Genomic DNA, 60,625 nt, shown 5'->3' on the forward strand with positions numbered 1-60,625 from the left:
TTGAGCACCCAAAATTGCTCTCCTGGGAAGTCCGAGGAGCTCAATTTGCATGTTTGTGCTCAAAGTAAAAAATGAATCCAAATCATTTCCTGAAGCCTTTCATATCATGCACACACACTTGCATCAGAACTGAGAAACAGATGCGACTGTTCACTACAAATTGAGTGCTTAATTCATGTCAATTTATTAGGTTTAAGTTTTACTTGTTTGTGAATCATCCTGATGTGGAATTGGAAATAAAAATGAAAAACAAATTGGAGTTGACTTGTGGTTCTTTAGTGGGTTTTTTGTGTTCTATTTTACTTCGTTTTTATTATATTCACTTTATTTTATTTTTATTTTTTGTTTTATTTATTGTTTATTTCAGTTTTTATTTATTGATTTTTTTTTTATCAAATAGTTTGTTTTGGTTTACTAACTTTACTAAAATTTGTTTTTGTTTAAATTTGCATATGTATCATGTGGTGTAACTGTGTTTTTGAGGGGTTCTAAATTTATATCCAAATTGATGAATAGAGCCCCCCCCCCAAAAAAAATCCAATTAATTTAAGTCCGGTCATACATCTGTCAAAGAAATACTTTTTTTGTCACATAAATCCTCAAAATTAGTAAAATAGAAAAGGAAAATAATTATATGAATATTTGGTTTTGGGCACAAAAAATAAAAGGATCGAAAGTAAGGTCACAGAAATGTACAAGTATTAAACGCCATTACAAAATGTCGAATGGTACTACGCACAAACAATGTCACCGTGCACGGGTGGCCAGTTGACCGCCGCGCTTGCGGGCATAGCCCGGTAGTCGACACACGGAAAATCGCTCTGCACTCTATCGTTGTGGGACAAATGAGCTCAACCTTTCGTAAGGTATTTCCAACCCAAACTTGTCAAAAATGAACGCTAGTTTCTTGTAGATGTACCGGAGATCATTCAAAATGCCGTTCAAAAACTCTGGCTCCCTTTGGAATATCACAACTTCCAGAAAAACGATGTAATTTCACACTGTTAATTGTCTGGCTGCACAGTATTAGATCGCGCACAAGTACAAGTAGGCCTACGCGTACTATGCGTGGGATCGGGACGGGAAACCGTCGCGATCGCCCGGCACCACACTCAACACGTGTGATTGGGCCACGTCCATTTTATCGAAAAATAGGGGTGTTGGTATTACAAAGTAGGTGGTTTTGATTGCTCGGCCCATCCATTTCATAATTGTTTTGTGTTTTCACTTCATCGGAGGTTTATTTATTTAGTTTTACATTATAAATATTTATAAACTAATTTATAAACTGATCTCAACCGAAATTATTATTTCATTTTATTCACTTAATGGCGGTGCACGTCTGAATGACGATCCTGCCATACCAGTAACTGGTACCCTGCCTTGATCATAATGGAACGTGCTAAATGTCGTTGATGAAAAGAAAATGGCTAATGTGTCCATGTACATGATGTATGGGATGGGCTCGAGTAACTGCGATGTTTACAAAATCCTTGCGATGATTATGGGTGGATTTTACGTAGGTATTCGACTTACTTTTGTTGATTTTTTTCACAACAAAATCGTTCAAACATCGGGATGACAAGTTAAGAAATCAAGTATATAAAATTTGGATTGACAAGATTTTACTGTTGGCTTTATGTAGACAAAAACTGGAGTCGACAATTAATAAGCTTACAAATTTACCCAGGAGCGCTATTATTCGCGCGCCAGAAACCGTGTTAAGGAGCGCGAAGGAGCGCGATCGCGCTCGCGCTCCTTAAAAATGAGCTGTACATAAAACAAAATAAAGGATCCCATTTCAATTTGATACTGAACAAGATTTAAGATAGGCTTCTTACGGTTACCAAGAACAATCCCCAAACCAAATCTGAAGTTCATACGTAAAGTATTTCTCAAGTTATCGTGCTGACAAGATTTCTATTGTTTTAGCCACTGTTACCTTGACCTTTAACCTTTTGGCCCCAAATGCAATAGGCTTCTTAGGATTACCAAGAGCAATCCACAAACCAAATTTGAAGTCCACATATATGAAGTATTTCTCAAGGTATCGCCCTGAAAATATTTCTATTGTTTTAGCCAATCTGACCTTGACCCTTGGCCTTTCGGCTCTAAATGCAATAGGCTTCTTAGGGTTACAAGAGCAATCCATTGACCAAATGTGAGGTTCATATGTTACGTATTTCTCAAGTTATCATGCTGACAAGATTTATATGGTTTTAGCCACTCTGACCTTGACCCTTGACCTGAGTTCGAGTCCCACCCGAAATGCAATAGGCTTCTTAGGACTACCAGGAGTGATCCACAAACAAAATTTGATGTTCATATGTTAAGTCAAGTTATCCCGCTGACAATATATGTCAGTGCAGGGCAAAACCTAGTTGTATGAAGATTTCTATTGTTTTAGCCACTGTGACCTTGACCCTCAACTTTTCAGCCCCAAATCCAATAGGCTTCTTACGATTACCAAGAACAATCCACAAACTAAATTTGAAGTTCATACGTAAAGTAATTCTCAAGTTATTGTGCTGACAAGATTTCTATTGTTTTAGCCTCTGTGACCTTGACTTTTAACCTTTCGGCCCCAAGTTAGGCAAGTTATTCGAGCTATTCGAGCTGACAAGATTTATACATTGGTGCAGGGCAAAACCTAGTTGGATGAAAATTTCTATTGTTTTAGCCACTGTGACCTTGACCCTTGACTTTTCGGCCCTAAATGCAATAAGCTTCTTAGGATTACCTAAAACAATCCACAAACCAAATTTGAAGTTTATATGTTAAGTATTTTTCAAGTTATCGCGCTGACAAGATTTCTCCGGACACACACCAAACCCACCCACCCACCCACAGGAGGACAAGGCGGAAACAGTATGGCCCTTTGGCTTCGCCGCGGGGCATAAAAGACTAACTTTTTTGATGGTAGATGTTACATTACAGGAACCTGAGTGCAGGCGAAGACTTGAATCCACGTTTAGTCTTTGATTATTACAACTCCGCTTTCAATGATATATGATATGTATTTGTAAGGGTTTTATACCAAACATTTATTGAGGTTTTAACCATCACTGATTGTTTGCAGTTCTTACAAGACACGCATGCTTACCCTTGGTTGTTCCTCAGTGAAAGCAACTTCTCCTGTGACACCTCGGATCAGCTCATCAGGCAGAGAGGTTCTCTCCACAATACTATCACTCAAATGGTTGAACCTACCATTTATCAGAAAATACATTCAAGTGTACATGTCATTGTCTTTCTTTTGTAAAGAAAAATAATCAAATTCCATCTTATAAAAACTTTGGTTGTGGTACCTGCTGCTACATCAGACTCGAACCGACCGGCTGACCCCAACAAGCTAGGTGGTTCAGAGGTAAGACGTCTGCACTAGTAGGCAGGAGGTCATGAGTTCGAGTCCCACCCGAGTAAGCTTGTTGAGATTTTTGCAAGCCCTTGGACAACACTGAATATAACCATCCACAACCAAGAAGTATTAAAATACCTATAAGCATGTTTGTAACTCCACTGGTGCATGTAACACCCCCCCCCCCCTGCAAAGAGCTATGTTTGGTGGTTTATGTGGGTAGCCACTGAAATTTGATCAATCAATACTTTTTTTTCTAGACAATCTTTAAGGGATAACAAATGACAACTAGTTTTTGATACTGCCTGTGAGAAGAAACTGGTTGGTTTATCAATTAAATGTCTAGAACCAGGCCAAAAGAGATCGATGAAGTCACACTATTTTTTCAATATGAACAGGCACAAAAAAGGTACTGTTGTCTGTCACTCCCTGCAATCAAAAATTCTAAGGCATCAGATTATGTAATGTCGAGTCATACATTTATATAATGCACTGTAGGCCAATACTTACCACTCAATGGTGAGCTTGATGAAAACTTTCAGGTTTCCAGCTCCAGCACAACTGCCACAAGTCACTTGTCCATGGCCATGACATGTTTTACATCTATATGTATCAAATACAAATTAAATAGCACCAATTGGTAAGTACCATATCGTAAATATAAATATATTGTAAGACATTATGTCAGAATATTCAATCATTAACTACACATTTTCAATGACAGACTAACTTGATACATGTAAAAGCACAAAGGCACTTCTTGTAAAAGATTCCTCTCCAGTGTCACATGATACGAGGTCATGTAGGAATGACTTACATGTATGTATGAAGAGTTTCTCTTGGAAAAACACTTCTAATGAGGGGCACCCTTGTGCATAGTAGACTATTCACAAAGGCAAAAGACTAGAGAAATGTATGCAAAGACAACTTTTAGCACTTTCTAGAACCACCCTACTTTACTAATCACTACACTGCAAAATGAAATATGAAGTATCTTACAATGGATACATCATGGAGGAAGGAACATCCTCCATGTTCCTTCCTCCATGGATAAATGAACATGTATTTGTATCATTCAGGAAAGAATGTGACATGCTGTCAAAATCAGATACTTCTTGGCAGCTTGGCAAAAATAAGTTTTGTACTGTACAAATAAAGATCTTACCCCTTTGAAATAACAATTTAAAACTTTCACATTATATTTTAGACACATCTTTTATCGGGTCATTCTATAGACTTATCTGGTGACTGCTGTTTTCTGAGGTAGTGCCAGGCTTGCACGAGTCATGCTCAGGTAGTACGCACCCACTGGTCGGCTCCCCCGACCAATAGAGAATACCAAAATGCAAGCACACATTACCTTTAGGAATGCCTGCAGCATGCTTGCGGATGTGGTTCCACCTCCAAAATAGCTTCTAATTTTGTTTGTCGGATTAATCTATGAATTTGGGGTCCACTTTTCCTGTCCCTGTTACATCTGGCACCTATGATGTTATAATTCTGATGCACTCCTTAATGCAGTCATCCTCCAAGAGAGATCATATATTGCAAACTACTTACCCAACATATAACAAAATCATTTAAAGTTATTCTTAATGATACTTCCATGGCAATTGCAAAGTACCAAAGTAACAGGGACAGGAAAATAGGACACCTAGAACCTTAATTTATAGAATGAAACGCACTTGGTAATGGGGCGTGGAACATTTTTATTTGAAATTGTCAAACTCAGTTGTAAAGATTTTAATGAAAAAAAACCAGTTAAATATGAAATTCAAACTTGTTATACTTTTAAGCATTTATTAATTTGAACAAATGCAATATAAATGATGACATCACGATAACGTCACAACTTATTTCACATCTTTGGATATGGGTTCATGTTTGTAAAAGGTTTCATCTTTATCCCTTGAACCATTTGAATGAAATTACGTCTGTCTTAAAGGGAAAATACAACATTTGCAAACATCAAAAAATAAAACTACCAAATGATTTTGAATAACCTTGCTGGACTGTTAGTGAATGACAGTGTAAAGCATCCTGTAAAATCATGGCAACTGGTATACTGTCATTTTCAAGAAAAGTGCTATTTTTGTATCAATTTCCAACGCTGATCGGCCGATCAGCGTTGGAAACAACTGGCTTTTTTTCAAATACTGGCCCCAATTGACCATCGCACTTGTTTGCAATCGATTACACACCTATGAACGGGTACAAGCCAGCTAGACTGGTTCCCTGACCTTACAATTCCCCAATGTATGTAAACTGCTCTGTTTCTTCTTATATGGAGTCAGGGAACCAGACTACAGGAAAATGATTGTTTTCTTGGTTTTTATAGCATTTTCGAACCCAAAACCTCAAAAAAGTCAGTGTAACTATATTTGCTATATATTTCCAACCCCCCAATTCCATCCATTTCTGAAAATTACAGCAAAAGCAAATGATGTATATTCCCTTTAATATCAACAATTATTTCGGTATTTTGAATTCGCCAAAACTTGACCATTCTTTAAACCCAGAAGTAAAGGTCAAGTGACTTTACGTACAAATGTTTATCAAGGCATGGTCTTTCAGATAATAACTTATGAACATGATTCTATATTTTGATCATGAGTTATGATTGGAACATAACAGTGACTTTATGAACTAAAATTGCTTGTAATTTGACAGATTATGTCATCACGACTTCACACTTGTATGCACACCTCTGTATCAGGGTTGATGTTCATTCCAAACTTTGAAGTTCATGCACTGTTTGAAAGAAAAGCCGCAGAGAATTATTGTCAAGAAAAAAAATTACACACAAGAACCAAGAAAGAAGACAAAAAACAGCCCCATCACCCAATACAGAAAGGGAAAACATTCATCTCCGCATTGTTTTTTGAGTAGGTAATATCTCCATTTCAAGTGCTGCCCGACAAGTATCTGATTCTGACAGGTAACATCACAAATATATATAAATAATACTGGATGGCTTTGAGGGTGATAAAAGTATTATTGCACTTGCTATAACACAGTTGCACTTGTCTACGAACTGTGCAATATTGTTATAGCAAGTGCAATATATTCTTTTATCCCCTGAACAAAGGCATCAAATGTTCTATAATTATTATTTATATCAGGCTGACTTGATCCAAAACATTATTGTTATTTATATTGGACTGACTTGACAAAAAAAACACCACAAATTTCCTGATGGTGCTTTGTAATAATTGCCATCTGCTTTCCTACTTATACATTTACCAAGGTTTAATTTAGAACTTTGACAAAAAACCTGCAGCGTAAACTTTTTCAGCGTCTTAAAATCTTTCCGTAGATTTTTCTCTGCCAAATACACTGGCAGTATATTTACTCTCGTCTTGGTTGCTTTCAAGATATTTCCAGCGTCTTGAGTTTTCAAATTTTCATTTAATTATTCTCTTGCAAATTTTGCACTGCTCGAAGCTACCCATATTTGTTGTTAATAAATAGAGTGTATTATACCCTGTGTGCGCCTGCGCTCTGTTGACTGGTTGAAAACTTTGAGTTTCTACACTCTTTGAGTGTGGGATCCAAAAATGAGCGTTGATACCTTAAAATATTGCGTTGTCATCCAGGGTTTTTTTCCAGAAAGCATACAATATGACGTTGATTTATTTGGACTCTGTGGAAGCTTGATATAAATAATAATTTATCACTGTTTTCTGTAAAGTATACTTTATGTTATGTAACAAGCGCTTACTTCTGATGTCCAGTTCCATGGCACCAGGTGCACTCAACATGGTTGTCATGGTGATGATGTCCATGGTGGTCATCATCATGCAAGAGAGGACTATGAACATGACCACTACCATTACAGTGATGACAATGAATCTACAAACCCAAATTAAATAAAACAAAATTTGAAAACCTTTGTAGAAATCCTTTACATGCTATAGCTGGGAATTAACCAACCAAGACCCACTTTCGTTGCTCTGCTAACCACAGAATTCCACACTTACATGTACAATGACCATTCTGTGCTTACGTGCTGTAAGCACAGAATCCTTATTTATGAGTGAGTGTAAGCCAGAATTCCTCACTAACCTGTGAAATATGCAAGGAGTTTTCTGCTATAGTAAGCAGGGATTTTCTACTTACAGTATACAAAGCCATAATATCGGGCCCAGGATTTAAACCTGTCACCTTCCATGTACATGTACATGTATAATGGAGTCCCCTATGAAGGGTGGCATGGGTGGCTTGTGCATAAAGCGCTCGCCTCTCACCAAGGTGACCACGGTCCGAATCCTGGCCGCGGATTGCATGTGAGTAGAGTTGTGCGTTGGTTCTCTCCTGTGCCAAGAGAGTTTTTCTCCGGGCCCTCCGGTTTTCCTCCCTCCGGAAAAATCAAACACTTTCGATCTCAGGCTGTGCTCCGTGGTCATATATGGGTCGATGTGCCCGGCAGCCATAGGCGCCTTTACGTGCCAGTGGCCCGACCACGTTGTAGCCGCGTCCTTCACAATTCAGCATACCAGCTGCGAGTAAGGTTGATTAGCCTCCCAAATTATTATTATTGTTATTATAAATGCAGCGCACTTTGATATTTCTCCCCGACTTTCCTCATGCACTGTTTTAAAACCTCCTTGTTGACAAACTTCAAATTCATTCAGTTAAATACTGGTACTTAAATTTACTTAAATAATGCTGGCTGTTTTATACCTTTGTGAACTATGTCACGAACAGTGTCATGAAATTTAGTCAAATATTACAAATGTGTGATACGGATACTGTGCTCGGTGTAGGCATGGATGTACAGTGCCCGTTCGGTTTCCTGACGAAAGACTCCCTAACGATGCTTGATTGAATGGTAGAGAAGAGTCTGATTCAACAACAATTTTCCAGCAACATTTTTTGAAAATGAGGATCTGAATTTGGGATTTTAATATTTTAATTTTTTTTACAATTGGGAAGCCCTTTAAATCCTGAAGTTCACTTTTAAAAAATATTGAGGGCGAAACCTTTTATGAATTTGGTAAAAGTGTAAACTACACAGTACCTTTGAGCCTTTGGGGTTATCTTTGACCTTTGCTTTGTATTAAAGGGGTAAAACAATGAACTTTGTCCTAGTTCTCAACCACGATGATGTGCAATATTTGTGAATTGTGTTAGTGTATTGGTGTCGATGAGAACACTACTTAACTTAAGATTCATAAAAGGACTTGGACTCGGCGACAAGGACTCAGACACCAAGGACTCGGACTCAGACTCGGATACCAAGGACTCGGACTCAGACTCGGACTCGGACTCGCATACCAAGGACTCAGACTCAGACTCGGATACCAAGGACTTGGACTCAGACTCGGATACCAAGGCCTCGGACTCAGACTCGGACTCGGACTCGGATACCAAGGACTCGGACTCGGATACCAAGGACTCGGACTCAGACTCGGATACCAAGGACTTGGACTCAGACTGGGATACCAAGGACTCAGACTCGGATACCAAGGACTCAGACTCGGATACCAAGGACTCGGACTCAGACTTGGATACCAAGGACTCGGACTCGGACTCGGATACCAAGGACTCGGACTCAGACTTGGATACCAAGGACTCGGACTCGGACTCGGATACCAAGGACTCGGACTCAGACTCGGATACCAAGGACTTGGACTCAGACTCGGATACCAAGGACTCAGACTCGGCCTCGGACTCGGATACCAAGGACTCGGACTCAGACTCGGATACCAAGGACTTGGACTCAGACTCGGATACCAAGGACTCGGACTCAGACTCGGATACCAAGGACTCGGACTCAGACTCGGATACCAAAGACTCGGACTCAGACTCGGATACCAAGGACTTGGACTCAGACTCGGATACCAAGGACTCAGACTCGGCCTCGGACTCGGATACCAAGGACTCGGACTCAGACTCGGATACCAAGGACTTGGACTCAGACTCGGATACCAAAGACTCGGACTCATACTCGGATACCAAGGACTCGGACTCAGACTCGGATACCAAGGACTCGGATACCAAGGACTCGGACTCAGACTCGGATACCAAGGACTCGGATACCAAGGACTCAGACGGGGTGGGGTGGACTGGACTACAGCACCGATGATCGGTGCTTGATGTACACATTGACATGTACACATTGATTTGGGATCCCAATGATGGAACACTCACTATACAATGTGCATGTGTGGTGTCTGCCGTGTGCGATCAGCCTGACGGGAAAATTCACTAAGCGCTCCATATGCCTCTTTCTTTTATTAAGCGCTGTGTGATTGTTATTTACAAGCTGATAGGAAATTCATTACTCGAATCGTTCATTTTTTAGGCCTTTGAGAACTCAATTTAAGCATTTTTAATGCTTTTTAATGTCTTAAAACTAGTTTCTTCATCTTACGATTTTTAAAGCTTTTTCCGCATCCTTTCTTCAACCTTACAAAGTATGCCTAAATAAATTTCATTTGCTAAAAGCTTTGTCAGATGCAAACAATAATGGCATTTTGTAAAGCTTCTTTGAAAGATTATCTATCATCAAAATAATAAGATCATTTAATATTTAAACTTATTGCTGTCCTAAATCTAGGTAACTCTTCGGTAAGATATTTAGGCCACTCTAGTTACGACAATGCAACAAATGAACTGGAAATCTATGCCATAACATCCCAGCTATACTATAAAAAAAGATATACGTTTTCGCGAGTTTGTTGAACGTTGAACAATAGAGGACAATAGGGCCCTCAATTCCCAAAGGTCCCCAATTTGGTGATAGTGTACAAAACATATGGGAGATCTTCCTAAAAAGCTAGAGTACAAACGAAAGTGGGACAATAGTGGTATATGCTATGTGGACATTCCTTTGTTTTCGTGTAGTTAAGAAAACTCGGTACAAAAAATAACTTTGCTTAAACTGTGAAAACTCTTTCAACCCCAAATTTGTTTTTGATTTCCTTGAATGTTTCTCTTCATTCTGCGACAGATAACCCTAACCCGAAAATGCCTCTAAACCTGTTTTCCAGAGAGGGCGAAACGTTATGTGGACACGGCTTAGGCCACAACGTCAACACAACCTGCATTATGTGAACATCTTTTGTTCACATGTCCACATAGTGACTGTGAGACAACTCACTTGTGTGTGTGTGAGTTTGTTTCTGCATTCAATAGGGGACATCGATCAACAAATGACTCTACAAGGATACAAATTTCAGTTTTGTATGTCCCTCTTTTGTTTGTACTTTGACCTCCCATATGTTTGTATCTATTGTTAATTGTGGACCTTCAGAAATTGGGGACCCTATTGTCCTCTATTGTTCAATGTCTCCTATTGAATGCAGAAACAAACTCATACACAGACACACACATGGAATACACTACTGCAAGATCCCCCTTTCTTGGCTTAAAAGCCAAGGGGATAAAAAAAGAAACTTGATTAATGATAAGTACATGTAACTTACATTACCATCTCCATGGCATGAATGGCAACGTTTGCGTCCAATACCCACGCAGTCATGGCAAGGCTATAAAGAAATGTCATATGCATACATGTACATACATAGTGATGAAGCAAATTCATTGTGGAGGAAATCACTAAGGGTTCAGATTTACCCTGAAATAAGAGAAATGTTAAGTTTGCAATATTTGCTGTGAAAGTTTTTGACATTTTCATTCAAGTTATTGTGCCCAGGACATTAAGTTTCCTTAGCTACACATGTATGTTCACAACTGCTTTCTACTAAGATTGTTATTCTCCATAATTTATTAGTAATGGGCTTTTCCATAAATAGGGGTCCAAAGTGGGACACTGTTATATACAGGGTGAGACAAAAAAAGAAAAGCCAAAGTTCTGTATGTAGCACTTACGAAATTTAAGATATCAAAGCCCAATTAATAAGCTTTCTTTTAGTAAAAGAATCATTCAAATCACTCATGTACTTTTCAAGTTACAGAATTTTAAACACAAAGACCGTTTTAAGTTCTGTCCGAGGATCACAAAAAAGGTAAGTGTTCTTTCAGCAAAACAAAAACAATTCACATAGGGAATTTTGCTGAAAGAACACTTACCTTATTTGTGATCCGTGGACAGAACTTTACAACGATGTTTGTGTTCAAAATTCCGCAACTTGAAAAGTACATGAGTGATTTGAATGATTCCTTTTTCAATATGGAGGTATCCTGAATCTGCCGAAATACTCCAAAACAGGGGTATGGATTTTGATGGATTCAGGATGGTTAGGGATAAACATAAATTTTTCATTTTCTGACTTGATTTTCTCTTTACATGTCGAAAAAAAATGGTTCACCATGTAACAGGAACATCGACATGGTACGTGTGAAATTTGTGACTTATCTGTGCCATTACTTATGTTGGTTTTCATTAAATATGCTTAAAGTTCATATATCTTATAAAGCAATAAAGATACCTGTGTACGAACATTTGAATTTTCAAAGACAGGCTTAAGAAATATAAGCCTATCACAAACAAGTTGCTAGAATCACATGTAACAGGGACACCATGGTGTCCTCCCAAATGTCCTTTACAGTGTGAAGCAAAATATACTTTTGTGCAATATATCTGTTAGTCTGAGAAATATCCGTTATCCACGGAGCCAAATCTCCTGTATCACGTCTGATCTAAACATCCAGATATATGCAAGCAGCTTGCCAGCCAATCAGAGTCGACTTTACTAAATCGCAGTGTTGTAGTCAAGTACGTTTTGCCGAGTACCGAGTACTGCCGAGTACCTAGGTTGCCTAGTAGGAATACGAGTACTTGTGCTTACGAGTACAAGAACAGGTCTCCGAGTACGAGTACTTGAACATCCGAGTACGAGTACTGGTGCTTACAAGTACGAGTACTTGTATTTACGAATATACATTGTGCTTGAAGCCTAAAATTATGTGTTCTGTGATAATTGTGCTTGAAGCCTAAAATTATGTGCTCTGTTAATCACTTGTGATACAAACTAGGGTTCATCTTTGTAAGCTTTTTCAATTAATTTGTTTTTTTAAATCGGCAACAGCAGTCTCTGTCAAATCAATGTAAATGTATTTTCCAAGGAAATGCTACACAGCTGAGTTACAGACGTGGAAGTTTAGGTCACCTGTCATTTAATAAAATTATTTGTATTTGGCTTTTCTGCATAGTTGCGGAAAAGCCTTTCTTTTTGTTAAGATTTCTCTTTCTGAATCTTCTTCTTTTTGTCGCCTGAACCCCATAGACTTTGTACATGTTTTTTCTCAACGCCACTTTTGGCATTAATCTTTGTCGTACATCATTCAAAGTCAGCATAGGCATAGTCCTTATGGCATAGTTGCGTCCCGAAGAGTGACGTCATCATTACGTCATCATGGGTCACATGACGTCACGTTAAAGATTAATAGACTTAATCTTTGAAAATCAGTATAAAATTAGCCGTGAGAGACCCGAATTTGACGTTTGCGGGAATTGATAGAATAATCCAGGATCTTCACTTTATCTCGTGTGAGCAGAATCACGTGACCCTTCCTTCCAGTCTAAGCCGGAAGTAACTCGAATTACCTTATAATTTAAAATTGGAAAAAGGTGCGAATTAGCTTGCAACGGTGTTAGTCTGTGGCTAGGTTGCACTTTTTAAAAAATTTACCAGTGACGTCATAACTTGTTAGATCGCCCTCTAGTAGCAGTTTGAAAAAAGTGTAAAATGAATTTTCAGTAGATGTCTGTGGCGAAGTTAGCGGTAATCACTTCAAAATTGGTTTATATGAGTTAGGCATCTCTGTTTTCACAAAATACACATTTACAAAAGTAGCAGGTCTCCAAGACGGCGTGGTAAGTGGAAAGCAAACGTTTTTGTCTGAATGATATAAACTATGTGGACTCTCAGTGTTTTTGGCAGAATTTTGTTCCCTCAAAGTTGGGGTGTGATTTTGAGGATGAGCTTTTTTTCAGTTCCTTCGCTATGACTGGACTAGATTATGAAAAAACTTATCCCATACATCGATGAAGGAAGCAGCTTTCGTCACGGTGTGGCGACATGTTAGTTGTTTGTCTGCCATGTCTTTCGGTTTGTACGCGGAGCGTGTACAGTAAATCATCATGCACATGAGCACATTTTGGGGGGCTTCGGGGCACATTTTTAGGTGGCTGATTTTTTCATGTCATGCATGTTAAATTCCTGTTGTTATGCACATTTTGTTCATATTTATAGAAATGTGTTTACATGTATTTACAATTTTTCATTTTCTTAATAGATGGGACAGTATGTACAGCTTCCTAGCTACGGTATTTACTCCCGAATCCTAGTTTTAGCGAGCTATCTATGAATGTCTGCTTTTCGTGAAGACAGTTGGTTTAGTTTTGGAAAATTCACTGGAAAACTAGACAACATACGGTGCATTTAGGCTGTACAACATATGTACACTGTACTTTGTGCTTTCGGTCATACAAAGAAAAACTTACTTGTCATATTTTCTTTCACTATCAATACAGGAACATGTCCCAGCCAGTTAAATGCCTCGGTCCTCAGATGCCGTTGACAGTTTCATTGCCTCCAACATGAGAATATTTCTTGAGACTCGGATTCATGCAGCATTAAATTCCAGTGTGCTCAATTTATGATTTTTGTATTTCAGTGAAAAGGCTGGTTCATACTTTTAATAGCCAATGGAAAACGATTCTGATGTCATGAAACATTCGCTTCAAAATTCTCCGGAATTGGACCGTGCCCAACTTTTTGCAAAATCACAGTGCAAAAACGTGTTGTGACATCAACAATTGCATTTGCATTCGCAAAGTATGAACCGGTCTTTATATGCATTGCGTAGTGCCAACAACATTGACAAGTATCATCTCCAGTTTGTTGTTGCTATGTTTACAAAAATGGTTATGTAAACTCATGCCACAGACATCCACCATGCCAAATAAAGTAACCAAGGATTATCTCAAATTTACCTGTGTACATATAAACATTGTTTCATGTACATAATTATCGTGCTCAGTGACACTATGCCAAAGAATGTGGTTATTGTTATCCTCTTCACTGTAAATTGTTTCAACTGAAAGTGTTAAAACCACCAGATTTTAGCAGTTTTGATTGTGGGGGAGTTGATATTTTTGATGTTGATTTTTATTGATGTTTATTTCTTAGCCAAAGATGGACGTTTGCATACATGTACGGTATGCCAAAGCTCATTAAACTGTTTTTGCCCCTCCTTTGCACTTACTTGCTGATATTTTTCTGGCTCCAAATAGTTGGCATTATTATTACTTTGTGATGTGAGATGTCATGAAAAAAATAAGGAGGGTTTACGTTCTCGAGTAATTTGACTAGTATCAAACTACAGTATGTCTTAAATTTCTTAATTTAGTTGTTAGTTGCAATGTAAGGAATTGTTTTCAAGCCCAAGTTAAATGTAAATGTGAACTGCTTCCATTGAGGCCTGGTGAAATCATTATATAATTATTAGGCATGCACAGTTGATTCATTTGATATAATTGCTGCTTTGGCTTACTGTGCTTCTTAAAGAGTAAGGCAAATATGCTACACACTATTGTGTACCCATGACTTTTAATATTATATCTCAGGTTTTGGGTCCAAGCCCTTGGATCGGACTGGGTCTCGGCTAGCTGTTGAGTGGGTTCTCGGCCTGTTGATTGGTTAATTGGATTCAAGCCATCAACTAGACCAGTTGTGGACCCCAGCGTGTCGTTTGGACCTTACTTCAATGCATGATCCCATCTACAGTTTTCACTTGAATCACAGCTCTTGAACTGGAACTGGTGACCCAGGAAACAGATTATCTTTTGAGGAATTCTTGTCTCTGTCTATTACTAGGAAAGAGTCAGACTGAAACCCAGGGTCATGGTAGATTTGTATTTGTGTTTGCGTGCTCATTTACTCATCGTTTAGTGTTATTTAAGATTTCAGTTTTCAGTTTGTTTGCTAAATGAAACAGGTTAACTCAATATGCATCAATATACAAAATCCGAAATGACATCAACATGACGTCATTAACAAATTTCAAATATTTTATATCTGTTAGCTACTAGATCAACATTACTTTTAATGAACTTTGAACAAACTTTGAACAAACAATATCATTAACATGACAGCACATTGGCAAATAAAGGATAAAGTCGTACAGAAAAATATAAGCGCAAAAGCCCTATGTTCTATTTTTAAACAGACATAGACCTCTAGTTATTATTATTATAATTCACGTATTTTCGGGTCCTTGGATTCCTCAGACTAAAACAAAAAAGAAAGTACAATAAGCACTCAAATGGCTGCAAAAAGATTTCTTCATGCGAAGCTGAAATGCGCACCGAGTAATTACGGGATGCCACACATAATTATTAGCGATGCACATGGTGCTCTTTGCGCGTAAACGGTGTTGCGTTCGTCACGTTTTCGCGCATTATTTGTATCTCTCCTCCAGCACGTGACCCTCCATGCAAGTCCAGCCAGTACATGTGTGTACATGTTGTGACAGACTTGGCAGGGCTAGTGCCAGCAGTATTTACTTGACCACAAACATTGCAAAAGAGTTAAACTGTTGAGATCCTGAATCCATCAAAGTCCCCCAATAGCTCAAAATGGAGGTATCCTGAATCCATCAAAATCCGCCAGTTCCGCTAGGCTTCGAATCCTGAGTCCATCAAAATCCCCCAGTTTGTTCAATATGGAGGTATCCTGAATCCGCCGAAATCCCCCGAAACAGGGGGGTGGATTTTGATGGATTTAGGTACGTTAGGGTTAAAGGTCCTACCTTGACAGATGCAGTATGAGGCACTTCTACAGCAGTTTTGTGGTTCTTGAATTTAGCAGGGGGGTTGCACTGCATATCCCATGGCCCAGGTGCAGGTCCATTGGCGGGCCCATCAACCATTTGCCCTGATGAAAACAAAGGAAATGTCCAGCACTCTCAGCAAAACTTATTAAATCATAAAAGAAACATACTTTTTGTTAATTGACTTTCATACATTACAAAAGTGTCACACATAAGTGTGAAATGTGGAACACATACTCTGACATTTTTGTATTTTACAGCACGATTTCAAAAACATTGACATCATCAAATCTAGTCATTGTTTACCTTTGAAAGGTTCTGAAGCCCATGCAGTTGTCCGCTTTTCTGTGAAAGTTTCCAACTTGTACTTTAAAGATGGAAGGGGAAAACAAGGAAGAAAACAGATACACATGTAAAGTGTTGACCTGGGGAATATACCAATTGATCAAGTTCATCCCCATGATGTTGTGACCAATCACAGCCATGATTGATGTCTGCGCAAATGTCCAACATGCGTGCACTCACATGTGAAACCTTGTCTTGAACAATGAGCAGGGATTAATGGGATCAGCACACTTCAGGTGGCAAACCAATCCAGCCATGCCAAAGTTAAGTTGACTGCAGTCGGTTTAATACAAGAAACAAGGTAAACTTTTTTTTCTATCAGGGTTATTTAAATTATACTTCAGAGCCACATATTTATCTTCAGCCTACCCTGGTATTATATTCTGGCAGCCAATAATTTGAAATTGTAAAATAATTCAATAACTAAACATTGGCCGATTTTCTTTGGTAGATATGCGTATCTCATTCAAAAATGAATAACTTTTGTATTGCTAGAAAAGTAGCAAATTTAGGAAAAGAATTGTTTTCTTGGGATGAAACTCAAAAGCAAGGGGAATGCAAATTTAAAATCTACAAAGCACCAAACAAGGACAGAAATGAAGCATACGCACACACACATGTACATGAACAGCGCCCTCAAACATCAAATGATGCTGCCTATTCGGTTCACCCACAGCCAGCGATTTATTACTACATGTATGCTATTGGTGACTGCAAAACATTCAATTATCAAACATACCTGTATACAAGCATACTTACATGGAAGGCACTTGAATGACTGATATCATTGAAGACCATTTCTTGAGCAGCCTTTTTACCATAACAGCAATTCTCAGCCACATGACTAAGCAGGGCCTCCCTTGCCTGTTCCACTGTCACGGTGGGCATACTGTTAAGTAATGCAGTAAAGACTAAAATAGGAGGAGGATCATTCACTTTATCCTGTCAAATCTATCAATTCTACCAGTAGGAAGGTTGGAGGAGGGATGGGCATGATAAATAACACCAGCACAAATAGAAATCTAATCCCTGGAGTGTAAATCATGCATCACAGAGAGTGTGAAATAATGGTCGGAAATGGAATAATTACCAGCCACATGCCAAGCTCGTCTATTTTGTACTGTTCATGTACGTGTATGCACTTATTAAAGTGCATCCATGTATGACAGCCTAAATAAATCTGCATCGTACACTCAAGAAATATTGAGTAGCCACTATTTAACAATTGTTGACTGCTGCAATGTGGGTAACTTTTGTTTATCAAAAGTGGCTTTGATGTGTAAGTGAAACCAAGTAAGAGAAGAAGAAATCTGTAAACCTTTCATGGCTATTGGATGCAGCACTCAATGTGAAACTATTATCATGCTATCACCACTAATGGGTTTTCATTCAATTTGCCTGGCTCATTAGATAAAAATTGAAAAATCACGTAGATCGACATTCGACAATCAAAACGAATCATTCAATTTCACTATCCGAGCATTTTATCGTCTTTTAGCTTCACTCGTCCCTGTAAAAGATGCATTCAAATTAAAACTATCGCGTTGTTCATTAAACTTTGTCCAAACCAGTAGTAAGGGGTTGATTGGGCATTCCTTTTCATTAATGAGCAAACATATTTCACATTTTGTCATCTTGGCATAAATCATATCCAATGTCTTCAATTCGTAATTGCACACCTCGCTTTCTTAATTAAAGGGTTCGTGCAATGAATTTTTCTCAGCACATGCTTGGATCACTACATGTATAGGGGAAATAAATTCTGAAAATTGCATGAAGATACGGTCTTCCAAATAGGAGAAATTAATTTTTAAAGATTTCACCCGCCAACATGAACATGTCTGTGTACATGTAGTTTCATTCAAAATAAAGTGATACATAACCTTTAGAAATCGCCCTTCGCAACCATATGGCTGATAATCCTTTGTTTGTACTACCTTTTTTGCAACAACTCTCATTGGTTTTGTACACGTTTTCCAACCAAGGAGTCCTTGATTCGATTTTTGACCTCGATTCACTGATGATGTTGCACGTGTGTGTCCTCGATTTACACCATAAACAAATGCATACGCACACACAGATACATGTATATGCACAGACGGAAAATGCTGTCGCAATATCCCCCTCCGGCTTACAGCCACTTGGTATAAACATGCGTGCTCTTGTACTGTATCAAGCTTGAGGACAGACAACAAAAGGAGCACAAAGGGACCTTTCATCCTCGGACGACGGTGCCTATTGTCCTCGAATGCCGGTTTGCGCGCTTAGTCTATGGGAAAGGTTATTAAAGGAACAAAGGAAAACATTAAGCCGATCCTCGGAAGCATAGCAAAACACGACTGTCTGCGTGTGTGTGTGTGTGTGTAAACCCCGGCAATCGTGGACTATGGAGGAAAGAATACGAGCATTAACCAAAGGTCCATATTTGACAGCACGTCCACAATTGAAATTTGTGTACAAAACCAATGAGAACTGTTAAAATAGTAAAGGTACAAACAAATGAAGGAAAATTAGTGACAATAGGGGGTCCATGATTGCACAAAGCCGCCTTTCTCCTGTGAACTGGGCGACAAGCTTTGCCTTTGCCCCCCCCCCCCCCCAAATACTACAAGAGCAAAGTACAATGCAGGTGTACACGTATATGCCAGTTTATACATTTCCATATCTTCAAACTCCTTTAAAATCAAAGCAATGTACACAAGCACAAATTGAAAATGTAAATATTTGGATTAAAAAGTCGCCCACTTCAAAAGGGCCAAACTTCAATGATTTTGTATAGAGAAGATATACCAATGTACATTGTACCAAAATTTCCTTCACGGTAATACACATGTACACATTTCAAATGGGAACATTTAATTTCTATAGGCGGTAACAGAAAAATACAACCTTGCACAATGATTCCCTTGAATCAAGTTGTTACCATGAGCTTTAACCATACCTGATTGTTACTTCTACATCAATTATCTTTCTCCCGGTATGTTAATGTGGCAAACAAAATTGCAACTGGAAGTGAAATAGTCTTGGGGGAAGTTGAATGGGTTCAGAGGGCACTTTACACTCACTTGGGCAAATCCGAACGCTGTGGTGGTTCCATCATACTTTGATCATAGGAAGGAGGGGCCAGCGGGGCACCAAAATTGCCATAACCAGCAATAGCATCCATATTGTCCGATGGTGGGGCAGTGGCTGCTGCTGGGGGCTAGAATCAAGTAGAAATTATGCACAATAAAACAATGCAATCATACATTCTGTGCCACAATCATTCACTCAAAATCAATCAAGTGACTGTTTTCAACAGTAAAGAGCTCCCAGCCTACATAAAGCAAATATGATCTGACTGTTGGTGACTAGCCTGTGTAAAAGGCATGGCAGGTGAAGAGGATTGTTTTTGTTTTTTTACTGTCTGTGACTGTTCAGATAGCTGGAGGTTAATACATACGATAGTACGTGTAGCAAATGCTAACTATCTTCAGTGCAGTATACCCCATGGCTCCAAATTTTAAAATACAACAAACAATGTTGTATTTTGGTGTTTGCCTTCTAGAGCAGGGATAACATTATGGGCAGATGTACAGTTCTTAGGAAAATGATGTCCAGGATGATGTTTCGAGAATGTTCGAGAGCACCTGTATTTTTAGCAACTTTTCTCAGTTAAATTCAGTTATATATTTTACCAACCAGCAGGGACAAAAATCGGACAAGAGAAGAGCTTTTTTTTAATAATTTTAATCTATTAACAATGTGATGACTATGCATCCAATGCTAAATGCATCCAATCATGCCAATGCTACATGTACAGATGTACATGTACCATACATACACACATGTTCACCAATGTATACCATTTTGTATACGGCTACAGTGCCACAGTTATACCATCTAGTATTATATGTGTATAAATATGATACTGGGTCACTAAAGTGTGACAGGAATCTCAAAAAATTGAGTTCAAAATACAGTAAAATTTCTGTCTTTATTTTAATCTATGATCTGTGTAGGAAGCAATTTAAAAGTATAGAGATAGTTTCTTACCAAAAGTACAGTTTTCATAGTTAATTATTTTCTGAAATTCAAATGTAACGTTCGTAACAAGGTGTCCTGTTTGTGCTATAAACAGCATTTATGAGGTTGGTAACTTGTGATATGTGGTATGCATTGGCATTAGTCAGGGAGCCCAACACTTGAAATATCGACCTATTTGGACCAGGACTTTGGATTATAGAGAAATGACCAACTGATTAATGTACTGAAAGACGCCGTTACAAACGTTACCTAAAATGTACAGAAAACACTTCAAATTTTGCTGTTGGTTAATTTTAGTTACTAAATGTTATATTATTACAATCACTTTGTCATTTGAAGTACAGAAATGTGCTAAAATATTGTACATACCATGTTGGGAGATATTTATTAGACATTAACGGCATAATATCTTAAGTTCGTAACAAAAGACACCAACATCCACAAACTCCCTTAAACCACAGCGACTTATGGAATAGGCTAATAATGAACATTAAAATGAAGATTCTATACAATTGCAAGCTAAGTAATCAAAATGCTTTGTAAAATGTAGCCTACCGGTATTTTACAAATTTCATATTTTGCTGTAACGTATGTAACACGTATCAATTGTGTGGACCCCAAAGTTCAACCATGCGCCTATTCTTAATTCATATTTGAATGTTATGAATTGAGGATAGTACAAGATGTATGCATGGGTAGCTTCACTTCAAATATAGTTTAAAGCGAATTGCTTCCATTTGCTTCACTCTGTGTAGGAGGAAAAATGGAATGTTACGTATGTAACAGTTGGACACCAAAGTGATCTGTGTTCTTAACGTGATTTTTTTGTACATGGAAAGCACATGGAGACGACTTTTTTTTTTTTTACAATATGTCATGACTGCTGATGGTTCACAATCACTCCACTTTCAATCAGGACATGTCTGTTTTCAGTTGCTGTTATGCCCATGTTATGTTTGTAACATTTTGGACACCAAATGTTACAACCGTTACAGTTTCCATATTTCCTCATTTTTTTCAGAAATTTCAAGTATTTTCCACGGAACTTCTGGTATTTATAACAAGAAGCTTTTATAGAAAAAAAAATTGGCAAAAGAAGTAAAATAAATAACATTTTATCAGGAAATATAAAAGTTCTAACCCCTTATGTTGCATGTCACATTTTGGTGTTCATTTTGTGCCCTATTTTCACACTAAATAACTGATCAAAATTAATTCCCATGTCCAGTGGTCATAAAGTTATCTCCTTTATATCTCTCACTCTATATGCACATGAGAAAAAAATAAAAAGACCAAAAGGTAACAAGAAGGTTAATCAATCTGGATCCAATTTTCTCACCCCAAAATCTCAACAGTATTGTATTTATATACATATAACTGACATACAGATCCTTGTCATTTGATTGGTGGAACTCACATCACGTGACATTCGTTATTGCTCCCATTTACGCTGCGGCTCAAAAAGTACTATCCGCCCATGGGGAATGGGAAATACTATTCAACAGTTAGGATCATGGCGGGGTACCGGTATTTGTGTGCAAATGCATGTTGGTGTGCGCGTTCAGTGTGGGGCGTAGCGCGTGTTGTTCCAAAGAGCCAGCGCTACAGCGTTGGGTTCAAATATTTTCGTGAAGGGGTGGTTTGGAATAGAGAAATTTCCTCCAGTTTTGTATTGAAGAAAATAAATTCCAATCAAATGACAAGGATCTATATGTCAGTTAAATAAAACAAATATTGAGTGGCTTTAAAATGTGAAATGGGAGGACTATTATCGCTCGGTAAAATCTTGACTTTTCCAGTTCACTCGGCTTCGCCTCGTGAAATGGAAAAGTCAAGATTTTACCTTGCGCTAATATTCCTCCCATTCCACGCTGAGCCACTCAATATTTGTATACCATGCACTACACAATTTAGTACCTTGATCCAAAGCTCCACTTTTTGACATACCGCTAATTTCAGTTCCCTTGTAAAGTAATGTTGGTACCAGTTGGCCATTGGTATGTTTATATACAAAAATGACCAAGTATAGTCATGGACGTAGTGTTTCTTTTGTAGGTATTTTTAAGCTCTGGCAGGAGCTTCTACATGTCACTTCGTGTTTTGACAGTCTGTCGGTCGGTCAGTTGGTCGGTCGGCCGGCCGTTCAGTCTGTCTCCGGAAAATTGACCAAAAACGGGCTCCCCAGGTTTCCCATAAAACATAACTACCAATTGACCAAATATTTACCAAATGCAATGCCGTTGTCTATTTTGCATATAAAGTGAGACATTCCGGAACCGGGCCAGAGCTTATTGTGCACCGCGCTTGTTTTACTCAACTTCAGCTTCCAATTGACATAAAAAATATTGCCTTAGTCCAGCTTTCTTTGTCATGTTTGTTGGATAAGTATGTCTGAAAGAACAGGTTTAGAATTACTTAGTTGTTTTTTGAGAGGTGTGTCATTTAGTTGTTTGTGGTTAGTAAAAATAATCACATGCACCAGTTGTAAAAATGGCTTCAGCACATGGATAGCAAATACTGCAAAATCGTTGACCAATAAGTTCTGAATTACTCTTGAAGAGTTTGACCAAAAAACGTCTGAATTATCAATAGCCAGGACCCTAACCAAACTTGTATATATGCTCCATCACATTATTATTACATTATTTTGCTGCTTTTCTGTATGTATTTGGAGGTCTTAACAATCGTACTTGTAGTGATACCACGCGGCTATTTCCACTGGCAAAAATGGTGAAATGGCTTTTTATGCATGCTGAAACTACGCAGCACAGACGGTGGTGGCCAGTCCCCTGTAAATAATGGTGTGCATAGTGGTGTGTACCGGTACGACTTAAATGCCCCATTATGTAGAAGTATCGTCGATTTCAAAAAAATGCTTTATTGAAGGCATTTTTTTTTTCCATTTTGGGCGCCAATTTTGATAGCTATTGACTGGTGCAAATTAATTCGGCCGAAAATACTTGTATGTGCAGCATAATAATTTGCCTCCCCCCCCCAAAAAAATAACAGAGCAACCGACCCTTTTTTTGCAGATATATTTTTGACCTTATTGTAAATAAATCACTGGTAAATTTGTTTCTTAATCACTTTTTTTAAATACAATATGCAATAAATGTACATTTTCTTAGATATAAATGCAACTTGACTTCTACACATGTCAATGTTTTTATTGGTAAAATAGTGTTTATATTGGTACATGCTGCTCCTGGGTGGAACTTTGCAGCACAAAGGCTTTAGGCCTAATACATGAACATTTCGGTATTTGAACATGGTACTGTTGTGCACATACAAAAAAAGTGTTGATTTAAGTTCTTCTTTTTTTCGGGGAGGGGAGGGGAGGGACGGGTCTTGAGTAGTAGTCTCTGTTCTGTGAAAATGTTGAAAAATTTGGATGGCTGTAAGTACCTGTGTTGCTGAAGTGTTTATTCCACCGCTTTGCCCCTGGGGCTGAGGATATCCACCACCTTGCCCCTGGGGTTGTGGATATCCACCACCTTGCCCCTGGGGCTGTGGATATCCTTGAGGTGCCCCTCCCTGTTGATACCCCCCTGACTGTGGCGGGTAACTGCCTTGTGGCTGCTGCATCTTAGAGAGCTCTAAAGATGAAATAAAAGTGTGACGTTAATACATGTATCTAACAACTGGCAATTAAAAATGGCAATTGTAAAGGATCTACAAAAAGATGGTGACCAGTACTACCATGGTACTATACATTGTAAATGTACATGTACATGTAGCTAATTATCTTACTATCTAAAAATAAATGTTACAAAAAAAGTTTGATGACCACTCAATAATACATACACATACAAAATGAAAAGAGAAGACATATGTAATACATTAATAGTTTATTTGATAAACCTCAAACTTGTTTACCAACGTGAACTCTGTGCAGGTATGGTAGAACACACTTGATGTACAGAACACACTAGATGCACACACTGGTTTGTACATGTATGGTGCAAAGTACCGTTACATGTACATGAATGCAGACAAAAATATTTATCTGAATGTACACAAACCTGCAGTGTTTTCACATGGTTCCTGGCACATACATGTACGGTAGTACTAAAGTAGCCATCTTTAATTGTGCGTAGAATCTACGCATGTACATGTATATTACTGAGAAAGAACAACCTGCTTCCATTTTACAATGGGTGTGCTTATGTTGTCTAGGGCATTTTTGACAATTTGAACAAGCACATCTGGTGAAGGTTACGTGGGGACCAAAAATATAAAATTTGCTACATGAAGGAATGAAGGAATAGAAAAGAAAAGTAATTTGAGTAAAGTTGAACAAAGAAATGACTGGAGTGAGGTTTGAACCTGAGTCATTCCATGCCAATTCAACGGGCCATGGCACCATAAGTCACAGATTTTGTTCAAACTTGGTGAAAAGGTTTTGTTACATGTAGTTGTTCTATAGATGAGGTCGAAAGCAAAAATTCAAATTGCTTTCCGTTGAGGTGTTACAGTAGCACAAAGTTTAATGAACTTTGCCTAAAAAGGGGAAACTGACTGGCCCATAGAATAAATCGTTGACTTTAAGGACCCATATCTTGAGATTGAAATTGATTTGGAAGCTGCATTTGGATACATGGGTACAACTACTGTAGTAGAGCAGGAGTAAAGGAAAATTGTACCCTTCATTCTTTACACCTTAATTTTAGGGGGGGGGGGCGCCAAAAATGATCAGTCATGATACGTCACATGCATTTTTTTTCAAATATTGAAGACCCCTAATCTTGGAACTTTGCATTAACTTTTTATTTCAATTTTTATGTAATCTCTGACTACTAATATTGACATTTAGGCCTATGCGAAATAAAAGGCAATTGTAGATGTCGTTCCTGATTTGGGTGACCCCCAATATGGCCCCAGCCAAAAATCCGCCTTCAAATTGGCCAAAACAAGGGGGAAATCCCCATGTGGCTCAGGTGATATAATTTTCTAGAAAGAGGGCATCTTCAAGATTTATATTATCGAAAAAAAATTCATGCGTATCTGACATTTTCATGAAAAATCAAAGCTGCAAAAACACCCCCAAATTGGGCGACAATGCAATGTGTGTTAGACTGATGGTCTTTGACATTGGGTTTGGCATACCTCCAGAAACTAAGTCCAATAGTGTGCGTGTACAATTTCCCATGTGGGTGTTGGAATTTGCCTGAATGGGTATAATACATACATGGTTCCTAGTAAATTATGCTTCGGAGTTAGGGTTAATAAATTTAATATTCTAAACTCAATAACAAATCACACGTGAGAGACCAGAACTTGAATTGTACGGGAATTGATATGATGATACATGATCTTCATTTATCTTGTGCGCGTCCTATCACGTGACCCTTCCTTCCGATTGAAACCGGAAGTGCCTTATAATTTGAAATTGGAAAAAGATGTGAACTTGCTTTCAATGATGTTAGTCTCTGCCTAGGTTGAACCTTACAAAACAATTATCGGTGACGTTGTGAGATGTTCGAGCGCCTTCTAGCGACAGGTTAGAAAATGTCAAACACGCACTTTCATTGCATGTGTGTGACAAAGTTTGCGGTAATCGCTTCAAAATTAATGTACCATATACAATGACCTTAATGCAGACAAACCTTGTGCTTGAAAAAAAAATGATTACGTCATCAGACCGGAACTTATATTGAAAAGACACTTTGAAAAATTACTGAAAAATCAACCGCGAGAGGTGTAATCCAGAGTTTTGCTGGAAATAGCACAGTTATTATAGCCCTCAAGCTTTCTGGCAATGACGTCATCAAGTATCGTATTACAACCAACCAAAGATTTCTAGATTTCTAGAAAATCAACATAAAATCAACTGTTAGAAATTTGATTTTTTTTTTTATGGCAATCGATACAATATTGCAGATCTACTATCAAGATCTACTGAACATATTTTTTTTTCCACTTCCGAAACTCCTAATGAAGCAAACCTTGAAAATGTTAAATGGACAGCAAAGCGTGCGGATGTATATCAGGCTGGCGGGGTTTGCACGTCTTACACCAATTTCAGCATGAATAGCATTAATTCAGCATATAATGAACGACATTCACTGTCATGGATTTATCAAAATAAAAGTAGGCCTACCGGTAGGCTATCACTGATCACGTTCAGAACAACCAGGCCTATGAGTTTCACCCTGTACTTTTCATGCTTCTGAGGGTTTTGAACTTGAAGGCCATTTCCTCTTCGTGACTAGCCTATGCTTTAAGTTTGTCGTGGTCACACAAATACAGGCAATTTATTCCAAAACTTACCTAGCTACAAATTCAAGGTAGGGGCCTAGGCTAGGCCTACATGTATGTAACTTACGACGATCATATGCGGCGCAGCTGCTTCGTCTCCTTTATCAGCTTTCCAGGTAAATTTGGTACCTGTGATAAGTTTTGTAGAATTTCTCTTGTACTACACAACCATCTTTCAAACTTCAAATGAATTTTGGGCACATACCCAGTCTGGAATTTCAAAAAGTTGTACTCTTTAACTTCCCCGTCTCTAATTTTTGAAAATTCGCCAACAAATGACTAGTTCCGGAAAGCGCGTGTACTTATTCATCCCTTATCCTTACGACCCAACTACACGCGCATTTTTTTTTCTCCAAAATCATTGAAATATATCAGCCACTCTCATTGTTGCCATTGTTAAAAAGTACGTACATGTACATCATGCTACACACAGTACACACGTTTGTTTACTTTGACCGAGCTGATGGCGTTGCCATACCGTTGCTAAGGTGGGCTGGGCTTATGACCAAATTCGGATCTGTCCATTATCTATCATAATAAGTAGCATCCATATATTTATGTGCTATGTATTTTATTAAGTGAAATTTTTTAAAAATTGGGCTCACCATGGCCATTTTTGCTTCCTCTACCCCTAAATCACTCAAAACTGCTGTAAAGTGGGTGGCATAGCAAACGTGCATTTTATAATAACAGTGCCAAATTTGGTACAGATATAGACCAATATCATATCAACAAATGTGGATATTGGAATGTGGAGATCTGGCCCTTGACGGCCGTGGGAGCCATCATTCTAAAAGTGTTGAGTCATGCTGAGTCAGCACTATTTTGAAATGCATTTTCTCGTGCATATATGGAAGCTAACATGTTTTTCTACCTTTTTTTCTACACGCTTGGATGCTAAACAGGCATAAACAATGAATTTTCTGTCAATACCTTATTGAAAAAAACATAATTATGCCTGCCAGCTGATGTCAGGCCTGGCTACACCTGCAAGAATTGTACTGCACTGAAATGTAGAATACAGATGACCTACACAAAGTTTAGTTGGGAATTCAAGTTCTGACTCCCCAAAAATGACGTTCTGGACAAGTTTAAGACCTTCCACTATCATAGCAGGAAGGGATCTGGCAAAACCCTTGCCCAGCAAACAAAAATCAACTGATTTTAGTGACAAAAAAAATGCTGAACCAGCATTTTTTTAAATGTAATTCTGTTTCAAGCTTCGGTGAAAAAAAATACATTTATGGGGTTAGTCGGTAAATACAAAAGAGGTTATTGATACCGCCATGTAGGATGGGTTGCCCTATTACTGCAGCACTTATCACGTTTCTCGTTCGGAATAGAGATTCCCCACTAACCTTCCTAAATTGTCCTGTCTTTTGTGTAGTATAACTCTTCCTTTTCAAATTGATATAAAAAAATCCGATGGTGGTGTGTGGTTTATTCCATGTACAATGCCTGTGAAAATAGACATGCTTGGAGTGTGCGAACGGAGGTGGACTCCCTATTATCGCAGTATGCGGGAAGTGTTTTTTTATAATGATCTCATCTTTTTTGTTCATAGTTAATGTTTGACCAAAACATCCCCTGAATAAAGTCTAATATTTTCCCTGTAACGTTCAAGTTGATTAAAGATTGTAAATGTCTGCTGGATGATTTTTTAAGACCCTGCCCTTCCCCCGAAAGAAGAACACAACATCACTGAGGCAAGTCTACTGATTAGTTATTGGGGGCGCCATTCATTTTACACTGTGTGCCGTTTTATTTTTATCACACTCGGGATAAAAGGAACCATCGAATGAACGCTGGGCATGAAGACCACATGGCAATTCAAACACAAATCGGAAATTTAACGTGTTCACGATCGCTAGGGGAGCTCTCGGAATTGAACAGGAAATTTTACTTTTCATCCGGATCGTAAGTAAACTTCAGTACAACCATCTTATTTATTGATGTCTACTTGTACCTTAAGTGGCGTATCTAGTAATTTGGAGGATGCTTTGAGGGTAAAATCTGATGTTTTTGTTGGGCAATGTTCGATTTTTGGGTCAATGACAGAATTGTGTTGCTCGGCATATAAGGATTAGCTTGGACCGTACTATCACCAGACCATGTCCGAATGTTTAAAAGGCGATAAGTTGGGTCCAAGTTACTCGGACTAGGCTAGCCACACTCGCCCACTGCTGAGGAGGTTGTACTTAGGTTTACTTACATGTATGATCCGGATGAACACGTTAAATTTCCAACTCGTGTTAATGTTTGAATGATGAGATGCGGTCTTCATGCCCAGCGTACATTTGATGGTCCCTGTATCCCCAGTGCAATTCCGTTACCGAGCGCGATGCATCGATTATGATAATGAGTAGACTGGATCTCATTTGTAAACACAGGTACATTTCGAACGATAATAGGGAGTCGAGAACTAGGGCACCTTTTATGGGCGGAAACCAGTTAAAGCTAGTTCCCGATTCCCTTTAACCGTTCGAAATGCACTTAAGTTTACAAACGTGATCCAGTCTACTCATTATCATAATCGATGCATCGCGCTCGGTAACGGAATCGCACTTGAAAACACAAGTGAATTTCGAACGATAATAGGGAGTCGGGAACTAGGGTAGATTTTATGGACGGAAACCAGTTCAAGCTAGTTCCCCACTCCCTATTATCGTTCAAAATGCACCTGCTGCAGTCTTCATTATCATAATCGATGCAGCGGGCGCTCGGTAAAGGAATCGCACTCGGGATACGGGGACCATCTAATGAACGCTGGGCATGAAGATGCCATCTGATGTTTTTGTTGGGCAATGTTGGGTTTTTTTGTCAAGGACACAATTGTGTTGCTCAGCATGTAAGGATTAGCTTGGACCCTACTATCGCCAGACCGTGTCCGAATGTTAAAAAGGCGATAAGTTGGGTCCCAGTTACTCGGACTAGTCTGAATGTTAAAAAGGCGATAAGTTGGGTTTCAGTTACTCGGACTAGTCTGAATGTTAAAAAGGCGATAAGTTGGGTTTCAGTTACTCGGACTAGTCTGAATGTTAAAAAGGCGATAAGTTGGGTCCAAGTTACTTGGACTATGGCTAGCCCAGGTTGGACTCCGTTGTGTCAGTCGCAATGCAATGGGTAATACAATGAAGACGTTGTCTAACCTGGGCTAGCATGTGGCCAGAGATACAGCGCAGCAATATCGCGGCCACACTAGTGGGGCTATAGCCTTTACAGTAGTTTTCCTAGTTCCGGATTTTTCCTAGTTCCGGATAGCTTCAAATAAAAACCTACCTCTTTTGGATTAGTCTCCAATATTTTATTTCTGACAAAATTGTATGCTTCTTGATATACGAAGATCTTTTCAATAAAATCTTTAGAACAGGAATTTCGGTCAGATTTCTAACTCGCACTTTGACTTGTTTGGACGGTTTGTAGAAAATCGCCGGAGCTGGAATCGACGAAAAAATGTTCTCCTCGGTACACTACTTGAACCATGTGATTTCGAATATTTTGTTTATACACTTCAGTCGTAAAAGCTCTTCCATCGAATGTTTGTTGTATCAAAATAAGTTGTAGAGTCTCTAGTCCGAGTAACTCGGACCCAACTTATCGCCTTTTTAACATTCGGACATGGTGTGGCGAGACTATGTCCGAATGTTAAAAAGGCGATAAGTTGGGTCCAAGTTACTCGGACCATAGAGTCTCTAATTTTTGAAAATTCGCCAACAAATGACTAGTTCCGGAAAGCGCGTGTACTTATTCATCCCTTATCCTTACGACCCAACTACACGCGCATTAATCAATTTTGTGTGACGTATTCTGTGTGCTGTGTCAAAATGTTTTCGGTCCGTGCGTGAGTTCATGGCGCTGCGCTGCAGACAAACGTTTCAAAATCATTTACGTTTTTCTCTTTGTTAAATTTGGTGGAATTCTCTTGAATGAACTATTTTGGGAAAATTAAATAATACTTTATCAGAAAATATGCTTGATTCGGTAAATTCTGGCTGAAAAAAAAAAAAAAATCTCATGTGATTCTTTTTTTTTTTGCGCGAAGCAGTTTTTGATCGATTCGGAACTGATTGAACCGATCCAGAACTGGGAAAAGTGACATCGGTACTTTTGACGTCGTAAAGTCAAAATAAAAAGAGCCTTAACAGTCAGTACGCAGTGCACGCGATAATGAGGTCAAATCCCGAATTTTATTTGAACGGCCTACGTCACGAAACCGCCACGAGACTTACACGTGTAATTGCGAGAGTTCGCCCGATCTTTTTTCACGAACTACACATTCCAAATGAAGCAGCTGGTTTCCAAGATGGCGTGGTGAGTCGACAGCGAACGTTTTTCTGAATCGAACGATATAAAATACGTCGAGATTCTGCATGTTTTTGGCAGAATTTTGTTCACTCGAAGTTCGGCTGTGATTTTGAGAGTGAGTTTTGTTGTGTTTTTATTTGTTGTGCCCTGACTCAGGTAGAAAATAAAGACGAAAATGATCACTACACAACGATAAAGGGAGCAATGAGCTTTCGTTTGATACATATTTTAGCTTGTGGCGACATGTATGTACTTTTCTCCGAGTCACTTTTCCTGCGCGAGATTTCAAATTTTTCGGCCTTTTTTGGCGTGGCCATGTGCAGCGTGTACAGTATGATGTACATGTACATGTATGTTATGTATGATCACGCACACGAGCACATGCATTTTTAGGAACATTGGTTAGTTTGTTTGTTTGGATTTTTTTTGGGGGGGGGTGTTTTTTTTTTAAATTAATATTGAAATAATTTTTTTTTTGTGAGGCCCTAATGCATGGTGCCTGAATATTTGTGTTACTTAATTTTGGAAAATTTACTATGGACTGCTTTACAACATAATGAAGGCTGCTTTTAGGCTGCGTACATGACTAATTGGTACTATGCTGCAAGAGTGCTTTTATAATAATCTGAAGAGTAATTCCAAAAAAAAAATTCTTTCCATAAACTGACGATTGTCATATTTTCTTTCACTCCCAATCAGGAACCTGTCCCTGCCAGTTCGGCGCCCTGAATGGTCCTCAGATGTTGCGACAGTTCATCACCTCCAACACGGGAACCATGATGATTTTTGTATTTCATTGCTAGGCCTAATGCCGGTTCATACTTTTGATCAATGATTTTGATGTCATGAAATATTCACTGCAAAATTTGCCCGAGTTGAAATTATGCTCAACCTTTGCAAAATCGCAGCGCGAAAACTTGCTATGGCATCAATCTTTTGCGTTTGCATTCTCTTTCACACAGAGTACGAACCGGACTTATGTTTTGTGTAGTGCATACAACATTTACAAGTATGTGTTAATCAACGACATTTGTTGTTGCCGTCACTGTTAAAAATGGTTATATAAAGTCATGCCACAGATACTACGCCGAAAATATCAATCAAAGAAAAATTTATTGATGTACATGTTGCAATTATACATTTTAGATGTTTCGTGTACATAATAATTATTGTGGTCAGTGACACCATGCCAAAAATGATCATCTTTACTTCACTATAATTATAAATCATTTAAATTTAACCTCGTACCTCATACTACCAGATTTGGGCAGTTTTTGATTGTACCGTAGCAGAGTTGATGATATTTGACAATGTAAATTTTTGTTGATGTTATTTCTTAGCCAAAGGCAGTCATTGTCAATACATGTGTGCCAGAGCTCTCTTTCATAAAAGTGTCTTTTTTCACCCTTTTTATATCAGACAATATTTTTCTGGCAGGAAAAACAGGTATTAATAATATATGTACTTGTACTGTGATGCAAGATGTCATGAAAAATTAGTTATCAGATTTTTTCATAAAGTGTTCGAAAACACTTATTTATAGCAGCTGATGGTGTAACAGTCATGTTTTCAAGTACGTGTACATGGGAGTTTAGATTAATCAACAAACAGGTATTATATTTAAACATATAGTTTCTTGCATACAATTAGTTCATAGCACAAATTAAATTTTTATATGATTTTTTATAAGTTGTACTTTGGAAGATATCAATAAATGCAGAACATGATTATTCTCTTTAAAACTTAGTCACTTGTTCAATTGGCTGATTTTGAAGTTGCATATAACATTTTTGTATTTAGTAAAGGGATAAAATTTAAAGAAAAAACACAGTCCAACAATATTGAACTGGCAATGCCAGTTCAATATTGAATTTAACAGATAAATAATGTCCGAAGGGTTCTAGACCTAAAGAAAATAACTTAATAAATGCCGCAATTCCATGGCATCGATGTGTTGTGCGTAGTTCGACAGGAATGCACCAACTACACGTTATTACCAAGGCTTTGTCAATGACGTCATATTTGACCAATGAGAGCACTGGAAAACAACGTGCTGTCATGGCGGGATGTTTCGTCGTAGTTTTTTTGGACAAACGTTAGAATTTTGTGTGCCCTGACTCGGGTAGAAAAAGATCAATACGAAATCATCCATCTTTTGATAGAATATGGAATTATCTTTAACTTTGGTGTAAAATTTGGCTGTGGCAATTGTCAAAAGATGGAAAACCTCGTCGTGTTTGGGAGGCCGATTTGTTGAGGTTCGAAGCTTTTTTTGCGTTAAAAATTGCACCCTCTAAATATCACGTAATTTCCAATCTGATTTGATAATATAACTGAATATTTCCCTATCTGAAAGAAAATATACATAATGTTGACAATTGAAAAATAAAATTGATATTCTGGACCACATTCCAAGCGTCGTCAGCAGCTCATTAAATATTCAAAACGAGGTCACACACGGAATGCCATGCATACAGCGCAAATAAACTGAACGTCTTTTCAGTGCGCTGCGGACTGACTGTTAATTTGGAAAATTATTATGTAGTATCTCCATCACTCAAGGTAAACTATTATTATATTAAACCAATGTCACTTGAATTCGTGGAGTAATTGAGCTGAAAGCAGCCTGCTGAATGATGTTTGCTACTTCTGAAATCAGAAGGCTTCTCTCCGTCAGCCTTCTGAGAGCCTTCAAATTCGGGGTTCAGCACTCTATGGCTTTTGGACATGCCCTTTAGGCTTTGATAAACGAAATACCTTTGTTTGAAATTCCACTTTCTGAAATGCAAATCCACCACAAAAGTTGAGCTGGTTGATCCATAACTCTGAAATGTTTTCCCACAATTGACATTTGGATCATGGGACAATTTTTTGGGTGATAAATTTGAGTTTTTACTCACCAGCCTCGCGTTGCCGATCCGACGAACACAGTGGTATAGTTCATGTGTGTTTATGTATGTTGCGCGTGCGCTGATCTTCGCGTGACCTCAGCAGGTCAACTCTACATTCGGCTCGACTATTTGGGATGGAGGGGAGATTGTTTGCTTTGCATCGCGTAACAGTACATCATGATGCGCGGACGTGGTCAGACGGGCCAATCACAGCCTCGACTCCATGGGCGCATGCGCGTTCCTTTCACTAACCCCTGGCCATGATGATGACGTAAATGACGCTGATTGGCTATTCACAGCGTACTGCGCGCGCATTTCGAAGATTGCACGCCGGGCGCGCCCATAATGCGCTCATGTGCTTTGCACGTAAACGTCACGTACAAAAAAAAAATTGTTATTCAAAAGTCGCGATGCCTGTATGATATGGATTATGGCAGCCTCGTTTTTCACTAAAAAAACCCCTGTATCTTCGGTTGTACTGGGACGAAAGGGGTACGTACAAATCTTTGCTAAATAACGCAACGTCCATACGTTATGTTTGAAAGGATTGATTCTTCAAAATCACAACTTTTAACATTTTAAGATGGCGTCAGAACGTAAAACGGATAAACTACAGCCTAATTATAATGTGCCATATTTTGACACAAATTACACAATTCCAGGGATTAAGATTGCGCAAGGCATGATGGGAAACAACATGGCGCAGCAAGATCGTACCCATGGGGAACGAGGTTGGGCCAATCACGAGGCCAAGTGCATGACGTGTTAAATTCTGCAGATAATTTGGAATCGCACTTACGATCCGGACATGAGGAGTGCCCGGAGCGTCAGTGCGATACCAAATTATCCGCAGCATTTATCATGTGGCTTCGTGATTGGCCCGGGCTGACGCCGCCCGCGCATCATGATGTACTGTTTCGCGATGCAAAGCATACAATCTCCCCTCCAACCCAAATGGTCGAGCCGAATGTAGAGTTGACCTGCTGAGGTCACGCGAAGATCAGCGCACGCACAACGTACGTAAACACACATGAACTATACCGCTGTATTCGTCTGATCGGCAACGCCAGGCTGGTGAGTAAAAACTCAGATTTTCCACCCAAAAAATTGTCCCATGATCCAAATGTCAATTGTGGGAAAACATTTCAGAGTTATGGATCAACTAGACCCGTGAACGTGGCTATATGGCTATACATAGCCATGCTTCAATCTATAGTAAAAACACTCTATTGTGATCCACGGTTACTGTGATCAAGTGACCCGTCTAGCCGAATTTCGGCTACATTTGACAGAATATTTACATACAAAAATGAGTTGTCAAAAAATCCAGCAAAATATTTTTTCGGCAGAATTATGTAGATGAAGGACAATGAAAAAGATTAGAGAAATATGGACACATTTGGTTTGAAAAACCTTCGTTTTTGAAATATCCCTGAAACAAACCCTTACACAATGGAACAACAATATATACTGGGTGATAAGCAGAATTTTACATGGTATTACGGTCATCCTGCCAAAGTGCCATGTAAGACTGTAAGTCGGGTACCCACTGGTGGGACTCCTACAGTTTTGCGCATGCGAAACTCGGGGTACCAGAGTGTCATGCCTGTCTTTAGTTTTTTGATCATTTTGAAAACATTCGTTGTCACAAAGTTGTGCCGTATTTTACTTCGAATTTCTTGACAATAACAGATCCAACACTCGCATAAATTCACAGGAAGCTTAACAAGTAAGTGATTTACCTATGAGCAAAATTATACGTAGTTATATATAGCGGATCAAGATATAATGATTTCGCTTGTATATAGACTATGGGTCAACCAGCTCAACTTTTTTGGTAGATTTGTGTTTCAGAAAGTGGAATTTCAGACAAAGGTTTTTTCGTCTATCAAAGGGCATGTCCAAAAGCCATAGAGTGCTGAACCCCGAAAATGAAGACTCTCAGAAGGCTGACGGCCGGAGAAAAGCCTTCTGATTTCAGAAGTAGGCCTAGATGTTTGCTATCCGGAACTAGGAAAACAACTGTAGTACTCCACTGGAGCTATACTCAAGTCAAGCTACAAAGTACAAGCCTCCTACATGTAGAGTCTAGCCCAACTGCGTCTGGCCGTACAGTACTATCGCAAGCTCTGTAGTACGGCCAGACGCTCAATGCTTCCACACAGACTGAATTTTTTTCCCGCTGATGTAGCGATTTTGCTACAGATTTTGATCGAGATTATCTTTTCATCCAGGACACAAATTTCCAAAGTTAAGGTTCTTAGTCGTAGAGCAACTCATACCTTTTCGAAAAAACGTTCTTTGGACTCAATATTTTCATATATCTGGCCAAACGACGACTTTCAGTCATCATCTTCCACAAATATCGTCCCGAAAATGCTCCCCCATGCGATTTCAAAATGGCGGCCGCGCTGTAATGTATGCATTATGCGGGCGCCCTTGGGCAAGATAATGAATATGCATTATTTAGTTCATGACCTCGTGTTTGTATGGCCAGCCGCGCCGCGCGCCCGACAAACGTCATAAACTATGATGCATATTCATTATCTGGCCCTAGCACGCCCGCATAATGCATACATTACAACGCGGCCGCCATTTTGAAATCGCATGGAGGACATTTTCAGGACGATATTTGTGGAAGATGATGACTAAAAGTCGTCTTTTGGCCAGATGGATGAAAATGTTGGGACCAAAGAACGTTTTTCTAAAAGGTATGAGTTCCTCTACGACTAGGAACCTTAACTTTGGATATTTCTGTCCTGGACGAGAAGATAACCTCGATCAAAATCTGTAGCAAAATCGCTCGTCAGCGGAAAAAAAATTCAGTCTGTGTGGAAGCATTGAGCGTCTGGCTACAGGTACTATATAGTATAGGCTGTTATGTACTTTTGCATTTTTTTTTTGCTAAAGAAGGAATTTTTGTCATATTTAGATAGAGTTTACCTTTCTAAGCCAGAAATCCATTGGTAACATTTTTTTCCATCTACCATGTGGCGGCCATCTTGGATTTCAAAATGGCCCCCATTTCGAACCTAATGACGAGCGGCAGCCATTTCGAACCTAATGTGTATCATAACTTCAGACCTGATTGTCATATGAAGTCCATTTTGGTGGCAAACCCTATGTTTTTAATACCAAGGAACCCACATAAATCGTTGTTGATGGGATACTCCAAATGGATGGCAGCCATCTTGGATATTTCAAAATGGCCACCTTGTAGGGTTTCATTCAAATAATAACGTTGCACCTGAATGTGGTACGAAGTCCATTTCGGTGGCAAACGTCATATTTTTGATACCTAGGAACCCAAGTAATTCATTGTTGACGGAGTACTCCCAGTGGATGGCAGCCATCTTGGATATTGTGGTGGCACACCCCATAAATTGGATACCAAGGAACCTACACATTGTTACCCTGATGGAAGGCAGGTTTCTCTGGGAAGAATGTTTCAAACCACTTGGAACAATCCTTGGAGTGTTATTACCTCATTATGATCAACAGCACGATAATAATGACTGCTGGATATGATTGGACTGACTGTAACCTGACTGTACAGATCAGAAGCAACCCATGCAGACTTGGTCTAAACCACTGTCACAGTGTTCAACCATTTTCCCAGGCACCCGATAGCACTGAAATTGGTGTGAATCAGAGTTGTAACGAGCCGCTAATTTTTGTGACTCGAGTCAAGTCAAGTCATTTTAAAGAAGTGAGTTGAGTCCAGTCGAGTCATCAGTTTGAGAAATTTGAGTCGAGTCGGGTTGAGTCAAATATTTACCTCGAGTCAATTCGAGTTACGAATATTTGAAAACCACATGACAAAGACAAGACTGGGAAAGTCGTATCACTAACAGTTAACAAGAAGTGAAACTTCGATCTTATCAAGGCTATCTGGTTTGGCTTCGGGTCTTGATTTTATTTCGCTGACATCAAAACCAAATTGCAATATATACAAAACTGTTTCTGATTATTTTAAAAGTCGGTATGTTTCTGTTTAATTTTTAAAAGGAGGGCATCAATTTGCCGGCGTTTGAATCCAAGAACTTCATAAGAAACCGCCCAAAGCCAATGATGAAACAACAAATTGGAAAATGTGTTTAAAATCCGTCTCCTCGGTGGATAGTATTTTATGTGTTCCATAATGATGATGTGGTATGGGAGTCTGTGACACGTGGACATTACAAGCGGCCGCTGTAACTGTATTCGCAAAGCGGCATCAACATAAATGTTGCACCGTACGTCATTGCAATTATTTTTCGCAAAGTTTTGCTTTTATTTTTGAGACTCGAGCCTAATTATCCTTCGCTTGAGTCAAGTCGATTCATTTGCTCACCGTGATTCGAGTCCAGTCATTTACCCTTAGGGACTTGAGTCGAGTCACCAAAAGTTGTGACTCTGCTTTCATATCTAGCCTAGCCACGACAGGACCAGGGTTGTCTGGGCATGTGATGCAGTTGATGCAGAGAGCCACTTACGAACAAAAAGAAACCCAGGCATTTCGAGAGGTCATGACCTATCTTTATATATTTATAAGATTATCTCGGGTAAATGCCACTTTTTTCATGATGTGAGGGCATCATATCTGACGTCTGATACCTTGGAGAGGTCAACGAACTTTGTATACTTTATTTGTCGATATCTATCATATTTATTCCATAGTCATGTATTGAATTCAGACCCCATGCACAAACAATTTTGAGGTGACCTCTTAACTCAATTTTCTTTTCTTTTTTAATTAACCCTAACCCACCTCACTCCTCCAAAATCCTCCTGACGGTTTTGGAGGATTCTAGAGGATTGAGGATGAATGGTGATTGAATCAAATGAGGATTCTGGAAAATTGAGGATGAATGGTGATTGAAGCACATGAGGATTTTGAGGATTGAGGATGAATGGTGAATGAAGCACAAGAGGATTTTGGAGATTGAGGATGAATGCATTTTGAGGCAGGACTGTCTGATGATTTTGAAGGATTTGGCGTTGGTTATCCTTCATTTAAACACGAGTGCAAAGTTTTTGGATGAGGAGGATTTTGGAGGATTGAGGATGAATGCATTTTGAGGCAGGACTGTCTGACAATTTTGAAAAATTTAGGCGGAGTTGAAAAATTTGGAGGATTTTGAGGATTGAGGATGGTTGTAAGCAACAAGGGCCTAGGGGGTTAGGGTTAATGGCAGATTCAACATGCCCTAATTGGAATGCAATGGAATGTATACAATGTCAAGCAGTATTCATTATTGTGTTCTTATTACACTCTGTTATATCCAGATGGACTTGAGTAACCACATTTTTAACCTTTTTACACAGCCTACAGGTCACTGTTAGAGTGTGATGCTTGTCCAGTGTACCTCTTATATTCTTAAAGCAGGGAAATGGAGATCAGAAGTCATGATGACAAAATTGTCTTTGGGTCTGAATCATTACACACTATAGAATAATTGTTAAAAAAACACTTCTTTTTCACTATTTAGACTTAGGTAATGAAAATTGGCATTTGGAAGATTAAATAAATAGCGGCAATTAGGGTATACAAAGTTCATTGGGAAAAGATGTTGCATCTTGACATCAATTTTTTTCATAATATATCATTTCCAATTTTGTTAAGAAAATACTTAAAAAACTTTCTTGACTCTCCATAGACTTTGTACACAACCGCTGAAGTGGTATGTGGATTCTACATTCTTCCCCTACATTGACTCTTCACAAAGGTCACCAGAGGTCAGATTTGAAATGCCTCTATTTCTCGAAAATTCTCGTCAAGGCATGAAGACGTGATATGCCAAGTTTAACCACAAAGTGCACAATTCTGTCACTATGCCGCTCTACTATTGCCAATAATTAACAATCCAGTCCACGAATGGTCAACACTTGTCACTGTGCTATAGAGACCCTTTAAAAACTCTTAACTGCAAAATGGTGCTCATTCTGAAATATCCAAGATGGCTGCCATCCATCGGGGATACCTCATCAATAATGTATTTTTTAGATTCCTTGGTATCAAATTAATGGGGTTGCCACCAAAATGGACTTAATACGAACGTTCAGGTGCAACGTGAGTTATTATTAAAAATGAAATCCAAGATGGCGGTTATTTTTAAGTATCCAAGATGGCTGCCATCAATTGGGACTACCCCGTCACATTTCATTTACTTGGATTCCTTGCTATTGAAAACATACTGGGTTTGCCACGAATGGACTTCATATGACAAGTCCGAAGTTATGATACAAATTATGTCCGAAATGGCGGCCATTTTGAAATATCCAAGATGGCTGCCATCCATTGGGAGTACCTCACCAACAATGATTTACTTGGGTTCCTTGGTATAAAAAACATGGGGTTCGCCACCAAAATGGACTTCATACGACAATCAGGTCCGAAGTTATGATACAAATTATGTCCGAAATGGCGGCCATTTTGAAATATCCAAGATGGCTGCCATCCATTGGGAGTACCCCGTCAACAATGATTTATTTGGATTCCTTGGTATCAAAAACATAGGGTTTGCCACCAAAATGGATTTCATATGACAATCAGGTCCGAAGTTATGATACAAGTAGGTACTAAATGGCGGCCATTTTGAAATATCCAAGATGGCTGCCATCCATTGGGAGTACCTCGTCAACAACACTTTACTTGGGTTCCTTGGTATCAAAAACATGGGGTTTGCCACCAAAATGGACTTCATGTGACAGTCAGGTCCGAAGTTATGATACAAATTAGGTCCGAAATGGACGCCATTTTGAAATCCAAGATGGCCGCCACATGGTAGATGGAAAAAAATGTTACCAATGGATTTCTGGCTGAGAAAGGTAAACTCTATCCAAAAATGAAAAAAATTCCTTCATTAGCAAAAAAAAATGCAAAGGCTAAACTGTTTGCTATATAGTCGTGTTCCCTAACGTGGCGCACTTCGAGGCTTACCCAACTTTCCTCGTGTAGTGTTGCCAAACCCTTTTGTTGATAAACCTCAAATTCATGCAGTGAAATACTGGTACCTTTACCTTTTTAGAGCTTGCTATTTAACCTCTGTGAACAATTTCGGTTTCACAAAATTTAATCCGAATGCAAAAACGGTCGCGTCCGGAAATTGGGCACAAATTGGCGGAGTGTTCCCTAACGTGGCGCACTTGAATAAATCTCGGAAAACTCCAAATAAACATTTAAGAATTTCTGTAAACTTGATAATTCTGATAACTCATTATTATCTTTACTTACAAACCCAGCAAGATGTTTTGTCAGAAAATTATTTACTTATTTTTCGGGGCATTTTCAAAGGGTTCACTTTGCACTTGAAAATAAAATCGGAAAATCACGCCAAAATATTTTTTTCTTTTAACTTTCTAACGGGTAAATAAACTCGCGATTTATGAACGGGAGTGTTTAGAACTTGATGAAATTTCACTTTCAGAGAAATTTCAGTTAAAAGTTTTGCTCTAGCTAGGCGCTACAGGCGAAAAATCAAAGTGCGCCACGTTAGGGGCCGCGCCACGTTAGGGTACATCAACAATACAAAACCAACTAAGTACAAAAACGTCCATCCCAACCAAGCTTTTTTCCCACAGAACCCAGGGGCAAACTGTGCAGCGGTTCTGTGGGAAAAAGCTTGGTTGGGACGGACGTTTTTGTACTTAGTTTGTGTTTTGTATAGCAAACAGTTTAGCGGGGTAATCTGCCTATCAAGGCTCCACTACGTGGGGTGGGGGGGGGGGACATACCTTGATCATAACTGATGCAAGCGCAAAGCGCGAAGCCCTTACGTCGTGGGGTTCGGGGCCCGCTTAGGGCCCCGAAAAAAAATTGGATTTTCTATGCTCTGTGGTGTGATCTGACTCCGAGGCAATTTCTTACCACTTTAACCAATAATTATCTTAGCACAAAAGATAATAATTTAAACATAATTTTCGAGGTTTTCTCAGCTAAAGGCATAAGAACATTTTGTGAACATTGTTTTCGAGGTTGAAGTCATTGAATCAGCTACCAGAATTCTGAGCTATAGGCGTGGGGTTCGGGGCCTGCTTAAGGGCCCGAAAAATTTGGATTCTAAATGCTCTGTGGTGCTATCTGACCACTTAAACCAATATTTTCTAGATAGTGGATATTTTGCCGGAGGTAATAACGGCAAACTAACAATTACTAAAGGTTTGCCGGCGGCAATCCATATCAACAGAGGGCGCTGAACTCTTTAAATAGAGCTGAATTATAACATGTATTAAATTCCCACCAAAAGTTGTGTAGCACGTTCGGTGTAATGGTTAAGCAAAGGCTCTAGAAAGCGGGATGACTCGCGTTCGATTCCGACCGCACCACATTTTGAAGGGTTTTTTTCTCATCCCCAAATAAATAAGAATATTCTTCTTTTATTATTTTAACATGTCTCAAACATTTTTTGCAGAGTATTACATTTTCTTTTTCAGATTTGTGGCTCTGGAGGATTTTTTTTAAAAGGGAAATAAAGTCCGAAATTATGAAATGGTCTGAATCCCATCTTGTGAATACGAGGTAACAACGATAATTTTGGCATGGAGCCAGTCTAAAACTTGTCACCGGAAAATGTTTAAGTACAAAAAACAGTAACTGCGCATGTTCAGTGCATATCCGGCAAACTAACGTTTACTAAAGGTTTGCCGTCTCCGCAAAATATACACTGCCTATTTTCTAAGCAAAAGATACATTGTACTTGTAGTACATAATAATAATTAATATTAATAGGGCCCATGGCGTCATGTAGATCAATGATAATTTTTTTAGAAACTCAAAATCTCAGTGGGGGGGGGGCGACTGGGGGGTCACCCCCCACTCCCCCCCCCCCCCCCCCCCCCCCCCCCCCCCCCCCCCCCCCCGGTGGCTACGCCATACTCCTAGAACTATGAGTATGAGGCTCCACGTCCACTAGTCATAGTTCTAGGAGTAGCTACGCCACTGGCCGTACTACAGAGCTTGCGATGGTACTGTACGGCCAGACGCAGTCGGGCTACCTAGAGTCCTACTGGAGGGCCGTACGGCCATTGATGTCCAAAACTTTAATTGAAAAACTAGGCCTACCTTCACTTCAACCGTGCTGCCAAGCCTGGTCTAGCCCCTTGCCTTGCTTGATACTGCAGCTGCGCGACGTCCTCCCTACACGAACGACCAAGTACATGAGGTACGTATGTTGCAACACGTATTCGCACGTGCCCGTACGGTATAGGTATACGCCCACGGTCGGTCGATCAGTAGTCTTGGTTTCCGGTTCCAAGACGTTACCATCGATGGTGTAATTAACACTTTCGCAAAACAATTTTTCCATCAACAGAGGGCGCACTTTACAGGACCACAGCGCACGTGTGACATGTGGGTGCACTGAACCAATTCAAGCCCCATTGAAAACAGTGTCAAATCAACAAAGTTCAGGGCCAAATAACATGCAAGCCGACATCACTGGGGTTTCTCAAACAAAACTTAAATTATTGTGTTGTACTTCATCTTTTCATTTCTTTTCAATTTTGGGTAGATTAGCCGATTACATTTTTAAATATTCACACCACAACAAAATCACCTCCCGAAAAGTGATAATTTCCAAGCCTGCATGTAGCCGTTTTACAAGTGGCATCCTTCCACTTTCTCATACAAATAGGACCCATTTTCCAACCGTAATTTTATCAAGCCTGCCCTCAGATGCAAGCCCCAAAACCAGGGAGTTGATCCTTGGCTACATTTGCACAATTCCACCGTTTTTTAAGCCAAACGGTCTCCGTTTCCAAAAGAAACTGTCAGCTCGCGTAGAAATTCTCACTTGAATTAGTTCACTGCACCCATTGTGCAGGGGGGGGGGGGGGGGGGGGTACGAGCGAAATTGTAGACTTGATGACAAGTCGTTAGACTATAGTGGTTTATGTCCGTCATCAGCGCCAGAATCCGCATACCACCGCCGGTGTGGACGGTAATTCTGTCCCCCGGTAAAAGTGTCCGGGGGGACAGAATCACCTAGGTAAAAGTGTCCCCCTGTCCCGTTAATTCTGTCCCCTCCAGGTAATTCTGTCCCCTCCAGTAAATATGTCAACATTGTAAACAATATGTCAACATTTCAAAAACGTATGTCAACATTTCAAAAATATATGTCAACATTTCAAAAACGTATGTCAACATTTTAAAAATATGTCAACATTTCAAAAAAATATGTCAACATTTTAAAAAAAATATGTCAACATTTAAAAAAAAAATTATGTCAACATTTAAAAAAATATGTCAACATTGTAAACAATATGTCAACATTTAAAAAATAATGTCAACATTTAAAAATATATGTCAACATTTTAAAACAATATGTCAACATTTAAAAAAAATATTTGTTCTGATTAATTAACTAGAAATTACATGTCAACATTTGCCAAAACTACCTACTACTTGTTGACAAATATATGTGTCAACCCATCCTGCGACAACACTTACGTGTCAACATTTCGTCCAAAAATATGTGTCAACACTACCCGATTAAAAATATATGCCAACATTCACGTGACCGTCACGACGGAGTACATGCGCGAAGTATGCTGCGCTAGCACCCGGTGTCACGGTCTCACTTCTCCGGCGTGCTGGATTCTCCGGGTGAATGCGGCGGATAATTGAGCACGTTACAGTGCACGTTACATGATGAGCACGACACATGCTCATGTGTCCGCTGTTTGGCTTAAAAAACGGTGGAATTGTGTAAATGTAGCCAAGGATCAACTCCCTGGTTTTTGGGCTTCCATCTGAGGGCAGGCTTGATAAAATTACGTTTGAAAAATGGGTCCTATTTGCCTGAGAAAGTGGAAGGATGCCACTCGTAAAACGGCTAAATGCAGGCTTGGGAACTATCATTTTCGGGAGGTGATTTTGTACGGCGCTCCACGAGTGCCATCCACTTCTTTATTTACTATTCATCACGTCATGTTGACATATAGCCGAGAGTAAGGCGATTTAATCACATAATTGTATTGCCCAGTCGACTTACCGAAGTCAACTTACCGAAGTCAGATGCATTATCTCTCCAAGTCGTCTTCCATAAGTCGACATGACGACTTGTCCAGATGTATTATCTCGCCAAGTTGACTTCTCGAAGTCGAGATGACGACTTGTCCAGATGAAATATCTCGCTAAGTCGACTTCCTGAAGTCGAGATGACAACTTGTAGAGATAAATTATCTTGCCAAGTCGACTAACGATGTGAAGATGATGACATGCAAAAATCTCGTTCTGCATGGATATCCTGTTTTTTGAAGCATTGTCGTGGATTCTTTCTTGTTCGTCGGTGCATTTGAGGTTTTCCCCACCCGTTCTTATATGAACAATAAACTGGCAGAGGAACAAGAGATAAACTGTAGGGTATTGATTTGATCTGGGTCGAAGTTGATTTGTGTTTTTTTTATTTTCATCTTGTTTTAAATTACTCCCCCAAGCTTCGTAGGAAATCACACCTCTACCTTGTTTTCCCCTAATTCCGGTGGGTGGGTGGGGTGGGGCACATGGGTGCACACAATTTTTAATGGGGCACTGAAGGCAAATGACAATTATTTGTTCATTTCAAGATTTTAAACGGGGAGCGCCGGGCGGGGGGGGGGGGGGTATGGCACGGACATTTGTTGTGGGGGGGGGGGCACAACCCAGTTACGCCATTGATAGTACCGGTATGTTTTACCTTTTTTTCAAGAAATATAACTGTAAATATATGTCAGCATGTTTTTTAATATCCTTCCTTTATCACCATGCAAACGACGGTCATATTTTACAGCATAACCGGCTAATTCGACAATATTATACTTTTATCACACCTGCCTGTGAGTTGCGCAAAAGGAACGTTTTCCCTTTGGAATGTTGTTGTCAGTCTCTCTTTTTGGAAAAGCCGAATATATTGGTTAATAGGACATGATGCAAACCGCCATGCGAGTGGTCGGTCGGTTTCAGAGTACAGGTTACTGATGAGGCTACCGTGTATACAACCATACATGCGGTGCTCAATCGATACCGATTCGCAAGGCTTTCTACCGGCTTCTCCTTGCAGGGGAGTCAAAAAAGAAAATGACTGAATTTGAAAATATTTTAAAATATTCGGCTTGCTCAATTTCATTATGAAAAAATGATCAAGTACATCTTATTGTCTTTTAACTGTGAACATTTCACGTCATTTGCATACTTTATTCCCGCGTTATGTCTAAAACAAGATACGTTTGCGGTAGCACCATGTGAATAAATATCTTTTGTGAGTATGTGTGGTTCTGAAAAGAACCGAGGGACTCAACGTTTCGAACAGTATGCTCTGCCCGTCGTCAAGAGAATGTTATTCACATGGTGCTACCGCAAACTTTTCTTGTCTTAGTATCTTTCCACCATGCAAACCTTCAAATCTCACGTTATGTCTATTTGAATAAAAAAAACTCGGCTGTCCACCTCTGATAATTCTACGAGCTGGTTAATACACATTGAGTATTATGAAACATGGACGTTTTCCCACCTCGATGAATGAACGAGAACTTACAAAGGATTTTTATATCGCTAGCAACATTTCAGAAGAAAAAAGAGTTGACTTGTTCCTCATATGCAAACCATTACAACTGACAGTAAAAACAATGGTTTTGATTTCAATTATTAATATCTCATTTTAATGAATGCTTGTGTGTATTATCACTACGCTCAATGGCACTCCAAGGAGAGCTATAAAAAATGCTTTCTTTAAGTAAAACATGCATAACTTCTGTTGTCAGTAACTGCTTTTTTTTCAGATGAGTGGAAGAACATGCTCTTATTAGACATACTTCATTGTATCAAATTTGTGTATCAAATTTGATTGCATTTTGAATCACCTTGTAGACGAAAATAATTGCCGTATATGCACAACAACAATCGGGGGCGGAACCAGGAATTTTTGTGGAGGGGGGGGGGACACTTGGCTCCTTAAAATCAATAGGGGGAGGGGTGGCTCGTATACCATACTTTCAAAGCGGTTGCTGTTCAAATCCGAAGATTATTAACAATATGTTACGGGATATGTACAAATACCCCCTAACCCAGCAGGTTCTGTCCGTATGTTGGGGAAAGGCGTATAATACTAGTATAATTTCTCGGGGTGTCGGAGTAGGGGCGCTGGGCAGTGCTATTGTATAGGATTACCCCGTAACATCACACGAATGGGCTATTGTGTACACAGATGCATGTAAAGGCCTCAATTGAATAGCCATTCGGAACCAGTTGAACATAATTTTTTTTATGATTTGGGAAAAGCTTGGCTAGGCTTGACTTGTCTTTTTTATTGCCACAAGAACATTTAATTTTACCTCAAAATAAGTCATCAACTATTATTTACATGTACATCATTATGATGTTATCAAAATATAAAACAACAAACCAAAAAATTCGACGAAATTTATTTCTTTGTAGATTATGTTTATCCAGCTTACAAACTCATGGGGCATCGAACCGGGGACATCTGTGGTTTAGTCGAGTAAAGACACACAAAGACATGTAAAATTAGAACTAAAGGAAAGTTGAGTGTCAATACGTTTGTGGTACATTTTGAAACGTGTAAATTATTTTCGCAAACGGGCTTGATATTTCTCAATTATTAAATAGCATTCCTAGAAACTAATACCCGACGACACCGAGACTGAACATTTGATCAAAATGCGGCGTGCAGAGGCAACTAATGGTTGTGTCTCTTTTGTTGATGTTCATAAAAAATGCAAAACGTCTGCTCGTCTATTTCCTTTCCACACATGAAGCGGCACAAAGACGGATGATTAATGATGTCATTAGAGTTGTTTTCATTGAAAAGGTATTGTTGCTTTGATGCAAAGCGTTTGGGTATTATCATCTATGGAGAAGCTATTAAGCTTGACGAACATGCAACGCATGATTGTATAGTTTTGGGAATTTGAAAGGTTATTGTTGGTATAATTATATACCCGCTTTTTCAAAATTTCGATTTTTCTTTTCCGAACGAAATGTAAAAGAATATAATGTCCTGCAACAAAAATGCCCCCCCCCCCGGCGCTCCCCATTTAAAATCTTGAAATTAACACAAATTTGTCTTTGTCTTCAGTGCCCCAGATTTAATGTTGGCAATAAGAGCTTTTATAGTGGCTTTTTATTAAATATATCAGACAAGAGTTTTGCTAAATTTCCGATATTCCAATTTAAGCCGTGAGAGTCGTTTTATCTTAAATATGATCTCAATATGATTTAAAGCAAATCTTGGATTTGTAAGTGTCATTTTTAGGCAACCTGTCAATAAAGACATTTTTGTGAATTTATGATTGTTAATGTTTAACGTGAAGTGAATTACTTTTCAACGGGATAAATAGGGAAAAACAAGGTAGAGGTGTGATTTCCTACGAAGCTTGGGGGAGTAATTTAAAACAAGTTGAAAATAAAAAAAACACAAATCAACTTCGACCCAGATCAAATCAATACCCTATACAGTTTATCTCTTGTTCCTCTGCCAATTTATTGTTCACATAAGAACGGGTGGGAAAACCTCAAATGCACCGACGAACAAGAAAGAATCCACGACAATGCTTCGAAAACGGGATATCCATGCAGAACGAGATTTTTGCATGTCATTATCTCCTCATCGTAAGTCGACTTGGCGAGATAATTTATCTCGACAAGTTGTCATCTCGACTTCAGGAAGTCGACTTAGCGAGATATTTCATCTGGACAAGTCGTCATCTCGACTTCGAGAAGTCAACTTGGCGAGATAATACATCTGGACAAGTCGTCATGTCGACTTATGGAAGTCGACTTGGAGAGATAATGCATCTGGACAAGTCACCAAGTCGACTTCGGTAAGTCGACTTGGCGAGATAATACATCTGGACAAGTCGTCAAGTTGACTACGGTAAGTCGACTTAGCGATACAATTATTATGTGATTAAGTCGCCCTACTCTCGGCGATATGTCAACATAACGTGATAAATTATCTGAGTAAATAAAGAAGTGGATGGCACTCATGGAGCGCCGTAATTTTGTTTTGGTGTGAATATTTAAAAATGTAATCGGCTAGTCTACCCAAAATCGAAAAGAAATGAAAAGATGAAGTACAAGACAATAATTTAATTTTTGTTTGAGAAACTCCAGTGATGTCGGCTTGCATGTTATTTGGCCCTGAACTTTGTTGATTTTACACTGTTTTCAATGGGGCTTGAATTGGTTCAGTGCACCCTAAGGGAATTTTTGGAACCAGACTAAAGCTGCTGCAACCTCATTCCGCCGAGAGCTAGAGGTAATCGAACTCGTTGGTCCGTGAATCTTGATATAGCTTGTATTCATAGATTTTTTTAAATGTTGACATAATTTTTTTTAAATGTTGACATATTTTTTTAAAATGTTGACATATATTTTTTAAATGTTGACATAAGTTTTTGAAATGTTGACATATATTTTTTAAAATGTTGACATATATTTTTTAAATGTTGACATACGTTTTTGAAATGTTAACATATATTTTTTAAATGTTGACATACGTTTTTGAAATGTTGAAATATTGTTTACAATGTTGACATATTTTTAAAAATGTTGACATAATTTTTTTTTAATGTTGACATATTTTTTTAAAATGTTGACATATATTTTGTAAATGTTGACATACGTTTTTGAAATGCTGACATATATTTCTTAAAATGTTGACATATATTTTTTAAATGTTGACATACGTTTTTGAAATGTTGACATATATTTTTTAAATGTTGACATACGTTTTTGAAATGTTGACATATTGTTTACAATGTTGACATACTTTTTTAAAATGTTGTGATGTATTTCATAATGTTGGCAGTTGCCGCGCAGGGTTGAATAAATTCCGCTTTGGCGTGCCATACACGCCCACCATGCAAAGTCGTCATCAAAACGGGAGTTGTGCTTTGACGTAAGCACCATTCCTGAATTTAGCAAGGCGCCGCGCAAAAACAGTTAATAACTTCACTAATATACAGTGTGGGTGCTAGACTTGTGACGTTGCACGGGGACACATTTACCAGGGGGGACACATTTAACGTCGTGCAGGGGGACAGATTTACCTGGAGGGGGACAGGTTTACCTAGGTAAAAGTGTCCTCCGGACAGATTTACCGGGTCACGACCCGGTAAATGTGTCCGGGGGACACATTTACCAGGGGGGACAGAATTACCTGCCACAGGCCGGCGCCGTTCATGCAACGTGAGCGCTACAACCAATCATGCCAAAGTCATGTACTACCGCGCGGCAAGGTCACACGCATGGGATCGAACACGCATGGGGTCAAAAATGTACGTAGCATCCCCGCTACTAGGACAGCACGCGGTACGTCGTACCCCCGGCCGGCACAGAGCTTGGCAGTTGAGTCGCGCGCGGCAGACGCGATTAAAACCACTCATTTGCAGAAATTGCAGACCAGTAAATCGGTCCAAAATTGCCTACGCCGGCCTAGCCTTGGTCAAGGCGCTAGTTGTAATTCATCCGGCCGTAGCGCGTGTAAAAACGATATTTTCGCTAGCGCTATGCATGCAGTCATTATGTCTATGGCATATGCATGCAGCGCATTAAAAATACATCGCGAACAGCGACCTCACGCGGCCACAATTTTTATGCAAATCAGTTGGACCCGATCTAGCGCCTTGGTTCAATCGTCCATGAGGTTTTGGGGGTGGTGCTCATTATGTTAATAGCCTTAGCTGACCTTAAATGTCGTTTTCTTATTGGTCGATCGTTGCGTCGGAACTTGCATAGTGAAACGTGGCACCGTACATAATCCATACACGTACACGTTGTGTGTCTCTGCACACGGCACCAATGCACAAAAACTGTGGTTCCTGTCACGTCCGCAAAAGGCGAATGGCTGCAAATAATTTGATGACGTCCGGATTTACCAAGGTGTGATTGGACACTCTACATATTAGCCCCGCCTACACTTATCTGTATTCGCATACGAGGTCGTGCGCTAGAAATCCAGCGCAAAAAGTGTTGCCGACGAGGCGCTAGATTCGGTCCAACTGATTTGCATAGAAATGGTGGCCGCGTGAGGTCGCCGTTCGCGCTGTATTTTTAATGCACCGCATGCATAGCGCTAGCGAGGATATCGTTTACTGCGCTACGGCCGGGATGAATAACAACTAGCGCCTTGACCAAGGCTAACGCCGGCCAAATTACGATTTGAGCATGCTGTGGGCCATGAACTTGAGAATTTGTAAAAAATATGGGTGGAAGCCGTGCACAGGACTGTGAGCTTGTAGTTCCGTTCAATTTGGATAAAATCGGGTCCCTTAAAGCGTTCTATTTTGCAATAGAGTGTAGGCATCGGTTATCAAAATGGCGATGGGCTTCAGGACAATTTTCAGGGGTGATCATTTTCAAAGTGAAATTTCTCCTAAAAGTCATCAGTTGACCCCCCCCCCCCCGAAAATTGAAAAAAAATGAAAGATGATGAAATAAGCTTTAATTTGATGTGTGTGTAGACGAACACCTTGGAGAGTTGTGAGTATTTTTCCCGAATTTCTGAAGTGGGAGCATTTACCATTTGGGTCTATGGAAGTTTATTTACTGGTCTGTGCAACGATCAGTGTATCCCAGCGTCCTGTTTGGTTCCCAGACCAAAAGATTCTGACTATTCCCGACCTCGTCCCCAGGGTGTCGAACAGTACGCGCCCATCACTACCTGCTCTCTCACAATGGTATTGGATCAACCTCGTCCCCAGTGCTTACTTTATTTCCAACCTCGTTTCCAATAGTATACCCTGGATAGGAAACTTTCTTCCTGTATCCTGATTCGATACCGCAATTGGCTATTCACAGCGTACTGCGCGGGCATTTCGAAGATGGCGCCGGGCGCGCCCATAAGGCGCTCGGGTGCTTAGCTTTGCACATAACGTCACGTACGAAAAAAAATTATGATTCAAAAGTCGCGATGCCAGTTTTTACGATCCCCCGATGTGGATTATGTCATCCACGTTTTTCGCTAAAAAAACAACCTGTATCTGTGGTTGTAAAGGCACGAAAGGGGTACGTACATTTAATACAAATCTTTGCTAATTAACACAATATCCAAACGTTGTGTTTGAAAGGTTTGATTCTTCAAAATCACAGCTTTTAACATTTTAAAGATGGCGTCGGCACCTAAAACGGATAAACTGCAGCCCTAATTATAATGTACCGTATTTTGGCACATTTAAATTACACAATTCCAGGGGTTACGATCGCGCAAGGCATGACGAAAAACAACATGGCGCTGCAAGATCGTACCCACGGGGCACGCAACCTCGTCCCCAGTGCTTACATTATTTCCAACCGCGTTTCCAATAGTAAACCCTGGATAGAAAAACTTTCTTCCTGTATCCTGATTGGATACCGCAATTGGCTGCTACGAATTGACTGTAACGCTAATGTGTAACGCATATCCAGGCACCAGACTGTTCCTCATTTGCATACGTGTTAAAAAATCGTGCACATGTATGCAAATGATCCAATACCAGGGTGAGAGAGCAGGTAGAGGTGGGCGCGTACTGCTCGACACCCTGGGGACGAGGTTGCGGGGCACGAGGTTGGACCTAAGATTCATCAGGAATAATCAGAATCTTTTGGTCTGGGAACCAGACTACCTGTTTACACAACTATCTGGGGTACTCACTTTGTGCGCTTTCCTATGGAGCATGGTTAAAATAACCTGGCTTGAGTGGAGGCTACCGTTTTTCAACTTTACTTGGTACGGATTTCGGACATTATTTTCCGTTAAAAAAAAAATCCTCCAGAGCCTCGGATCAGAAAAGAAAAAGAAAATTGCTGCTTTTCAAGTATGGTATCCGACTGAAAAATATCGTTCCTAAGATAAAACTTTAATTGTTGAAAAAAAGAGAGCAGAATCTGAGAGGTGCAGAGCAAGGAATCGAAGTCGGGACCTTTGATCTATAACCAGAATGCCTAACCCCTAGGCAACAGCGATGCTCTGACAAACTCCGCAACTCATAAATTATATACTTTAACCATAGATATAGAATACTTTCACCATAGATATAGAATAAAAAGACTAGATCGGCAGTGCGTGAATACCATAGAGCTTTATACAACGCCTGAATAAATCCCAGTCATCTGATTGGTGGATCGTTGATCACATTGAATTATTCGTGCCCATATGGTTGTGTTCCCTCATGTGGCGCACTTCGAAGCTTACCCGAATTTCCTCGTGTAGTGTTGCCAAACCTCTTTGTTGACAAACCTCAAATTCATGCAGTAAAATACTGGTACTTGTACCTTATTAATGCTTGCTATTTCACCTCTGTGAACAATTTCAGTTTCATGAAATTTAATCCGAAATTCAAAAACGGTGGCGTCCGGAAATGGGGCACAAATTGGCGGAGTGTTCCGTAAAGTGGCGCACTTGAATAAATCTCGCAAAAATTCCAAATTAACATTTAAGAATTTCTGTAAACTTGATAAATTATGATAAATAATTGGCACAATTGCAGAATACCCTGCCACTCACCTATCCCACCTCGTATCCGGATACGCGGATACGGAGTCACGCTTTGATGCTCATCCAAACCCACACGCGTGTGCCACCCCGTATCCGCGTATCCACTTCCCGGCACCTACTTTGGACTTAGACGTTTCCCCCAAAAACCACACGTGTGTGCCACCCCGTATTCCCGTATCCACTTCTTGGAACCTACTTTGGACTTGGATGTTTTTTCCCCAAAACCACACGCGTGTGCCACCTGCACCCCCGTATCCCCGTATCCACTTCCCGGCAACTACTTTGGACTTGGACGTTTTCCCCCTGCTCCCCATTCAACTCACGTTGTCTCTGCCTTCGTTATTTTCCAACATGGATATGGATGCTTCGTTCTCAAAAATATTTTCCTCCGCTAAAAAGAAAGTCCACCCCGTATCCCCGTATCCACTTCCTGGCACCTACTTTGGACTTAGATTTATTTAACCCCTGCTCCCCATTCAATTCACGTTGTCCCTGCTGGCCGCATTTCTTAATACAGGGAAATAGCGCCCTCTTTAGACCCTCCAGCGCTCAAATCCACCCCGTATATTGTATCCGCGTATCCACTTCCCGACATCTACATGTACTTTGGACATTTCTGCAACATTTTCCGACTGCGGAGCCATTTATATTTAGGGGGTAATTTTCGCGTGGCGGGGTATTCTGCAATTACTCCAAATAATTATTATCTCTACTTAAATACCCAGCCAGATGTTTGTCAGAAAATTATTTTCTTATTTTTTTCGGGCCATTTTCAAGGGGTTCACTTTGCACTTCGGAAAATCACGCCAAAATAAATGTTTCTTTTAACTTTGTTACGGGTCAAATAAACTCGCGATATATGAACAGGAGGGTTTAAAACTTGATGAAATTTAACTTTCTGTGAAATTTCAGTTAAAACTTTCGCTCTAGGTATATACAGGCGAAAAATCAAAGTACGCCACGTTGGGGGCTGCACCACGTTAGGGTACAGCCAACCTCGTGCCCCGTGGGTACGATCTTGCAGCGCCATGTTGTTTCCCATCATGCCTTGCGCGATCGTAACCCCTGGAATTGTGTAATTTAAATATACCAAAATACGGTATATTATAATTAGGGCTGCAGTTCATCTGTTTTGTGACGTGTCGACGCCGTCTTTAAAATGTTAAAAGTTGTGATTTTGAAGAATCAATCCTTTCAAACACAACGTTTGGACGTTGTGTTAATTAGCAAAGATTTGTATTAAATGTACGTACCCCTTTCGTGCCTTTACAACCAGAGATACAGGTGTGTTTTTTTAGCGAAAAACGCAGCTGACATAATCCATATCGTACAGGCATCGCGACTTTTGAATCATAATTTGATTCATAAATGATCGCGAAAACACGTACTGCACGTTGTGAATAACAACACCAAGTACACGATATAAATCCATTTCTAGCCAATTGCGGTATCGAATCAGGATGCAGGAAGGAAGTTTCCTATCCCGGGTTTACTATTGGAAACAACGTTGGAAATAAAGTAAGCACTGGGGACGAGGTTGAGGTCCGGTAGTCTCCGGTAATACAATGTATTACAATTTACGTCACATGACTAAAACGGGAGGAATTCCTCCTTTTTCCGAAAATTTCCGAAGTTTGCCGAAGTTGTTTCGTCGACAATCGGATAGCGCCCGAGTATTTCCGAGTATATAATATAGGTTTAATTATTAACTGCTAATTGCTTATTAATTTTATTTTAAATGAGTTGATAATTAATATTCATTGTTTTCATTTAGAAAACTTGAAATTCAACGACGATTTTGTGCATCAAATAAACTCGGATCGTACGGGCAAACTTTGTGCTGCGTCATGTACAATTTTGAATTTGACGACCGTTACCGAGATTTTCCAAAACTCGGTCTTAATTCGGCTCCGCCTGCTAACAGTGCTATTTGATTCCCTAATTTTGAAGATTCCAGATCAACATTACTCAATATTATCTTACAAAAACATCGAACTGTATTATCATAACTGTATGATATTACGAAGCAAGTGATTTATTTAAAGATTTGATCAGAACATTAAAAGCTACAAGTGATAAAGCGAAATCGGAAACGAAGCCGCGCTTTGAAAAAGGGCCATTAATGTCGTCATGTTTATTTTGAGCCACGGAGGCTGCCTTGATCTCCATAATGTGGAGATCAATGAGCCTGACCTACAATTTAAGACGTGACAATAATTGTCAGGTCTGGGAACCAAACTATGATGGGCGCGTACTGAGCTTCACAGAATCTTGTGAAGGAAATGGCCTATGACCTATGTATAAAGCATCTGGCTGCAGCTGTTCAAGACCGCAGTTAGACAATGTGCGCAAATGCTATCCGAAAACTTCCCATAGAAATGCACACGTTCCATACCGAATGTGATTTCTGTTTCATTGAGGACCATGTGGACAAAATTTTGAGCGTCGCATAATGCAATCCGACCGTTCGTGATTCGAAACGAAGCCTGAGCAAGTGACGGGAATTGTAAATTTACAACACAGTTTTACAAAATTCTCTACATTATTACGTTTTTCAATGAAAAACTACGTTTGTCAACTTTCAATGCCGAGGGGAGCTAATATCGGCTGTCAAAACTCATGGCTGTCCACCCAAAATAAACCATGTTATATTTGTTTTACTATACCTAATACATATTCAGCGCCGATTTGTTAATTTTTTTCGTTGCAGTATATATGCACCTAAAAAAAAAAGTGTTTTGAAAAACTTGTCCAGTTCACCAAAAGAATCGTATTGCTCAAATTCACTAGTTCAGTACGTTTTACAACACAGTGCAGCTGTAAATACAGTAAATAATGAAAGGTTTGCGGAAACACCATGTGCGAATAATTTCTCAACTAAGAGAATGGTTCTGAAAAGAACCAGAGGTAAAATACTGGTACTCGACGCTCCGGTCAGTATGCTCTGACCGTCTTCAGGAGAGTGCCTAAACTCTAAGAAAGTGAATACTTAAGTAGCAAAAGGCGAAAAGTGTAAAGTTCCATCCTGTGAGGATGCCAAGTGGACGGGGTCCTAGAGCAAGCTTGGTGCCCACTGAAGTGGAACAGTAGGGTTGCCGTGTCAGTAGAGGGAGGACCTAGGGTATAGGAGACCCATCAGTCTAAGGTGGTAGCTGAGGACCTAGGGTATAGGAGACCCATCAGTCTGGAGAAGTGGGAGCCAGATGTCGTTGAGGTGAAACCCGATGTCTTGCGGAACTGTGTTGTGCTTGCGGATCTCGATGGCTTCCCGTATGCGTCTTGGATGCCAGAACTGGATCGGTGCGATGAGTTCGGCTGCATCCCAATCAACTTTGTGGTTGTTGATGTGGGAATGTTTGACAATGGCCGATTTGTCAAAATCCCCTCGCCGTCCATGTGCTCTGTGTTCCTTGAGCCTTGTGGGAAGGTTCCGACCGATTTCGCCGATGTAGACTTTGCCGCATTCACATGGAATGCGGTAGACTCCCGGCTTGGAAGAGGAGTCCTGCTTGTCCTTGTGAGTATGGAGGCTGCCTTGGAGCTTGTTGCCAGATGAGTGGTACACCTTGACGCCGGCTTGTCGGAGGATGCGTTGCAGATGATGAGAACCTGGACCTATGTAAGGAAGAGTGACTGAGGGAGATACAGTGGAAGGACCTTGGGTATAGGAGACCCGTTGGTCAGGTTTGCTGATCTTGATGCGGTTGGGTTTGTAGTCGTTCCGTTGTAATGACGCCTGGATGTGCTTGAGTTCACGCTTGAGGTTGCGGTTGACCGATGACTTGATGCTGGGGTGATGTAACGACCGATGAGGAGGGAGGAAGACTCGAACTCCTCCATGAAGATGTCGGCTAGGACAGGGGATAAAGGAGATCCCATGGAGGTCCCAGCCGTTTGCTCGTAGAACTTGCCTTGCCACTGAAAACAACTGTTTCCACAAACCTTTCATTATTTAGTATCTCCACCATGCAAAGCCTCAAATCTTACTTATAAATACAGTAGTTTGTGTACAACATTCTTTTGTACTGGATGCATCTCTTTTGTCCATAAATATTCTCTAGTTCGGCATCATTGAGCTCGGGAAAATAACGCCCTGTGCAGCCATCTCTTCGTGCGTGTGTAGCTCGTTTGGGCGATGTTCGCGCGTGCGTACTACACCCGTGCGACAGTTTCATGGCCATGATTGCTTTGTACAATTCACACACAGGGTAAATACGCATGCGTAGTAGACTGTCAGTCTTCTACGCATGCGTATTTACCCTGTGTGTGAATTGTAAAGTCGACCGGATCCTGGTTTGTCACACGCCAGACGAAGGAAACCACAGGCACTATTCTTCAGGGTTTCGGGGCTCTACGGCCATTTATTCTTTCCACTTTCTTTACACGAGGCTCTCTCTTTATACAACTCACACCAAAAGGAACGCTATACAAAAGTCACACTACTGAGTCGGCGCAGTCCGGCAACGGGTCTCCCTGGCCCAGCAGCAGGGGTCCCAACACTACGGGTGCACACCGGTAAATCGATCTGCCAAGTGTCACATTTGATCTGTAATTTTCTTATTTTCATGTGTAATTTTCTCATTTTATCATTAAGTTTGTACAGGTTGTTCCTTTAACTGAATAAAGTTCCTTTAAGAACCAGTCTGTGTCTATTTATTTCCCCAATACCTTGATTGGCTAATAGTTTAGGCCTAATGAATATTTAATCAGGTCTTGCTCTCACATACTTTTCTTTTTCTCAGTTGAGTGAATGTACTTTATAAGGACAGATATGTGGTGTACGGTTGACTGTATGAGTGTTGCTGGAATGTGACTATTGTTGAGTGCCATGGTTAGTGGAGCTTGGAATTTTTGTCAGTTTTTCTTGGGGTGCGGCCTAGTCAGTTGAGACCAGAGACCGATAGCAGAAGAGTCAATATTTTGCAGGACTCTTGAGCAGAATTTTGCTTTGCCAAACCTATCCAGTGAATCATTGCCTAAAAAGTGCTGAATATTTAAACAGCCTTGTGTGACAAGCAGATTCTCTGATTTATTCGAGTGAAGAAACTCCTAACCATGGCACGTAATTCCGGGGTTTGAAGTTGAGCTACTTTTACACCATCTCTGTGCTGAGAGCTACCTGTACTTCCCCTACCGCACCGGTTAGAAGTGACGTACCACCTGTATCTGATCTGTTGGACGGGAATCGGGGTGTGGCACTGCACATATAGACTGGGATCACCAAGCTTAGCATCGCCAACTTCATCACCTACCCTTATAAACTGTGACGTCCCCGGAACGTTTAGGACTGATAACATATTAAGTGTCGGGAACAGTTTTGTAAATATTAAGATTTCCTGATCTAGAGGTCCGGAGATATTGAAAATACTTGTAGAAAAGTAAAACTTGCTAAAAACAGGAGAAGGTTTATGGCATATATAACTGAAGTTGAAGGTTTTCAGAAGATTTAGTTTCGAGGTTGACGATAGCAGATTGAGGTTAAAATTAATATAGATTAAGGCCGGTTGGCATTGAAGATTTCAGTGGATTGTAAAAAGGTTAAATTAAAATTTTGATGTGAAAAAGGTTTTCCTGAATTGAAAACCGATTCAAAATTTTGGCTTGAAAGTTGATGTGAAATCTGGAAGTTGAAAACAGAAATTTAATTCACATAGATATTGGAGTTGAAGTTTATTGGATTTGAGATTGTTATTGAGGTGAATTTGGAAAATCTTGAAGTCAGTAGAAGTCTGGAGACTATATTTTGGAAGTGATTTTGAAGACAGAAAATTTTCTGTTAGTTTAAGTGAGTTTCGTAAGTTTGAGAAGTATAGATTTTGAAACTCGAGTAAAATTTGAAATTTAAGTGTAGAAATGTGAAATTTAAGGTTATTGATCACATTTCGAGACAATTTTGTTTTTGGAGATTGGTTATTGATCAATGGTTTGAGACCTGAAGTTTGCAGATTGAGAATTAGTGCAAATTTATTGATATTTGAAATTCTCGTAGTTGAATTTGGAAGTGATTTGCTTTTGAGAGTATTAATTCATTGAAGCGTTGAGAAATACCAAATTTGAAGAAGTTTGCAGATTGAGAATTTATTGGAAATCTGTACCTGATTTGAATAAGTCAAGTCATAGAAAGTGTTTTGGACTTGTGAATTTATAATTTTGTGAAATTTGGGGATTTTGTGTAAATAAATTTGCTTGTATATTGTATATAGAATACTGAGAAGTGTCTAGTTGGTTTTCATTCATTTCATGGGAGTGTATGGCATATTTCCTAAATTCTATTTGTCCGATGGAGTCACCAAAATTGACTGTGTGACACCAAGCTCATGAATAAAAGTTATACCCTCAAAATATTCTATATAAGAGAATTCTGAGCGCCGTAAAATTGGGGAAGTGAAGAGATATGGTAATGAACCTCTGGCCCGGACTTGGGGCTTCCAATTCTGAGCATTTTGGATGCTATTGGGCTCGAAAGTGGCGCTATTTTGCCATGTTGTGGAGGGATCGTTTTTCAAGATGGCTACTTTTCCGCTTTGGGGAAAATAGGGGTCGTCGTTTTGGGTGAAAATATCTCGAAAAGTCAATGGTCAACCCACCAAAAATTGTAAAGAAAACGAAAGATGACATGTTGATTATCATTTTTCGGTGCAGCTTGAATACCTGTGAGAGTGTTGAGTATTTTTAAAAGAATTTTGAAGTATGGGCATTTAGCACTAGTGTCTATGGGAGTTCATTTGCAGGTATGCATCCCTACGGTTGCACCGTGGGTCCGTGCTGGCGCCCTCTACCGGCGGCCCGGCACCGCCGTTACACAGCCCCCTCCGAGGACTCTTGTTCGTCCCCGAACAAGGCGGCGCCTCCACTGGGTATCCGCTTGGGTCTCCTGGTCTCCTCTGTGGTCTCCTCTGTGGTCTCCTCTGGGGGTCTCCTCTGGGTTTTCCTCTGGGTTCTCCTCTGTGCCCAACCCGGGGTCTCCTCTCCATTGACTCCTGTGCGGAGCAACTCCATCGGCTCCGCTCCATTGACTCCCGTGCGGAGCAACTCCACGGTTCCACTCCATTGACTCCCGTGCAGAGCAACTCCATCGGCTCCACTCCACAGACTCCCATGCGGAGCAACCTCACCGGCTCCGTTCCATTGACTCCCGTGCGGAGCAACTCGATCGGCTCCGCTCCATAGACTCCCGTGCGGAGCAACCTCGCCGGCTCCGCTCCATTGAATCCCGTGCGGAGCAACCTCGCCGGCTCCGCTCC

The 60,625-nt window shown here is 39.8% G+C and overlaps 1 protein-coding gene across 3 annotated transcripts; it reads right to left on the reverse strand.

The window, feature by feature from the left end:
• Positions 1-3,103: 3,103 nt before the first annotated feature.
• LOC119741720 (protein SSUH2 homolog) lies at positions 3,104-43,186 on the reverse strand (the record flags this gene model as incomplete). Of its 3 annotated transcripts, none has more annotated exon segments than XM_038217593.1 (10): positions 3,104-3,206; positions 3,869-3,961; positions 7,080-7,210; positions 10,789-10,851; positions 16,082-16,206; positions 16,409-16,469; positions 17,207-17,336; positions 19,513-19,649; positions 23,879-24,069; positions 42,971-43,185. In XM_038217593.1, coding segments are annotated over 9 exon segments (1,023 nt in total), but the record flags the coding sequence as incomplete, so codon positions are not given.
• Between the last annotated feature and the right edge of the window lie 17,439 nt (positions 43,187-60,625).

The sequence above is a fragment of the Patiria miniata genome, unplaced genomic scaffold, assembly GCF_015706575.1.
Source record: "Patiria miniata isolate m_02_andy unplaced genomic scaffold, ASM1570657v1 HiC_scaffold_11, whole genome shotgun sequence".
Classification (NCBI taxonomy): domain Eukaryota; kingdom Metazoa; phylum Echinodermata; class Asteroidea; order Valvatida; family Asterinidae; genus Patiria; species Patiria miniata.